The 72,089-nt window shown below is 36.5% G+C and overlaps 3 protein-coding genes across 6 annotated transcripts; 1 reads left to right on the forward strand and 2 right to left on the reverse strand.

Moving 5' to 3' along the window:
* Positions 1–10,673: 10,673 nt before the first annotated feature.
* Positions 10,674–21,847, forward strand: LOC110776654 (putative F-box/LRR-repeat protein At4g15060). Of its 4 annotated transcripts, XM_056833144.1 has the most exons (7): positions 10,674–10,735; positions 10,846–11,041; positions 12,489–12,569; positions 12,650–12,904; positions 13,624–13,773; positions 15,552–15,765; positions 21,511–21,847. In XM_056833144.1, the coding sequence occupies exons 3-7, from the start codon at positions 12,546–12,548 to the stop codon at positions 21,618–21,620; spliced, it is 753 nt and encodes a 250-aa protein (XP_056689122.1). In that variant the 5' UTR covers positions 10,674–10,735; positions 10,846–11,041; positions 12,489–12,545; the 3' UTR covers positions 21,621–21,847. The 4 variants fall into 4 exon arrangements, 3 of the variants coding, with proteins under 3 accessions (XP_056689122.1, XP_056689120.1, XP_056689121.1); XR_002530218.2 differs by lacking the exons at positions 15,552–15,765; positions 21,511–21,847 and having other exon boundaries at positions 12,650–13,544; positions 13,624–13,763; XM_056833142.1 differs by lacking the exons at positions 15,552–15,765; positions 21,511–21,847 and having other exon boundaries at positions 12,650–13,767.
* A 7,136-nt stretch (positions 21,848–28,983) lies between these two features.
* LOC130462511 (uncharacterized mitochondrial protein AtMg00310-like) lies at positions 28,984–29,325 on the reverse strand. The gene has a single exon (XM_056830901.1). The coding sequence runs from the start codon at positions 29,323–29,325 to the stop codon at positions 28,984–28,986; it is 342 nt and encodes a 113-aa protein (XP_056686879.1).
* A 3,048-nt stretch (positions 29,326–32,373) lies between these two features.
* On the reverse strand, positions 32,374–32,976 carry LOC130462512 (uncharacterized). Its single transcript, XM_056830902.1, has one exon. The coding sequence runs from the start codon at positions 32,974–32,976 to the stop codon at positions 32,374–32,376; it is 603 nt and encodes a 200-aa protein (XP_056686880.1).
* Between the last annotated feature and the right edge of the window lie 39,113 nt (positions 32,977–72,089).

A 72,089-nucleotide genomic window follows, 5' to 3' on the forward strand; every position in this document is an offset into this window, starting at 1 on the left:
TGGACCAAGGGCACTATTTCCTTCAGTCTCCCACTTGTCCTTAGGGACAAGTGTGCATTTACCTAATTCCTTTGTCGCTCGATGCTTGCTCTTGAACATAAGGTAAGAGTTGTCATCCTTATTATGTCCAGAGGTGTTTCTCGGTTTCAGAGTTAAACTGATCAAATAAACAGATAATCATAGCCTATGATTCATCCGAGCACGGCCATGCATTTCACAGTTTCTAGCTCTCCGAGTGGCCTTGTACAACTTTTAAGCATCTCATCCCGATTTATGGGAGGACAATCCCAATCTTGCGATCTTGAGATTAGACTTCGTTTGATAGGTGATTACCTGAGCGTTGCCTTTATAGCCTCCTTTTACGGTGCGACGGTTGGTCAATGTCAAAGTAACCAGTTCTTAAACAAGTAATCTCAAATCACTCAGGTATTGAGGATTTAGTGTCTAATAATTTTAATGAAATTTACTTATGACAGATTTTCATCTCTTACAGTAAAGTTTCATAGGTCTGTCCGATACTAGTCTTCCCAAAGTAAGTATCTATGCAAATGATTATGACATTGCCATGTCCACACAGTTCAAGAAACAGAACTACTAGTCATCTTGCATTCTAGTCGTCTAATGTTTTCTATGCGTCCAATTTTATAGAAAACTCCGACCAGGGACCATTTTCAACCTTTGACTTTCAAGTTCACTTGATAGACATTTCTTAGTCACAGGACTGGTCCTGACAGTCTATCTTGAATATATCGTCAAATTAAAGGGACTCATCATTTAATAAACCACAAATTAAATGGAAAAATAAGTTATATTCATTTATTGTGAATGATTAACCAATAATGTTTTACAAAGAATTAAACTTTGAAACTTTAAAACATTAAATAAGGACATCAAAGTCATTCTCCAACATGCTTGATTCCCATAGCGGCAGTGTGCGAGTTGTGCTTCACCTGCGGCAGAGGTTTAGTCAATGGATCTGATATGTTGTCATCAGTTCCAATCTTGCTTATCTCGACTTCTTTTCTTTCAACGAACTCTCGTAGAAGGTGAAATCTACGAAGTACATGCTTGACTCTTTGGTGGTGTCTAGGCTCCTTTGCCTGTGCAATAGCTCCGTTATTATCACAATACAGGGCTATTTGTCCTTTAATGGAGGGGACTACACCAAGTTCACCTATGAACTTCCTTAGCCAAATAGCTTCCTTTGCTGCTTTATGTGCAGCAATGTACTCCGCTGCAGTTGTAGAATCCGCAATGGTGCTTTGCTTAGCACTTTTCCAGCTTACTGCACCTCCGTTGAGGCAGAAGACAAACCCAGACTGTGATCTGAAATCATCTTTGTCGGTTTGGAAACTTGCGTCCGTATAGCCTTTAACAATTAATTCATCATCTCCACCATAGACCAGGAAGTCATCTTTGTGCCTTTTCAGGTACTTCAGAATATTCTTGGCAGCAGTCCAATGTGCCTCTCCTGGGTCTGACTGGTATCTGCTTGTAGCACTGAGTGCGTACGCAACATCCGGGCGTGTACATATCATAGCATACATAATTGAACCAATCAATGATGCATACGGAATCCCATTCATTCGTCTACGCTCATCAAGTGTTTTTGGGCACTGAGTCTTGCTAAGAGTTATTCCATGAGACATGGGTAGGTAGCCTCGCTTGGAGTTTGCCATCTTGAACCTATCAAGCACCTTATTGATATAAGTGCTTTGACTAAGTCCAGTCATCTTTTTAGATCTATCTCTGTAAATCTTGATGCCCAATATGTACTGTGCTTCTCCTAGATCTTTCATCGAAAAACATTTCCCAAGCCAAATCTTGACAGAGTTCAACATAGGAATGTCATTTCCGATAAGTAATATGTCATCGACATATAATACTAGGAAAGCAATTTTGCTCCCACTGACCTTCTTGTATACACAAGATTCGTCTGCGTTCTTGATGAAACCAAAGTCACTGACTGCTTCATCAAAACGTATATTCCAGCTCCTGGATGCCTGCTTCAATCCGTAGATTGATTTCTTTAGCTTGCATACCTTTTTAGCATTCTTTGGATCCTCAAAACCTTCAGGCTGTGTCATAAACACAGTTTCTGTTAAAACACCGTTTAAGAAAGCGGTTTTGACATCCATCTGCCATATTTTGTAATCGTAATATGCAGCGATTGCTAACATTATCTGAATAGACTTGCATTGCAACTGGTGAGAAGGTTTCATCGTAATCCACACCGTGGACTTGCCTGTAACCATTTGCAACCAATCTAGCTTTGAAAACTTCAAGTTTCCCATCCTTGTCCTTTTTCAGTTTGAAAACCCATTTGCTTCCAATGGCTTGGTAGCCATCTGGCAAATCGACCAAATCCCATACTTGGTTTTCAGACATGGAGTCTAATTCAGATTGCATGGCTTCTTGCCATTGCTTGGAGCTAGGGCTCGTCATAGCTTGTTTGTAAGTCGCAGGTTCATCACTTTCAAGTAATAGAACTTCATAGCTCTCGTTCGTCAAAATACCTAAGTACCTTTCCGGTTGAGATCTATATCTTTGCGATCTACGCGGGGTTATATCTCTAGGTTGACCATGATTCTCACCAGATTCTTCTAAAGATCTATGAGTTTCATCCTGAATGTCATCTTGAGCATTCTCTAGAGTTTATTGTTCGACTCGAATTTCTTCGAGGTCTACTTTTCTCCCACTTGTCATTTTGGAAATGTGATCTTTCTCCAAAAAGACACCATCTCGAGAAACAAACACCTTGTTCTCAGATGTATTGTAGAAGTAATACCCTTTGTTTCCTTTGGATAGCCCACAAGAATACATTTGTCAGATTTTGGATGAAGTTTGTCTGAAATTAATCGTTTTACGTATACTTCACATCCCCAAATCTTAAGAAAAGACACTTTTGGAGGCTTTCCAAACCATAACTCATATGGAGTCTTTTCGACAGCTTTAGACGGAGCTCTTTTTATAGTGAGTGCAGCTGTATTTAGTGCATTTCCCCAAAATTCTATTGGAAGTTCGGCCTGACCCATCATTGACCTAACCATGTCTAGCAAGGTTCTGTTCCTCCGTTCCGACACACCGTTCCATTGTGGTGTTCCAGGAGGAGTCAATTCTGATAGAATTCCACATTCTTTCAGATGGTCATCAAATTCATAGCTCAGATATTCACCGCCTCTATCAGACCGCAGTGCCTTAATATTTTTGCCTAATTGATTCTCTACTTCACTCTGAAATTCCTTGAATTTATCAAAGGATTCAGACTTATGCTTCATTAGGTAGACATAACCATATCTACTGAAGTTATCAGTGAAAGTGATAAAGTAGCTGAAACCACCTCTAGCATTTGTACTCATTGGTCCACATACATCTGTATGGATTAAACCCAATAGTTCAATTGCTCTTTCTCCAACTTTAGAGAAAGGTTGCTTTGTCATTTTGCCAAGTAAACATGATTCGCACTTACCATAATCCTCTAAGTCAAATGGTTCTAGAATTCCTTCCTTTTGAAGTCTTTCCATGCGTTTCAAGTTAATATGGCCTAATCGACAATGCCACAGATAGGTGACATCTGAATCATCCTTTTTGGCCTTTTTGGTATTTATGTTATAAACTTGTTTGTCGTGATCTAATAAATAAAGTCCATTGACTAATCTAGCAGATCCATAAAACATCTCTTTAAAATAAAACGAACAACTATTGTCTTTTATTAAAAAGGAAAATCCCTTAGCATCTAAGCAAGAAACTGAAATGATGTTTTAGTAAGGCTTGGAACATGGAAACACTCTTCCAGTTCCAAAACTAGCCCAGAGGGCAACGACAAATAATAAGTTCCTACAGCTAATGCAGCAATCCGTGCTCCATTTCCCACTCGTAGGTCGACTTCACCCTTGCTTAACTTTCTACTTCTTCTTAGTCCCTGAGAATTGGAACATAAGTGTGAGCCACAACCTGTATCTAATACCCAAGAAGTTGAATTAACAAGTGTATAGTCTATAACGAAAATACCTGAAGATGGAACGACTGTTCCGTTCTTCTGATCTTCCTTTAGCTTCAAGCAATCTCTCTTCCAATGCCCCTTCTTCTTGCAGTAGAAGCATTCGGATTCAGAAGTGGGTTGACTGACCTTCCTCTTTTCAGACTTGGCGCCAGTTTGCTTAGTTGGGCTGGCCTTGTTGCCACCTTTCTTAGCATTCCTCTTCTTTCCAGATTTCTTGAACTTTCCCCCCACGCACCATAAGCACATCTTGTTTATCACTTTTGAGCGTCTTTCAGCGGTCTTCAGCATACCGTGAAGCTTAGTGAGCGTTTTGTCCAGACTATTCATACTGTAGTTCAGTTTGAACTGATCATACCCGTTATGAAGAGAATGGAGGATGGTGTCTACAACCATTTCCTGAGAGAATTGCTGATCCAGCCGACTCATATTCTCAATGAGTCCAATCATTTTGAGAACATGTGGACTTACGGGCTCGCCTTTCTTAAGCTTGGTGTCAAGAATTTGCCTATGAGTCTCGAATCTTTCGACTCGAGCCAGATCTTGGAACATGTTCTTCAACTCACTGATGATTGTGAAAGCATCTGAGTTGATGAACTTTTCTGCAGATCTGCACTCATGGTGGCGAGCATTAGACATTTCACATCCTTGTTGGCATCAATCCAACGATTGAGGGCTGCCTGAGTGACCCCTTCGCCTGCGGCTTCGGGCATCGCCTCTTCCAGGACATACTCCTTTTCTTCCTGCATAAGAACTATTTGCAAGTTCCTTTGCCAGTCAAGGAAGTTTTTCCCGCTCAACTTCTCCTTTTCGAGAATTGATCGAATGTTGAATGAATTGTTGTTTGCCATAATTAAAACTACAATTGAAAAGAATAAACAAATAAATAACCATTCACAGTTTCTCTTATTAAACTTAAATTCTAGCATACATGCATAATTCAATGTTCATTAAGCATTTTATTCAAGTTATGTGTTCCGGCAGGTGTGAATAAAATGATTCCAAGATCCTAAAATCCTTTGAAGAATTAAGCACATTATGTGTTTAGACTTAATTCTAAAATCTTTTAGGTAAGAAAAAACCTTTTGCTAATAGTCTAGAAACTATTCTTGGTTGATAGGCACGTCTAAGAACTTATTAGGTAAACCTATCGATTTTGCCACGACATAAAAGGACTCCTTACTTATATCGTTGAGTTTCACCAAAACTAACATGTACTCACAATTATTTGTGTACCTTACCCCTTTAGTATCGATAAGTAACACCTCGCTATGGCGGAAAACTATTACTAAGATCGATGAAGAAAGGATATCCAAGTAAGTGTTATTTTGGCATGGCACCTTTTAACTCAATTTTTAAGCTTGGAACTTAAGGCTCTTACTATGTTGGTTAGATTTTAAGTGAACTAAAATCCTTAATCATGCAACATAATCAAGCTTTGATCTCATGCATATTTAAGACATATTTAAAAGCAATAAATAACTTAAAACATGCATAAGATAAATGTGATCTAGTATGGCCCGACTTCATCTTGAAGCTTCAACTTCAAAGTCCGTCTTGAAAATCTCCGTGGGAGGCGCCATTTTCTTCAAATAGGATAAGCTATAATTAAACTAATTACAACTATTTGATGGTACGCAGACCATATTTGAATTGAAAAACAATTTTGGTACTTTAGACCAATTACATTCAAATTAATGGTACGCAGACCATATTTTCTATCCTATTTGGGCCATACTAGTCACTTCATAACCTGCAAAACAGTACATATACAATATATACCATTCACCCATTCATTATCATGAATGGCCCACATAGCTGGTTAGTAAAACACGTTATGCATCACATAAATATTTGCAGCAATTAATCAAGGGCACCAATAATCTACCAATTATTCAGTCCTTATTAATTCTAATCAAGTTGTTTAACCTTAAGGGATTTGTAGACCTAATCAAGAGTTTATGACTAAAAATGCTCCCACTGAAACCAATAAATTCATATGCTTTACTAATTTTAAACATAAAAATGTATTTCTAGTCTAACCGGAAACATACAAATTTAATTAAAATTTAAAGCTCATATAAATTTATAATTGAATCCATTTATTTAATTTATTTTCAGTCGAATTTAAATTAATTCAAGATTTTAATTTTAGTAAAATAATTAGAATAAATAAAATTTATCATAATTATAATATTCAAAATTAAAATCCAAGAAAACAATTTAAATTATTAATTTTAAAATTAATTAAAATTACATGAACTGAAAATTTCAAATTAAAATTTTAAAACGATTTAATCGTAACATAAGGTACGCACATCACCACGCAACGCACAGCCATAGGCCACACGCACGCAGCCATCGCTGGCCACGTGCGCGCAGCCTCTGTGCTGCGTCGCATCTGCTGCTGCACACCATCGCAAGGCATCAATCGAAGCACGCTAGCCACTGCTCGCTGCGCGCGCCAGCGCTCGATGCACGCGAGCTAGCGCTCGCTGCACGAGGCAGCGCTTGCTGCAGGCGAGCCAGCACTCGCTGCGCGCGAGCGTTCGATGCAGGCGCAGCGCTCGTCGCACGCGAGCCTCGCTCGCTGCCTTGCTTCTCGCCCTCGCCCATTCGCCCATTGCACATAGCACACGACACAAGGCAGGGCTACTGCCTTGTGCTCATGCACCATTGCCTTGCTCGCTGCATTCGTACCGCATGGGCGACGAGCTCCCTTGCTCGTCGTCGCATGCCCGCACTATACAACACCCCTTAAGGGTAACACGTAGCGTCCATTGCTTTGTGCGTGCAAGTTTTATGAGCGAATTGCATAAAAATTAAAACTTTTATTTCCAAAATTAATGACAAATTAATAAATCATATTAATTTCATAATTTTAGGGCGAAAAATCGAAAATTTATTAATTAATTAATTTCCGATTAACATGGATTCAAATCTAGGTCATAAAAATTTAAAATTTAACACAAATTAACAATTTTTATGGTGGTTTTTAATCATAGATATCTAAGTAAATTATTAATTAATTATGAAAATCAAATCAATTCTAAATTATTCGAATTTTCAACAAATTAATTATAATTACAAATTAGATTGCATAATTAACAAGGCTAGGCATTCAAACTTGTTAAACATATACAGTAGGTCAATCAAAAATTCAAGATTTATCAACAAGAATCGCAAATATTTAATTTAACATCTTAAATTTACAAACTTTTGCGTTCGAAAAACTAAAACCTCCGAAAAGTCATAGTTAGGCTTCGAATTTGAGAATTCTGTGTTCGGCAGAATTGACACAAAAATCACTCGATTTGGATGAGTAACGAAGAAACTGCCGAAAAACTGCGTACATATAATTAAATAAACGCAATTTGCAATTAATTAACAATTACGAAAATTAATCACCCCTTTTAATTCTTGCAAATTTTTAATATTTAACCATGTTTATGCAATTTAGATTATGAAAATAATAAGAGGCTCGTGATACCACTGTTAGGTTATGATACATATGACAAAACATAAATCATGCGGAAAAATCTTAATGCCAGGAAACATATTATTTACACATAATCATTTAGCATAATTTAGGAGCATACACTTTGTAGCGTGCCCTCCCTAGCTGCGCCCGAACCGAACAAGAACAAGTCTTTCGGACTCCAAATGTCGTCCCTCCGTAGATAGTCCACAGTACGTCCGGATCCGCTTCAAGTTAGAACAACTAGAATCGCCCTTAAGGTTACTAGGAATTTCGGCTATTGTGTTTGCAAGTTTATGGCTGATTTTTCTTTCAAAAACTTACCCTTTGAATACTTCAATTGTGTCTATAAATTATGACCCTAGGCTCTTATTTATAGAGGTATGGAAAGAGAATTGGAATCCTAGTAGGATATGAATTAATTAAACATAGAATTCTATAAGAACTCTAATTAATTAATTTATCCTTTTAGAAATAGGAATTTAATCATATACCAAATCCTAATAACTTTAGGAATCGTGCATGAACACAAACACACACGCACGGCAGCCACGAGGGCCGCCCATGCGCGTGCGTGCGAGCAGCAGCCCACGCCACGAGGCCCACACAGCCGTGGCCTTGGCGCGCGCTGGGCCTGCCTTGCGGTGGGCCTGGGCGCTGCCGTGGATGGGCGTGTGGCGCGCGTTTGGCTTGCTGGGCGATGGCCCAGATTTGTGCTGGGCCTTCGTTCGGCAGGCCTCGTCCGATGCTAATTCGTACGATACGCTTCCGATTAAATTCCCGGTTCCGGAATTCATTTCCGATACGAACAATATTTAATATTTCCGATTTCGGAATTAATTTCCGTTTGGAACAAATTTTTAATATTTCCGTTTCCGGAATTATTTTCCGATTCCGATAATATTTCCGATTCTGACAATATTTCCGTTTCCGGCAATATTTCCGATTCCGGCAATATTTCCATTTCCGATAATATTTTCCGGTACATACCATGTTTCCGTTTCCGGCAACATCTACGACTTGGATAATATTTATATTCCCGATACGATCCATATTTCCGTTTCCGGCAATATCATCGTTTCCGGAGTATTCACTTGCTTGTGACGATCTCAGCTCCCACTGAAACCAAGATCCGTTGATTCTGAATATCCATAGATGGAGTATTTAATGTCATTAAATACTTGATCCGTTTACGTACTATTTGTGTGACCCTACGGGTTCAGTCAAGAGTAAGCTGTGGATTAATATCATTAATTTTCACTTGAATTGAAGCGGCCTCTAGCTAGGCATTCAGCTCACTTGATCTCACTGAATTATTAACTTGTTAATTAATACTGAACCGCATTTATTAGACTTAACATTGAAATCATACTTGGACCAAGGGCACTATTTCCTACAGTCAACGAGCCGAGCCGAGTCGAGTATTTACCTGTTCGAGTTAGGCTTGATAAGAAATTTTCGAGCTCGAGCTCGAGCCAGGTTTAACCGAGCTTTCATTTTTCATGTTCGAGCTTGGCTCATTTAAGTTTTTCGTTGTTCGAGCTTAGCTCACGAGTAGCTTGTTTAAGTTCAAGCTCGAGTCGAGTCGAGCTATTAGCAGACGAGCCTTAATAAACGAGCTTTTAACAAACGAGCCTTAATAAACAAACAAGATTGAATTTAAACGATCATATTAATAATCTAGAGAAATATTATTTTCAAAAATTATAAAACATAAACTTAAGGGTTTTGACCTTTAAGAATATTAATATATCCTTGATTGAAGAAATAAGAACAGTAAACATATACGATTTTGGTAGTTTGGGTAGTATACTAGTATTTAGTTAATTTCTTACCCTTAATTTTGGAAAATTTGTCAAATACAACCTAATAAAGTTCTATTTTTGCCAATTACAACCTCAAATTTTTAATTTTGCCAATTACAACCTTAAACTTATACATCCATTTTAAATTACAACCCGAAGTTGTTTTCCGGTAAAAATCACCGGAAGATGATGTCATAATATATATTATTAAAAAAAAATTACATATTTCTATAAAAAAAAATCGATAAATAAGAAATAAAACAAAAATAATCGAGAAAATAATTTTTTTTTATAGATATTATGTACTTCGTAATTTTTTTTATTAACGTTATGACATCATCTTTGGGCTGATTTTTGCCGAAAAATGGTTTTGGGTTGTAATTTAAAATAGATGTATAAATTTAAGGTTGTAATTGACAAAATTAGAAATTTGAGGTCGTAATTGGCAAATAGAGAACTTTATTAGGTTGTATTTGACAAATTTGCCCTTAATTTTAGCATAATTATATGAATAATATCATAATATATTATTTGTTAATATTTTATTATATTTACTATAGAAATATTTTTGTAGAAATTTAATATACATGAGCTTTTAAATGAACACGAACGAGCTTGAAAACGAATATGAACGAGTTGTTCGCGAGCCTAAACGAGCCGAACAATAGGTTGTTCGAGATAGTATCATTTATTAAACATTAGCTTAGCTCTAAAATTGTCGCCTTTCCTCTCCATCTATACTAATATATTAAAAGGCGTTGAGAAAAATGGCTACGTGGCACGTAGTACTCTTCCTTTTGCGCCACATCATCCACTTACCAAATGATATGTCATATCATGGACAACCAAAAATCAATACGTACAATGAGGTTCGAACTCTAGACCTCACGTGTGGAGGATAACTCTCATTACCATCTTAACCAACAATCATTTGTGGTTTATCTCTTCACATTAATTTATAAATGAATGTTAACATGAAGTTTACAACAACTAAACTTTTATGTGACTTTTTATTTTCTATTGACTATTTTGGAAAAAAATAATAATTAAAGAATTAGGACAACCATGAATAAACATGATGTCATAAGTCTCATAAGCATCAACTACAAAAATGTCTTTCATGACTGCATATATCTAATTTGGTGTTTGTTAATTTTGAATTACTTATTTCCACTAGAAAACAAATTATACAAATTGTAAGATGATGCGATTGAAAAATTATTTCTCATGATAAATGACTTAGTGCATGTGTTTGTGTAGTTGACGAACTTGATGAATGCTTTCACCTAATGATATACATGTATCTTATCAAATATTTTGCAATTGCTCAAGAAAAATCTAAAATTTTAACTATTCAATGTAGCAATCGGGGCATCGCCCGAGCCACACACTAGTTCTCCTCTTAAACTGCGCAGGGCAAAGTTCATTCTCCTATCAATTTCAGACTTTCAGGTTTGCTATCTATCTCTTTCCGTAAGATTAGGGTTTTTAGTTTCAATTTCGATCGAGTTTGTTTTCCTGGTATATTTGTTGAATTGCCATTGACTTTTTTTCATTTTAAGGAAATTGCCGCACAACGACTTTCACCACAAACCTTACCACTTCAATAAATCTCGGTTTCGAAATTTGCAACAATGGCGGTTTCTCATGTATGTTTAATCACTGCCATTTTGGGGTGTAAAATGGTTAAATAACACCGAAATTTTCAGACGATATGCTTATGGTGGCCGAATTCGTCGAATGTTGTAATCTGATTAGGTATATTTTGGTAATTTTTGCTTCTTTAATTCCAATTAATGTTTTTGGAGAGTAGATCGTGTATTTCCCAAATTGAGAAATTCAAGCTCCATTTTTCTTTTTAAATCCAAATATACGTTTTAATTTATTGTTGTTCCTGCTGATAACTGTTACTGTAACTTTTATGGGTATATGTGATTATGCATATTAGTAGTAACCCTCCAATTAGTAGAAGGTACACCCGGTTGCGTGTAGCTCTACACGCAACCGGGTCAAAACTACGTCGTTTTGATAGTTACAAAAAAAAAAAAATTAATAACACAAAAATACTTTCCAGGTATTTTGGTATCTTTTGGCAGTTATATTAGGATAGAATTTTTAAATTTAAAAAACTGCCAAATAAAAAGTCAATGGAAAAGGAAAAAGATTTAGAGAATCAATTAGAATCCTCGTTGATGTCGTCAAAAGGGGAAAACCAAAATAAAGAACATCTTCATCTCCAAAAATCGCAAATTAGGCGACACAATTGCTCAAATTCGTAAATTACGTATGTGTTAATCTTCATTTATTCAAGTAAGTGTGTATTGGTGTTCTTTTCATGTGTAATTTAATTGTTAATTTCATTTATTTTGACAGTTTTTGATAATTTTATCTATTATTAATTGGAATTTCATGGGTTTTCTTTACACCCAAGAACAGACGTGCATCTTAATCAATGGCAGACGTAGTGTTTATCAACCAGTAATTAGAATTTGTCCTATTTTGCGTTGATTTCCTTTTCCAATTGAACATGTGCTTTTCTTCCTAGTTATGTGCTTGTAGTTGTAAATATGTACTTTTATGTGAAATAATGTTTTTTTGGTCATAGTTATGTGCTTGTAGTTGTAAATATGTACTTATATGTGAAGTAAGATGTACTTTTATACTTCGTATATAGTAATGTGTTTTTGGTCTTAGTTATGTGCTTTTGGTTAAATGTATTTTTTTTTGTCCTATCATGTACTTTTACACCTTCAATGTATTTTTGTTTTACGATTTGTTTTTTATATGCCTTTACACATGTATTGTATTTCTACTCCATATTAATTTAATACATGATACGAGAAATATGGAGTATGAAAAAACCGCAAATAAAACAATATAAATTGTTAAAGATTTAAATGCAAATAAAAGTAACTGATTGTTTTTTTAAAGATTTGTTAAAATATTAATAGAATCTTTGACTTTTTAATCAATAAAAATAATTGATTGTTTTTGTAAAGTAACCATGATATGCGTGGTTTTGGGGGGAAGTTAGTTATGTGATTTTACATTTTTTTTTTTTTTGGCAAAAAATATCAAAACGACGTAGTTTTAACCCGATTGCGTGTTGCGTGTAGAGCTACACGCAACCGGGTGCACCTAATAATTTGCGGTAACCCTCTGCTCAAATATACATGCTCTTATTTCTCATGCCAAAACTGCTCAGGAAATGTGGATTATGCTCGAAAATTAGTATTCAAAAAGCAAACAACCTAACTGCAAGATGAAGAGAAAAATGAAGAGAAAAGTAAGTTTCTTTATTTATTCCTATCAGTTTTTTGCTATTAATTAATTAATATTTATAAGGTAATCCCACTTCATTGGCAGAGGATCACCACTAGTGCTGATGTTAATGAAGGTGACAATGTGGATTTAATCAGTGGATTACCTGATGATATACTGGTCTACTTGTTATCTTTTTTGGAAATGAAAACAGCAGCAAGAACTAGTCTTCTTTCCAAAAGGTGGAGCTATATTTGGACTTACCTAGTTCATTTGGATTTTGATGACCCTGGTTTTCACTTAATCGAGGGCAACCCGACTTGTGATCAAATAGATAAATATCATCAATGGGTTCACAAGGTAATAACCACCAATCGTGCCTCATGGCTAAGTACTTTCAGAATACATTTCCCTCTCAATAGCTTAAATGTTGCTGATATTAATAAATGGGTTAGATTTGCCTTAAGCAAAGATGTTCGTAACCTGGAGTTGAACTTGTCACCTTGGGGGTTGACCACTGAGGTTGATGGTTACATACTCAGGTGGAGGTTCCTCTTCTATCAGCCTGTTTATACTTATAAACATCTTACTTACTTGAAATCTCTACATTTGGAAGCATTATCTGTGGTGGGAAATGTGATTGAACATGTTTTGTTTAATTGTCTCAATCTTGACCGCCTGATGTTGAGGGATTGCCGATTTTACTCCATTGGTGTTTTCCTCGAAACTAAACTTGTTGTTTCCTCCCTTAGTCTGAAACACTTTGAGTTATCTCACTTCTTCGGAGTTCTTGAATCACTCCAGATTTCTGCTCCAAAACTTTCTTCATTTATATTTATGGGTTGGGGGAAAGCAGTAGTAGAATATATTCATGTTCCAGCACTTGTGAATGTGACCTTTGGATATGCCTATAGGCTATAGCCGTCACCTTTTCCAAAATTTTCACGTCTTTTCAGTTTTCTCTTCTCAACTTCAGCAACTCTCTTTTAAGAGGTCTCAGGTTAGTTCCTTAACTTCAGTAGTATGTTCTACCTAACTAGGTTTGGGTTTTTCTAATTTTCTCTCTTATTTTTTTGTAGGCACGTCCTATTCCAAGTCGATTTCCGCCTTTTCCTAATGTTAAGCAATTGGACATTGAAGTTGCTGATCCAGCAGACGGTGGTGACAGCCTTCTTGATTTTATCTCTTTCATTCAGGCGTGCCCTATGCTGCATACCTTCAAGTTGAAGGTACTGTATAATCAATGTTCTCGTTTCAAATTTGACCTTCATGAGCACCTAATGAGTAACTTCTATTTCGTAGTGTAGGGTTTGGCTGGCTATACATAACTTAATTGGCAATTGTTCAGGGCTATTTTGGTAGAAAGCTTTGAACTTGCACTCCATACACATCTAATAAAATGCGCAGTTTGTAAAGAAGCAAATTGGACAAATATGTACTTTAAGAGTAAATTAAAAATTGTACAAGCTAAGGTTCCATCTAGCATAGTGTAGAATCTACTAGATTATTATCTACGGTTACAGGTTTAAAAAGTGAAGTCTCTCTATTGCATTAACAAAAATATAAAGAATAATGCACACTCAAATACTGTTATTTTCCTTGAAAAAGGACTAACACTCAAATATTGTTATTTTCCTCGTGCATAAGATACCTTACTGAGAATTTCATATAATAGACTCCAAGTGCCTAAGTTTCAGAACAATATATAAAGAACAAGTTAGGTTAAAGTTTTTCGCAAACAATATAATGTATAAGTTAGAATAACAATCACAAAGAAAATACAGAGTATTAAAATAAAGTAAATACTATTGCATTGATATGCCAGCGTGAAAGGGGCCAAAATCTCAATTACACGGGGACTTTAGAGAGATGGAAATTCAAAAACCATTGTCACTATAATACAAAAGATGCTCAAGATATTCCACAAATACAAATATTAGTAACCTAGAATGCAAATTTCTTCTTTTCTTTTAGTGTGTTGAGAGTGAATCAAAATCAATCCTAAAACGGTTACCTTCTCACGTTGTTAAAACCCTACCAGACTTGATAAGAAGTTTCATGTGATTGCCACTGTGCCAATTGAGAAAAATAGATATTCCATAAGTGACTACTGGTTTTTGGTGTCAATACCAGAACTTCAAAAAGCTACAAAGTTGTTTTAGTTTATGGAGTAATAAATGCAACAATTGAGATACAATGCATAGATATTGAAAGGTTTTTATCTTAAGATATGAACTATATCGCTTTTCTTTCATTGCTGGATAAAGATACTTATTAGAAGAGTAATATATACAAATAATGTGAACATCTAACAAAATTTCTGCTTAATGTCGACTATTCATTTTAGCTATCAACTATCGTTGTCAATTGATTCTATTCTTTATTTTTGTGTTAATTACTTACTATTAGAGAAACATTTACATAGAAAATGGTAATTTGAACTCTGTCAATCTATGCTAGTATCATACTCCCTCCATATTTATTTAAGAGATACACTTGCCTTTTCCGGCCGTATTTATTTAAGAGATACACTTGCCATACATATTTAGTAACTTATCAACCCCACCATATAATTAAATAATATTTCTAATTTAGCTTATGACCCACCATTCTATTAAACAAATAATTTTTAAAACTCACCCTCACCTCTCAGGCTCTCACCCCAAAATGACATGGTCCCCACTTATTTACTTATTAAAATATCTACCCAACCCCAATTGCTTTATTATTTTATTTCATTCAATTTTTCTTCTTAATGCCCGTGCCCGACCAAGTGTATCTCTTAAATAAATACTGAGGAGTAATGTGTACAAATATTTTCATAAATTATGAGTAGTCTGTTACAGTCTCAAATCATAAATAAAAGGTATGTATATATGTTGAGTGGATTATTCATTATGGTTATCAGGTGAGGCGAAAGAATGGTGTAGGTGATAAGAAAGCTCGGAAACTTTATTCGACATCATTCCTCTGAAGTCTAACATTGACAAATTAATTTTGTTTGCAGTTGAATCCTTGTACACAACGAGTAGTGTCAATGTCATCACTAAAGGATGCTCAAATAAATGTAATGCGTGGTCATAAGCACTTTAAGGTAATGGAGTTTGTTGGATATAAAGGATCTGCATCTGTTGCGGTGCTTGTACTTTTTCTAACTGAGCATGCTTCCATGCTCGAGAAGATTATTTTTGATCCTCATCGTCCCAAGTTACAGTTACTGGGTGTTGTAATAATTGGGTTTTCAAGGCAAATACTAGAATAAGAATATGAATAGGTTTAGGAAATCGTTGCGCCGTGGTAACCAAACCACTGCCTTGAAAACGAGATTCGGTGCAACCGGGGTGCACAATTGTATTCACCGATTCGTTCCCTAAGGTTTACACAACTCTCAACACACAAAGGCACTTTTGGGTGATGAGATGGAGCCACATGAACTTATGCCGAATAGAATAAGAAGGAAAAGGTTTGAAGAGATACGAATAATCATGACTTAATCATGAACCAAAATTCTTCCACCCAAATCAAAGAGAAAAGGAGGAGGAGAGGAAGAGGTCAATATCTGTGTGTCCCAACAACTCAGAAAATGAAGAGTACTAATAGGATTTTTAGTGGAGACAAAACAACCCAAAGAAATCAAAGGTTTCAAAGGAATTCAATGATATTAATCAACCATAAACCCATGATAATGAAGGGTTGATAACCCCCATAATCAAGAGAAATAATGGACCAACTTAATCACCATAATCAGAATGATAATTGTCCATAAATCATACTTAAAAGGTTATCATAAAGGAGGAATCCAAAGAGAAGAACAAAAACGGACAACACAAAGAACCGATCTCGAAACCTGCCGGTTTCCCAAAAACGGCAGGTTTTCGGTGCACTTCAAGAAATGCCTTTAAAGTCCATTTTTCAACTTACGCTCGAAACCTGCCGGTTTCGGAAAACCTGGCTGGCAGGTTTTGAGAAACCTGCCGGTTTTCCAAAACCTGGCAGGCAGGTTTTGAGCGCTTTTCCATCTTTATATTCCAACAATCCCCCACTAAAGATGAGAAAAGATACCAAATGAAAGAGGAAGATATTGGGCATAAGAGGAGCTTAATACATAACACTTGGTGTTACATAAAGTAAATTGAAACCAAATGCTTAGTGAAGTGAATTATGACTTACAAACCCAAGGGTGGACGAACCTTGAATCCCTCAAGTTCTTGATCAAAGAGTGGACTAACCTTCAAACTCTAAGATTTAAGTCACGCCCTCACAACACATACCTTACTCCAAAAATCATGTGGACTCCGCAAAGTGTACGCATTTCAAGCCATGCGTTTACCTTACTTCTCATGGAAGCTCTAAGAAACCGCCCAAGTTTCCATAGAAGATGGCGAGTCTTCACAACCACGTAGGTGAATCCTCAAGTGCTTCTCAAAATAGCACTTAGTCAATAGGGTTAAAATATGTTAACCTATAGTGAACCATAATATAGCTACCTCGTAGCTATATTAACCCCCCACAAGACCATAGATTCATTAAGAACATAATATAATGTTCAACCTATCAAATAATTTTAGTTGGTGAATCCACAAGTTGAATGCGTCCATTTCAATATGTTAGATTCATTAAGAGTTTATACAACTCAACCCTCATACAAGCGGTGGTTCTCTTTAAAGTGCATCTCAACTAGCACTCTACCATTAAGAGTTCAAAGACTCAACCTCATTCAAGCATTACAACACATGCCATAGGGATAAGCAAGTAATGCTTATTACTTTACTCAAATGGACATGAAGCCTATCCCCCTCGACATTTCAATCATCAAGGATCATTACATGTCCCAATTCAATCTTCTTACCATAGTGCATAATGTACCTTGCATTAAAGTTTTCCGTTAGAAAGTATAACCACAAGCAAGGACATTTAAATAGTCTATGTTCACTCAAAAGCACACATGGTTAAGAAATCATAATATGCTTTGTTCTTGGTTCAACCAAAATATATTAACTTAGATGGGATAATTTTGTAAAAATCAATTTTACAAAAGATTGTTCATAAAGTATGATCCTCAAATCAACGTAGCCACTTTAGTGAAAAATATTTCTTCAATATCAAACTTTTATAATTTGCATCGAAAACTTCAAAGTAATATACTTTGAAAACATTGCAAATAAATATCATTTGACCTTATCCATGGTACCTTGAAAATGAAGTAAACACAAGTTCACTATAAAATTTGTGAAAATAAAGCAACCCAATTGTTTCACATAAAATTCACAAATAATTGCTATGTCAAAATACCAACAATACATATCATTATCATAGTGGAAAACATATTAGCGTACACAACCTAAATCACGTTTTAGGTCCTTTTAAAGGTTGATGCTAAATATTACATTCCACACATACCCACAAGTGATATGATTTTATATTTTCACAAATCTTCTCAAAAATTAAGAAAATGACTTAGTATGAAAACCAAACATTTGTTTCATATATTATGCAAAACCATTTACTTAAATAACACTTTCAACTTTCAAGGGAGAATACATGGAATTCAATGAAGGTTTGAAACTCAATATTCAACATGTGATGTAAAAATAACTTGAGCACATCACCCACATATCGAGTAAAAATACCCAACATAATTATCACCTTGGAAAACTAAGAATTGAAATTCTCTACCCAAGTCATTAATTTAAACAACTACGAGAATTCAAATTCTACACACTCAATATGCATCAAGATATTGATAAGGTACATGTACCAATACAAAGGTGATAACCTCAACACACATAATGAATTCCATAAACACATGATTCTTATCCTCAAGCATGGGAACTCATCACTCATGGTTTTACCACTTAGAACAATCACTTTACATACCTATGATAAAAGAGCATGCAATATAGGAATGAAAGTCAAACTGCTCAAAAATCTAAGTGATATAAAACTTGTTCCCAAAATAATAAGAATAAGAAAACCTCAATCCCTTACTTTGATAAGGTTCTCCCAAAAATCAAGTATAGCCTTGAAATTCCTAATAACCATGTCGTCAAACCCTTTCAAGAAAACATCTAGATATTCACATTCCTTAGGTAGGTTGTGAAACTCACAAGTAAGCTTAACTTACTCCCAAAAGCTTCCCCTCAAAGGTCAACGACAAAAAGTCTCCGTTGACAAATCACGGAATTAAGGTCTTACTCGTAGGAATTGAAAACACAACACAAATTCAAGGCATACATAAAAACGTCTTTTAGCATAACGGGCAATTCTCATGCCTTGAAAACTCTAACTTCAAGTCTCTTCTAAATTCAACTTTTTCACTAGTAACAAAAGAGTTAGAAGAAAATAGAACAATCAAGCAAGAGACACTTTAAACCCAACGTGCATAGCCAAACAATTAATTGCATCATGCACAAACATGCTAAAAGAAGAATTACCGTTAAGATGAGAATACTCAAATAAAATACATACCAAGACTCATCAATAAGATGAACATCCCAAGAAGTCATGGAATTACATGCATAATAAAAAGAGTACACTCAAATAATACATGAACCAAGAAAACAAGTCCAACATATTAGGCACTTCCCACATAGTGGACTTAAAAGTCTCTTTTACATGACACCTAAACATTCAAATCTCGAATTTTTGGACTTACAATCACTTTCCAACTAATGAATGAAACATTCAAAAAACATGAGCATAAAATACAACCCCAACATGGAAATAATAAGCCTAAAAATTAAGATAATAAAATGATCACTCAACAAGGTTAAACTATGAGAAATACCATAATAAGATTATGTACTCAACAATTCTCATAAAACCGTTTAAAGATCAATTAACCCTTAAAACTCAAGTCTCAAAAATTTTGGCCAACTTTAATGAAATTCCAACACCAACACAATGTGGGAGTAAAAAGTCTATTTAGTCCCAACCATATAAAATTCATTAAACAACGCCATACTAATCATGACAAGATTAATGGTCCAATTTTCAAAAGTTTAGTGACTCGAATAATTAGGTATACATCCAAGGAAAATATTACATGTAACTATTCACTCATCATATTCCAAGGAAAAGGGTTCAACGTAGTTTGCTTCCACAAACTCAAACACTTATGTTCTATGGGGTCATCATAAGCTTATGAAAACTTGCTCCATTGGGTACACGAAAAACTCCAAGAAATTAATTATGCATATTTCCAATAATGCATAAGAAATCATTAACGATTATTTTACATACCCAATATTCTTGGTAATAAACAAGAACTTGGAATCATACATATACACCAATATTACCATGACAAGTTAGCGCTTGAAATGACAACGTAAAAAATCTAACTACTTACTAAATTCCTTTAAAGCAAGTACACAAAGTCACAAGTCCAAAAAATTCTCCACCAAGGAAAATATGACAATGCCAAAATAATTCACATTAGTCTTTAAAAGACTAAAAACATAACTCTAATAAAACTAAGGTCTCTTCATGAAATTAAACATGCATGAAACCAAAGTAAACTATAGAATGCAATAACATGTTCATACATCATAAATAATTCAAGTCCTCTACTTTCTAGTAATCATTCCAACAAACATCATTTGACAATATAAAAATCAATTTTAAAATTGTCATCTTCACAAGATATAATTTGTTGAAATGGCTATTAGAAATGAACATGTTAGAATAATATCTTATTAAAAGAAGTAGTTTGGAATGAACCTCCCTTGATATTAAATCAAGTATGTGATTGTAAGACATTCCAAAATCTTCAATCAATCCTCCATCACGATATCATGACCACCATTCATCAATCATCTTCTCCAAGACATTACTTTTGACTTTTCTTATCCAGAAAAATCAGGTTCGTTGTGGTTGTTGTTACTGAAGATCAAGATCATAAATTGACAATCCGACCTTTGAAAATCAATCCCAAGATGTCTCGGATATTGTGTCAAAATTTCAGGACAATCGAACCACGGGTGACCCTCGATCGGGGTCAATCTTTGAGAATGCTCCCAGAAAAACGTGAATGAAAAACATCTTTGGAAACCCTCTAAATTCCCTTTATCTTTCACTCAAACTCACTAATATAAATTTCCTCACAAATCATAAGAAGTATTTAGCCATTGAAATATATCTCGTTTTCAAATTGTTGTAATAATTGGGTTTTCAAGGCAAATACTAGAATAAGAATATGAATAGGTTTAGGAAATCGTTGCGCCGTGGTAACCAAACCACTGCCTTGAAAACGAGATTCGGTGCAACCGGGGTGCACAATTGTATTCACCGATTCATTCCCTAAGGTTTACACAACTCTCAACACACAAAGGCACTTTTGGGTGATGAGATGGAGCCACATGAACTTATGCCGAATAGAATAAGAAGGAAAAGGTTTGAAGAGATACGAATAATCATGACTTAATCATGAACCAAAATTCTTCCACCCAAATCAAAGAGAAAAGGAGGAGGAGAGGAAGAGGTCAATATCTGTGTGTCCCAACAACTCAGAAAATGAAGAGTACTAATAGGATTTTTAGTGGAGACAAAACAACCCAAAGAAATCAAAGGTTTCAAAGGAATTCAATGATATTAATCAACCATAAACCCATGATAATGAAGGGTTGATAACCCCCATAATCAAGAGAAATAATGGACCAACTTAATCACCATAATCAGAATGATAATTGTCCATAAATCATACTTAAAAGGTTATCATAAAGGAGGAATCCAAAGAGAAGAACAAAAACGGACAACACAAAGAACCGATCTCGAAACCTGCCGGTTTCCCAAAAACGGCAGGTTTTCGGTGCACTTCAAGAAATGCCTTTAAAGTCCATTTTTCAACTTACGCTCGAAACCTGCCGGTTTCGGAAAACCTGGCTGGCAGGTTTTGAGAAACCTGCCGGTTTTCCAAAACCTGGCAGGCAGGTTTTGAGCGCTTTTCCATCTTTATATTCCAACACTAGGAAGTGGACACAAATTGCCGGAAAATATTGATGAAATAACTCTTTGGAGAAGAAAGGCAGAATTGCTTGCGGAGCGAATTCAAGGAGGTATTGATGTGGTGATTCGATGATCTACATAGAAAATCGATTTCATTACCAATTCTTGCTGATTGTATAAGTTCAATTTATTTGTCAATGTATAAGTTCAGATTTCGTATCAATTCGATTTCAGGGCCGTTTTAAACTTCTGAAGGGTCCTTTGCTGATTATAAAGCATGAACCCTAATGATGTAGTCAATTAACCCCTTGTCTCACGTTTATACAAAATGTCAATACCTGCCATAGACCTTGATCAAGACGAGCCTGGCCCGGCCTGCCTGAATTTTTTGCGGATTTGGGCAGAATTTTCCGGCCCAGTAACCCGGAAATTAAATTTTTTTGGGCGGGTTTGGGAAACACAAAAATACACTTTTTAATTATAAACTAGTGTGTGGCCCTGGCGATGCCCCAATCGCTACATTGAATAGTTAAAATTTTAGATTTTTCTTGAGCTCAATATTTGACGAAATGCATGTATACCTTAAAGTGAAAAACATCAATTAAGTTTGTCAACTACACAGACACACTACGTCATTTATCATGTCAAGTAATTTTTCAATTAAATCATCTTACAATTGTATAATTTATTTTCTAGTGCAACTAAGTGCTTCAAATTAATAACACCAAATTAGATATAAGCAACCATGCAAGGTATTTTAATAGTTGATGCTTATGAGTTTTATGACATCATGTTTCTTCATAGTTGTCCTAATTATTTATTTTTATTTGTTTTCAAAATATTCCATAGAAAATAAAAACTCAAATAAAAATTTAGTTGGTTTAAACTTCATGTTAACATTTATTTATAAATTAATGTGAAGAAATAAACCACAATTGGTGGTTGGTTAAGATGGTAATGAGAATTATCATTCAGACATGAGGTCTAGAGTTCAAACCTCGTTGTATTGATTTATGGTTATCCATGACATGACATACCACTTGGTGAGTGAATGATGTGGTGCAAAGGGAAGAATACTACGTGACACATAGACGTTTTTCAAAACGCCTTTTAATATATTAGTATAGATTTGGGCCTGCCCAAAATGACCCAAAAACCCGATATTCAAGGCTCGTAAATAGCGGGTTCAAGCACAAAATTTTGGCTCGGATCTTAGCCTGGACCGACCCGATATACTGGGTTGATTTTTTATGCCCAGGCCCAGTTTGACCCGCCATTTGATCAGGTCTAACCTGCCAGAAATATAACATACGGAGTAATCTACTTAACTATGCTAGGACTTTGTCTTTGGGGCCTAAAACTTAAATAGCCTAAAAAGTAAGAATCACCAAACGGGTCAAAAATATTCCAAGCATGCCCGATATAAAATGGGGTCGGGTTCAAGTTTTGTCAGCTCTAGGCCTTGGTAATTTTTATAGGGCCTGCAAATCTGCAATGTATGTCCGTATGAATCTAATATATATATATATATAAAGGAGGCATATTTGCTGAATTATTAGAGCGCCACATAGGATTACTAATGGTTTCGGCCAATTAAAAATAAGATTTCTAATTTATTTTTGAATTAAAAAAATCGATTGCCACGTAGATAATTAATTAGGTGCCACGTAGATATTTTAAATAATTAATTAATTACTAATATATACAACTCCATCTAAAATCAAACACTATAATAATTTAAAAATAAATCTAAAATAAAATTAATCCAAAATCAAACACTATAATAATTTAAAAATAAATCTAAAATAAAATTAATCCAAAATCAAACACTAATATAAAATAAAATAAATAAAATTCAATTTAAAATCAAACATTAATCCAATAGGCATATTTGTTGAATTATTAGAGCGCCACGTAGGATTACTAATGGTTTCGGCCAATGAAAAATAAGATTTCTACTTTATTTTTGAATTAAAAAAAATCAATTGCCACGTAGATAATTAATTAGGTGTCACGTAGATGTTTTAATTAATTAAATACTAATATATACAACTCCATCTAAACTCAAACACTCTAATAATTAAAAAATAAATCTAAAATAAAATTCATCCAAAATAAAAAACACTAATCTTAAATAAAATAAATAAAATTCAATTTAAAATAAAACATTAATCAAATATTAGAGCGCCACGTAGGAAATCTAATGGTTTCGGCCAGTGAAAAATAAGATTTTAAAATTAATTTTGAATTTAAAAAGTTGAGTGTCACGTAGGTAAATAATTAAGCTCCACGTAGATATTTTAATTAATTAATTATTATTATTACGCATATACAATTTCATTAAAAAACAAACACTCTCATAATTAAAAAAATAAATCTAAAATGAAATTCAATGCAAAATAAAAAACTTTCTAATCTAATACGAAGTATACAAAATTGGTACATACATAGGAGTTTTATTTAAATATAACGATTTAATAGAATCCGTGCATCGCACGGGCTAAAATCTAGTTAATTCTATATGGGACTTCATAAGTCATATTACTGCTTATCAGCGTATGAACTAGTTCTATATTTGGGCTCGTAGACTTCAAAATTATTCGAACAAGTTTAATACTACTACCTCTGTTCTTTAATGTTCTTTACGCTTACTCTTTACATGGACTGCAATACAATATTTAACTACTTATATATCCAACTCTGTATGTGAAAAAATTATAAAAAATTGATATTCTGAAAATACATAACGAGACCAATTTAACAAGATCTTACATGGTAACATTTTGATGTATGTAACAACGGGAATTTACGGTCAAAACTTTCATACTTTGGACACATATTCCAAGGCATAAAGAACTTTCAGAAACGTATGTAGTACGCAATAAGCCAATAAGTCAGGAAGTCAATAATTAGAGAAACAGGCACCCCGTACTAACTTATGTCGTTATCAAACCAACATAAGTTGGTGGAGCTGGTGGAAAATTCACGTGTGACTTGGAGGTCATAGTGTAGAGCTCCATCATTTGCGAAATGCTTTGGAGTTGCTCAAGCATAGACTTACATAGCTCGACTGGTTAACCTATGATAGATATTGGTTCAATTAAATTTTGTATTAAAAAATAATGTTGTTTATATTAATATGACATTTTGATTATCATCTGTTTACAATTTTTTGAAGGAAATAATGCCCTTGTTCCAAGTATGCATTTAATGTTAAGTCTAATAAATGCGGTTCAGTATTAATTAACAAGTTAATAAATTCAGTGAGATCAAGTGAGCTGAATGCCTAGCTAGAGGCCGCTTCAGTTCAAGTGGAATTAATGATATTAATCCACAACTTACTCTTGAATGAACCCGTAGGGTCACACAAATAGTACATAAACGGATCAAGTATTTAAAGGCATTAAATACTCCATCTATGGATATTCGGAATCGACGGATCTTGGTTTCAGTGGGAGCTAAGATCGTCAAAGGCAAACAATGAATATTCCGGAAACGATGATATTGCCGGAAACGGAAATATGGATCGTATCGGAAATATAAATATTATCCAAGTCGTAGATGTTGCCGGAAACAGAAACATGGTACGTTCGGAAAATATTATTGGAAATGGAAATATTGCCGAAATCTGAAATATTGCCGGAAACGGAAATATTGTCGGAATCGGAAATATTATTGGAATCGGAAAATAATTCCGGAAACGGAAATATTAAATATTTGTTCGAAACCGAAATTAATTCCGGAATCGGAAATATTAAATATTGTTCGTATCGGAAATAAATTTCGGAATCGGGAAATTAATCGGAAACGCGTCGTACGAATTAGCATCGGACGAGACTTGCTAGACGAAGGCCCAACACGAAGCCAGGCCCGCGTCCAGCAAGCCAAGCGCGCCAACACAAGGCAGCCAAGGCCACGCCAGGCCCAGCGCAAGGCCAGGCCCAGCAGGCTAAGGCGCGCGCACGGGTGGGCTGCGAGCTGCGCTGCTCGCGTGGGCTGCGAGGCTCGCGTGGGCCGCAAGGCTTGCGCGGGCTGAGCACCCGCAAGGGCGTGGCTCGTGTGCGTTTGTGTTCGATACAAATCCTAAATCTAATGGGATTCACTCAATGATTAATTCCTAATCCTAATGGATAGAATTAGTTAAAAAGAGTTTTAATAAAATTCTAATTAAGCTAATTAGTATCCTAATAAGATTCCAATTCCCTTTCCATACCCCTATAAATATGTGGCCTAGGTTCACAATTTTGGGACGAGTTTTTCAAGTATTCAGAGTGACATTTTGAGAGCAAAATTCAGTCATATCGTTGCCCATATTAGCCGAAAATTCCTAGTACCTTAAGGGCGATTGTAATACCTCGTATTTTTCTGTATTTTATAAATATATATTCTATTATATTTATAAAGTATTTTTATGATTTTTAGAATTTAAAACGCATTTAAATGTCATTTAAATGTATTTTATTTAATTAGAATATTTATTAGTTTAATTATTACCAAACGAATTTATTATTTAATGTTGGGAATTTAATTGGGTTTTAAAAGTAAAACGATTTTCAATGAATCTAGCCCAATTCAATTCCGAGTTCAAGTCCAAACAAATTAAACAAGCCCATCATATGTTTAATGAAGCCCGAAAGGGAATCCTAAAGCCTAGCCCATATTTGAGTTCCTAAGCCTATAAATATAGGTGCTCACCCTCAAACTCGCTCCCTATTATTCATTAAATCTAAAAATAAAACCCTAACCCTAAATTCTTCTTTTTTCGTCGAACTTATGTTTGGCCGTTTTTATCCTACTTCCGTTCGTTTTCAGAAAACGTTTTCTTCTTCAAAGTTGTAGATCTCGAAAAGTTCTTGAACTTTGCCTCAATAATCGATCAATTCCGAGTTGTAGATTAAAAGTTATGAGCGTTCTAAAATCCTGCTGCAGTATTTCTTCTTTTCCTCTCTCTCTTTCTTTCGGCTCTCTTGTGCCCGTCTCCCTTGCCCCGCACTCAACCGAGCACCACTGCTCGTTGGTGCCTTGTGCCTCTCGCACAGCCCTTGTCCCTCGCCCCTCTCTTCGTGCTCGCTTCCTTGTGCCCTCGTGCACGCAACACCACCCACACCCCTTGCCTCTCGCTCTCCCTCGCGTCTCTCTCTCACAGCAACGCGTGCTGCGTGCTGTTGCGTGATGTTGTTGCTTGTCGCTGCGTGGCCTCGTGCCCAGCCACACTCACCCTCACTCGCACTCTCTCTCTTTTCTCTCGCTCGTGGCCACACGAGCCTCGCCCCTACTGCCTTGCTGATGTTCGTGCCGCACCGCATGCACACACACGCACAACCGTGTGTGTTATGTGTGTGTGTTCTTGTTCGTTCATTCAATTCTTTCGCCCAATCACAATTAATTCGTGGTTGTTCCGTGCTATAGGCCGGATTGGTATAATTCTCTTCTTTCTTGCCTATTCTATTTCAATTCCGTATTTAAATTATATTATTATTATTATTGGTTTTGATTAATTAAAATGCTGGGATCGGTTATGAACACCGAATTTTGAGGATTTGTATGTTTGAATTATTGAAGAATGTTTTGAATTGAAATATTATAATTTTCAGATTTGAAGTATATATAGCTTCAATTTTTATTAGTTTTAATTACAAACTATGATTGGAGTTTTAATCTAAGCCTTATGGGCGATTGATTAGCATAATTAGATGATGAATTTAATTATGATAATCAATTATATTTTTCAGAATATTGTAAAGACTTAAAACGTCGACTTTTAATGGTTTTATACATGAAAATAAATTAATTTCATGCTATGGTTTTAAACGATTGATTGAGACTATTATTTTATTAATGAACGATTAAGTTCTAATTAATTCAAGTGTTTTAAAACTAAACAAAGTTGCTGGAAATTTAGTAAACATGGATAATAATTAAGTTTCTCCATTGTGTTTATAGGAGTTGATTTCTAGTAAGTTGTTGTAATAGCCTGGTTTTTAAACCGCTCTTAAATAAAAATTAATTATATTTTATCAGCTTAATTGGATTTTAAATCTTCTTTATATATCAATAATGTGTTGTTTTTTTTTTTTTTTTTTGAGGGAACCCTTAGGGGGATTTAAATTAAAAGATCAGACAAGCCAATGTTTAGTACATCTTCCGGCACATCGTCAACCCATACACGTCGCCCAAATTCCCATGGTTGGAAGTGAGCTAGGTAGTGAGCTACACGATTACCGCTACGTTTAACAAAAGACCACTTAACACTATCAAAACAAGAACTTAAATCAATAATATCATCAATTACTAAGGCAAAGGTGCTGCATCCTCTCGCCTCTCCGCGCAAAGCTTCGATCACCATCAAGCAATCAGACTCGACCACTACATTCTTCACCTCCATTTCTTGCGCCATCTTCAAGCCATAGAACATAGCCTTTGCTTCAGCCACCTTTGTTTCCCATCTCTCTCTCCCTTGCCACGTACCACTAGCAACAATAGCTCCATCGGTATCCCTCATAACCAGCCCAATACCTGTACCAATCTCCCCAAACACCCCGGCGTCTACATTCATCTTCATCCACCCCGTATCCGGCTTCGACCATACAGTAGGCAGCACCGCACCCACCACCATGTGTCTCGCCGCAGCTTTCTCCAACTCCTCCCTAACCTCCGAACTCACCTTCATCGCATAGCTAACTTGGTTGACCGGTTCGACCACCTTATTTTCCATGACTAGCTGATTGTGGGCACTCCATACAGCCCAACACAAAGTTAAAAATTCCTCCATATCCCCCGAATCTAACTCGGCAAAACACCTATCCCACCAATCCAACAAAGACCGACAACGCCACAACAAGGTAAAAACAAACCTGGATTCACCCCATATGGCTCGAGCCAGGGAGCAGTCATGAATAGCATGGAAGTTTGTCTCCTCTACTGCATGGCATACACCGCATCGCGCATCATAGTTAGGGAGACGTCTGCTGAGCCCCTTTTTCGTGGGCAGCCCCTCATGGCAAGCTCTCCAGGCAAACACTTTCACCCTTGGAAGCACCCTCAATTGCCAAATCTTCTTCCATAGGGTTGTAGTGTTGGTTGAAGCCACCTCGGTACTTGTCCACGAATCTTCTGCTATCGCCTTATATGCGGACTTAACAGAGTAGTTTCCGTCTGGTGTCAAGTCCCAACAGAGACGATCTCCCGGGAGCCGCGAACTCAATGGAATGGACATTATCCTCTCGTGGTCGATCGGGTTGAGCACTTGTGAGAGGAGTTGTGTGTTCCAACACTTGTTAACAGGATCAATAAGCGACGACACCACCATAGTCGCCGGTGAGTTACCCATAGGGGATACAACCTTCCGTGTCTGCGTTCCAGGAATCCACGGATCAAACCACACCGAATATTCTCTCCATCTCCCACCCTCCATCTCATCCCCCTCCGAACTACCCATCGAGCCTCCCAAATGCCCCGCCAAGAGTAACTAGGTAGTTTACCCAACTTCGCATCCATTAACGACAAATTGGGGTAGTACCTGCTTTGAGAATCTGCTCCAAGAGGCTGCCCGGTTGCGTCAACAGCCGCCACGCCTGTTTACCAAGCAACGCCCAATTGAACAACTTGAAATCCCGGAACCCCAACCCTCCTTCCTCTTTGGGTCGACATAACTTTTTCCATGCTATCCAATGGATTTTCCTTTCCCCTTGTTTTTGCCCCCACCAAAACTGAGACACCAAAGAGCGCATTTCGTCACAAAAAGAAGATGGGAACTTAAACACACTCATCGCGTAGGTAGGGAGAGATTGGGCCACTGCCTTTATCATAATCTCCCTACCCGCCTTAGATAGCACCATCCCTTTCCATCCTTGTAACTTTTTCCACTAACGCTCTTTTACACCCTTAGTGATGACTTTCTTTGATCTCCCCACCGTAGTAGGTAGGCCTAGATAACGATCATGAACGTCCACTAGACGCACCCCCAGCGTAGCAGCCATCTCCTCCCTCCTCACCAAAGAGACACCTTTGCTATATGATACCGTCGTTTTGTTGAAGTTAACCTTCTGGCCCGACGACAACTCATACAAACTCGGCCTCTTGGATCGCCCCTACATCCTGCAAGGTAGCTTTTGAGAAGATAATGCAGTCATCTGCAAATAAAAGGTGGGTGATAGAAGGGGCGGTTGCCGCAATACGAATGCCGCGCAAAGCCCCTCGCTCTTCAGCCTTCCGTAGCAAATGAGAGAAAACTTCCGCACATAAAATGAATAAATATGGGGAGATCGGATCCCCTTGTCGGAGGCCGCGATTCGGAGTAAACTCTTCTGACGGTCTACCATTGATAAGCACCGAAAAAGTCACCGTAGTCACACATTCCATAATCCTCCGGCTCCACCCTGTGTCAAACCAAAATTTCCCAAGAACAGCTTCCAAAAAACCCCATTCAATCCTATCATAAGCCTTCGACATATCCAACTTCATAGCCATACACCCTTCCACTTGTTGCAAATTCTTCATATAGTGGAAAACTTCGAACGCGACTAGAATATTATCTGTAATTAAGCGCCCCGGAGTGAAAGCGCTTTGATTTACAGAAATAATTCTATCAAGAAAAACCTTCAGCCGGTTAGCCAACACCTTCGACACTAATTTGTAGACCACGTTGCAAAGGGAAATGGGCCGAAAGTCACTCATGCGATCCGCATTCTTCTTTTTAGGGATGAGGGCAATATAGGTTTTATTAACAAACCTTGGCATTGGGTTACCTCGCAAGACTCCTAGCACCATATTGGACACCGAAGCGCCCACAATGTGCCAATACGATTGAAAGAAGAGCGGACACATACCATCCGGACCGGGAGCCTTTATGGGGTGCATTTGGCTCAATGCTATCTTCACTTCATCTTCGGTGTACTCGGCCCTCAACACTGCATTCATATCATCCGTCACGCGAACCTGAAAGTCTTCAAGAGCACAGTCCACCAATGGGGGGTTCGGCGAAGAGAAAAGCCCTCTAAAATAATCCACTGCCACCTTACCCACCTTCTCATCTCCCACATGAACCTCATCTGCATCATCCTTCAATCTGCAAATTTGGTTGCGGCGCTTCCGACCCGACGCCCTTTGGTGGAAGAACTTGGTGTTTCTATCCCCTTCGGCCAGCCATAGTACTCGAGAACGCTGTCTCCAATAAGCCTCTTCGTGTTGGACGAGCCCTGCAATATCACGAAGCAAAAGTCGACGCTGCTCAATTTGGGTCGAGGATAACCCTCCTCTATTCAGCTTCTTGAGCTTCCTGCGTTTTCTTCGCAGCTCTCGAAATGTAGCACCAAAGATGTCCTCACTCCACTCCTTGAGCCCCGCCGCACACGAGGACAACTTTGTCTCCAAGTTTCGACCCCCAAGCCATGCATTACCCACAACTCCCTCACATGACTCGTCAGCCATCCAGAACTGTTCGAACCTGAACGGCTTCTCTCCTAACTCCCCCCTACCGCTATTATTACAAAGAATCAGCTTAATAGGGGCGTGGTCAGACCACTCCCTATCTAGGTGGACCAAGAGGGAGTCCGGGAAGCAAGTGCACCACTCTGTCGTCGCCAAAGCTCTATCCAACCTACACTGGACATTATCATTCGCCTCCCGTCCATTATCATAAGTAAACTCATACCCTGAGAACGGGACATCACGAAAACCACATCTATCAACCGCTCCCCGGAAGTTGCTCATTTGCCAATCCGCCCTGTCTCCACCCCCATTCTTCTCCGATGCTAACAGGATCTCGTTGAAGTCACCCAAGCACACCCAAGGTAGGTGAGATTGAGTCGCCAACTCCGTAAGTAATTGCCAAGACAGATGCCGATTATGGACCTCCGGCCAACCATAGAAACCCGTTAACCTCCCCTCCTCCTCTCCTAGCCCTCCTCTTACTGTCACATCAATATGATGAACCGACATTGTGCTCAGAACAATATCAATGCCTTTCCTCCATAGCAATTCAAGACCACCCGATCTCCCCATCGAATCGACTACTAATCCTTCGAACTCTCCTAATCGACGCTGGACTCGCCTAAAGTCATAACTACTCAATTTCGTCTCCGACAAAAATATCACAGACGGGGCTTCTCTCCGGACTAAATCCCGGAGTCCATCAACTGTAGAGGGGTTGCCCAGACCTCTACAGTTGATACTTAATACACTCATTGAGCTAGGCGGGGCTGCACATCCGCAGCCTCCGCCAACCGCAAACCAGTAAGATCCGTATTCACCACTACCTTTTTACTCGCACCCTCCACCTCAGTCATCTCGCAGTCATTGTTCCTCCCCCTCTTTCCTAGTTCCACGTCCATTGTAGCCCCATGCAGCTCCGACAGGGCACCACTTCTAGCCTCTCTACTCCTCCTCTTCCACCCCTTTGCACTCGAGAATCTCCTCCCTTCATCAGTACCCACCGCGAAGGTGACGCTCTCACTCCTCACTAACTCCGCAGTTAAGGAAGACCCCAAAGTCTTGCCCTCTCTCATGCCCCCACCAGCATCCACCTTAGAGTTTAAACTATCATTCCCCCCACCTCCCTCCTCCTCCACCTCCACCACCGTCTCATTAACCCCCATGATATCCTGTCTCAAAGCACCCTGCCTGGCACCTTCTACAACCAGCACCGGGGTCATCACCACACTGCTTCGAGGACACTCCTTCGGTGCTTCCTCCTTTATTACAAACAGTGCTTTTCTACCATCTACCACAGCCTCCATCTCCTCTATCTCCTTCCCACGTCCCTTGCGAGGAGAAGCTCGCAAGTAAATTCCCCAACCAAGCCCCTTCTTCTTATCATCTTCCGTTACCACCGCACAATCTCTTTCCGAATGTCCCATGACTCCGCAAGCAAAGCAAAAGAACGGGAGTCATTCATACGAGAATTCCACAACTACCTCCCTCCCCCTACGGTCCTTTGATAATTTGATTCGTCGCAAAGGTCTAGACACATCTAACATTATCTTCGCTCGCCTAAACCTATCCAAGCCCAGGGCATCCTTTTCAATCTCGATCACATCCCCCATACCCGCAATTAGGGCTTTTACATGAGCGTCCGTTCGACAATTAAACGGGAGGTTCTTGATCCTCACCCAGAAAGGGGAGTGAGACAGGGCCACCTCTTCCGGCTGTTCATCACCCTCAATGTTTTTGAGGACAATAAGATTATTCTCAAAGCACCATGGTAGACCGTTCATAATTTTCTCCATGTCCCTCCAATGAAACAGCTGGAAGGCAAATAAATTAGGGCCGAGAACCCTAATTACCATCCCTTGAGATGGCGCCCAGACCTTCGTCATGGTACGTTTAAAGGCATCCACGTTGAAAGGTCTCTCCGTCAGCAATTTTCCGATCAATAGCAGTTCCAGGTTATCGCTTTGGTCCTCCACAACCACGTCTCCTAGGTCAACAACGTCCCCCTCTCCTTCCTCTAAGGATAACTTAGAGCACCGTGAGATTAGTTCATCCGCCATTAGGTCCTAACAATCCTGAGTTCAGGTAGAAAGATCCGGTGAAAATCCGGTACGGCAGTCTACTAGGGTAGAGAGCGGCAGCCTTTCTTTCAAGGGAGAATTAATGACACAATTACAATTACTGAAACTAACGAGTTTGCCAATAATGTGTTGTTAATCATAAGATATTATTTATGGGTTTTAAATGTTTTAAAGAAAATCAAAAAAATTTAAGCTAAATCCTAGATTACTATTTTGCCCTTATATATGCATGGTCCTCCAAGGACCAAACTCATCATCTTATGCTCTCTTCGTGTCAATTAAGGAGGTCCCCAAACCATGTATTTTTGTTTGTTGTCATCTCCTCATGATACCTTCAGTCCAACATCATGATATTAATAAAAATCATGAAATTAACCACACCAAAAATTCGTAAGCCAAGAATTAAAAAAAAAACCCAAAATCCCAATCTTATTCACAAATTCGCTTTGCTCCCAACTACAGCTTCTGTTCATTGAATATATTTAGTATACAGTTATATTTTGCCTATGGTTCCTTCATAAGAGTTGTAGACCTTGAAAGTTAATCAATTTAGGCTAAAGAATCACTAAATTCGGAGTCGAATTCTAGGAGATAATTGCTTCCGAAACTAAGTGTTGCTGCTGTTGTTGTGATGTCAACACCAGATTTTGTTTCTCTTATTTCAACAATCTTCTGATCATTTTTAGATTCTATGCTCTAAAGAAGAATTGTTTATCTCTTCGACCTGATGAACTTAGTCTCAAGAATTACTAAAATCGGAACACTAAACTAGGAGATACGGTCTTCCGAAGCTGACAGTTGGATCCTGCCAACGTGTTGTTGTTGTTGTTGCCCCTCTTCCTTGTTACTTCTCACTTCCCCAACTTCTTAGTTGTGTTGTTGGCTTCTAAAGGTCAAGGTAAATCGTTGGTGATTAATTTATGAAGTTCAAGATAAAATTGGTGGTCAAGATTATGAGTTATTATTGGAGATAAATTCTTATGTGTTTTTTGGATATAAGAATTGTTTGATTTACATTTAAGAATAAAATTTTGATTTAAGCTCAAGTAGTATGTTGCTGTGATTTGGAATTTGAGATTTCGAAAATAGAGTATGGAAATCACATTTATTTTAGCATTCAAATGCACTTCCTATTTTGTTTTTGAATCTGAAATACTAAGATGGATTTGAATACGTGACTTGTGAAAGCTTGACTGTGAGATTTGTGAAAAGTGATTGCGTGTCTTGGTATATGATCAGTGCAAGATTTTTTTTAAAATAGTTATGCCTATATAAGAATAATATGGGTTGTACAGATATTAGCCTCTTAGATTGTGGCAAGCTATGGGCAAGCCTATGCTAGTGTAATTACATTGTTTGTATGTTTGATAAATGGTGTTGGGCAATCTTCTTAAGTATTCAAGCTAGGGTGTGATAAATTTTGAAATAACCTACGGAGTACATGATTAGAAAATTACGAGTGACTCATATATATTGAACTGTGTTTGGGATTAATAAAGTTTAGCAACAACTATCAATTGGACCATACATGAGAGATATATTTCTTTTGTACTCTTTGTTTTCTTGAACTATTATTTGAGCCATATAATTTTATAACAAGATTTATAAATTATTTTTATGAGATAATTATTTTCTTCTTTATAGTATGATTAAAGTTATCTCTAAACGATAGTTTCGCCACCAATCTAGTTATTGTATTATTTTAATTCGAATATGATGATACAAATTGGTTAAAACGTAAAAGGCTTTTTGAAATAAGTTTTATGATTTGGGTAACCATAAAAAAGTAAACTAATTGATCTTCTAAAATCCAGTTTTACAACTAATAAATATATCATGTATTTTAATTAATTACTTGATTTCCCGAATTAAGAATCATGGCATATATTTACCAAGTTATCCTATATCGAGTTGGGAAGCTCAATATTTTATTAAATTATTTCGTTTGAGATCTTTATATTATTTTGTGTAAAGAGTATGTTTGAATTTGAAAGACCAAGATTATTCTTTGACTAGTGAAATAATATAATTAATTTATGTTACAATACGATTGTGGATTTATATATAAGTTTTATACTTTATCCCTAATGAGAATTATTTATAAGATTTATGTGATAGAGGTTTGTACGTAACCATGTGTGATTGGGCAGGAAGTTAAGTTCGACCAGTACGGATTGAGCTATTAAACTTGTTTGGGTATAGTATTTTATTGAGAAGTTAGATTTATTTAGGATTACTTATAAGTGATCAGACCTTATGAAGGTTACTCATTATAAGGATATGAGCTTATTATGCTATTGTGATTATAAGCTAATGGTTAAGGAGGTGTGATCCTTGTGTTACAGACCAAATTGAATGTGCAATTGTGTAATTCAGATTAAGGATTTCGATGGATTAATAGTGAGTTGAAAATTTGAGCTGGAGAGTATGCTTTTTGATAAGCTTAAGAAATACGATTTGCCTTGAAGTATAATTTGTATTCGAGTGTCGTTTAGAATATTGGACTTTATATATATACTATGTTAAAATTATTTTTCAAGAATCACGTATACGAAATTTGTGAAAAGCTCTGAGTAATTCATTATGATCTTTAAGCGAATATTTTGGACAAATTTATCACTTTGTATAAGTATGGTTTGTGCCAAGATTTTCAATTGTGTTTAAGATTTCATATGAGGTTTTGTTGCGATACACGACTTTGAGTAAGTGTGATTACATATATTTCCTAAATTTATTGGATAATTTTTCAAATGTGTTTTAGTGGGGAAGAAGCCGTTAACAACGGCCATGAACAACATTTGTGTATTTGTGTGTGATATGTGTAAATGCACATATGTGCATCTGTGTAAATGTACATTTGCACATCTGTGTGAGGACATGTCCTAAAGTCTTGCAAGCATGTGTGAAAAGGTGGGTGACGACCCCTAAAAGTTTGGAGACAATGGTTATTCAACTCGTCTCTATTCGTGTTCTCTTCCCCTAGTTAGGTTATAAGTTTTAAAGACAAACTGTGTTCGAATTTGCTAGAATAAGCAAATATTGTGAAAGAATCAGTGTGTTTATGTGTTTTGAAATATCAAACCTATACTGTTTGCAAAATTTGAAGTGTGATTTTAATATGTTATTTATCATTTATAAGAAGTATTTTTGGAAAAATTATAGTTTTGGAGTATCAATAACTTATAGTTACTCTTTTGATAAAGTTATACTAGTCTTATGATACTATGTGAAAACAAATTATCCAGATCGATACAAATTGGAGTTTAAATGTTTTCGAAGGTATATATATGTGTATTGGTATGAGAGATTTAGTATGAAGAATCATTAGTGGCTATTATGGTTCGAGATGTGTTTGTACTTAACTTAGGTTCATAATTACAATCATGAGAGACGAATTGTGAATCAATGATGGATACGTTTCAAAGTATATGTTAAAGTTTGATTATGTTGAATAGTGGATTTGAAGACTTCTTATGATATGAACATTGATCTATGCACACCCAGTGAACGAGTCTGAAGCCTTTGCTTAATTTATTTAATCAATTATGAATATTACAGTTATGATTGAAAGAATTTATGTGAAATGATTTAAGCTCTTGCAATTTGTTTGCTGAGCTTGATTTGAAATATGATTTTTGATCGTTTTAAATCAGTTTTACCTTACAAATAAATAAATCGCGATATCATGTTTTAAGCCACCAAAATGAGTTTCAGGTTGGACAGTGTGTACTCAGTTTCCCTGACTTTGTTCTTTGAACCTGTCCTGGTGGGGGCAGATTCATTTTCAGTGATTTTGCAGGTATTGGGAAGGATCAGATATAAATCAAGGATGTGAATGTGGAAGAAAACTTTTTGGCTTGAATGTTATGAGAAAGCTAGGGATTGTCATTGGTCAAGTTATCTTTGTTTTGTGAGTTATTTTAAAGTTAATTGTGGGAATTAATTCAGGTTTAGTCTAGTAATTTGCATCCTAAGTTTGATCAGTCAGTGATAAGTATGTCTAATTAGCAGCTCAAAAGAGCGGGCTGTTACATTATGTGTAAGTTTGATCAGTCAGTGATCAGTCAGTGTTTGATCAGTCAGTGATAAGACTTCTTATGATAAGTTCAGTCCAACATCAGTCAGTGTTTTATCAGTCAGTGATAAGTATGTCTAAGTTTGATCAGTCAGTGATCAGTCAGTGTTTGATCAGTCAGTGATAAGACTTCTTATGATACCTTCAGTCCAACATAAGTGATCAGTCAGTTATCAGTCAGTGTTTTCCGGAAATCTCGTACTCCTACTAATGATACAAGACGTTGTTTCATTTATATTATGCGCAGGAATTCCGTCGGTATGGCCCGACACTCGGTATGGCCCGAATTTATTATTTATTATTTAGTGTATGGTTGGCTCCCATCACTTTTTCCTTTATTGAACTTTCTTTGGCCCGTTGAAGCTTATTCTAATTAAATTGTGAGTCAAGAGTCGAGTCAAGAGTCGAGTCTTGTATTCATGATTTGCTTGTTATTTATTTAATGGCTTTTGCATGTTGATTAGTACTTAGTGAGTGCTGCATGTTTATAGTTTTAGCTCACTCTAGCCTTGTAAGTACTCAGCTTTTTGCTGACTACGTGCTTTGTGTCTTTTGGTCATGGCCTTTGCCTTAATGACCCTATGATGATCCATCATTTGCACTTGCATTGTTGGGGAGTAGAATAATATAGCAGGTTGGTAGATCAAAGTACGATCGAAATCATGTGGCTTGGGATGATTGAGAGAGTGGCATGCTTTCGTACTTTAAAACTATTTTATTTATACTTTAATTATGTTTAAAATTTTCAAACTTTTGCGTTCGAAAAACTAAAACCTCCTAAAAGTCATAGTACCGCATGGGCGACGAGCTCCCTTGCTCGTCATCGCATGCCCGCACTATACAACACCCCTTAAGGGTAACACGTAGCGTCCATTGCTTTGTGCGTGCAAGTTATATGAGCGAATCGCATAAAAATTAAAAAATTTATTTTAAAAGTTAATGACAAATTAATAAATCATATTAATTTCATAATTTTAGGGCGAAAAATCAAAAATTTATTAATTAATTGATTTCCGATTAACATGGATTCAAATCTAGGTCATAAAAATTTAAAATTTAACACAAATTTACAATTTTTATGGTGGTTTTTAATCATAGGTATCTAATTAAATTATAAATTAATTATGAAAATCAAATTAATTCTAAATTACGCCAATTTTCAAAAAAGTAATCATAATTACAAATTAGATTGCATAATTAACAACGCTAGGCATTCAAACTTGTTAAACATATACAGTAGGTCAATAAAAAATTCAAGATTTATCAACAAGAATCGCAAATATTTAATTTAACATCTTAAATTTACAAACTTTTGCGTTCGAAAAACTAAAACCTCCTAAAAGTCATAGTTAGGCTTCGAATTTGGGAATTCTGGGTTTCGGCGGAAAAAAAATTTGTCAAAATTTTAGAATGCCTTTTACATGCGGAATTGACACAAAAATCACTCGATTTGGTTGAGTAACGAACATTCTGTCGAAAAACTGCGTACATATAATTAAATAAACGCAATTTGCAATTAATTAACAATTACGAAAATTAATCACCCCTTTTAATTCCTTGCAAATTTGTATAATTTAACCATGTTCATGCAATTTAGATTATGAAAATAATAAGAGGCTCGTGATACCACTGTTAGGTTATGATACATATGACAAAACATAAATCATGCGGAAAAACCTTAATGCCAGGAAACATATTATTTACACATAATCATTTAGCATAATTTAGGAGCATACACTTTGTAGCGTGCCCTCCCTAGCTGCGCCCGAACCGAACAAGAACAAGCCTTTAGGACTCCAAATGTCGTCCCTCCGTAGATAGTCCACAGTACGTCCGGATCCGCCTCAAGTTAGACCAACTAGAATCGCCCTTAAGGTTACTAGGAAATTCGGTTGAGTGTTTGCAAGTGTTTGGCTTATTTTTCTTTCAAAACTTACCCTTAGAATACTTCAATCCCATGTATATAAATTATGACCCTAGGCCTTTATTTATAGAGGTTTGGAAAGGGAATTGGAATCCTAGTAGGATACGATTTAATTAAACTTAGAATCCTACAAGGACTGTAATTAATTAAATAATCCTTTTAGTAATAGGAATTTAATCATACACCAAATCCTAATAGATTCAGGAATTGTGCATGGACACAAACACACACACGCACGGAGCCACGAGGGCGCCCACGCGTGCGTGCGCTTGGCCCACGCTACGCAGCCCACGCTACGTAGCCACGCCTTGGCGCGCTGGGCCTGCCTTGCGGTGGGCCTGGCGCTGCCATGGGCTGTGCGTGTTGGCGTGCGTCTTGCTTGCTGGGCGATGGCCCGGCTTCGTGCTGGGCCTTCGTCCGGCAGGCCTCGTCTGATGCTAATTCGTACGATACGCTTCCGATTAAATTCCCGGTTCCGGAATTCATTTCCGATACGAATAATATTTAATATTTTCGATTCCGGAATTAATTTCCGTTTCGAACAAATATTTAATATTTTCGTTTCCGGAATTATTTTCCGATTCCGATAATATTTCCGATTCTGGCAATATTTCTGTTTCCGGCAATATTTCCATTTCCGATAATATTTTTCGATACGTACCATGTTTTCGTTTCCGGCAACATCTACGAGTTGGATAATATTTATATTTCCGATGCGATCCATATTTCCGTTTCCGGCAATATCATCATTTCCGGAGTATTCACTTGCTTGTGACGATCTCAGCTCCCACTGAAACCAAGATCCGTCGATTCCGAATATGCATAAATAGAGTATTTAATTCCATTAAATACTTGATCCGTTTACGTACTATTTGTGTGACCCTACGGGTTCAGTCAAGAGTAAGCTGTGGATTAATATCATTAATTCCACTTGAACTGAAGCGGCCTCTAGCTAGGCATTCAGCTCACTTGATCTCACTGAATTATTAACTTGTTAATTAATATTGAACCGCATTTATTAGACTTAACATTGAATGCGTACTTGGACCAAGGGCATTATTTCCTTCAGTCTCCCACTTGTCCTTAGGGACAAGTGTGCATTTCCTAATTCCTTTGTCGCTCGATGCTTGCTCTTGAACATAATGTAAGAGTTGTCATCCTTATTATGTCCAGAGGTGTTTCTCGGTTTCAGAGTTCAACTGATCAAATAAACAGATAATCATAGCCTATGATTCATCCGAGCACGGCCATGCATTTCACAGTTTCTAGCTCTCCGAGTGGCCGTGTACAACTTTTAAGCATCTCATCCCGATTTATGGGAGGACAATCCCAATCTTGCGATCTTGAGATTAGACTTCGTTTGATAGGTGATTACCTGAGCGTTGCCTTTATAGCCTCCTTTTACGGTGCGACGGTTGGTCAACGTCAAAGTAACCAGTTCTCAAACAAGTAATCTCAAATCACTCAGGTATTGAGGATTTAGTGTCTAATAATTTTAATGAAATTTACTTATGACAGATTTTCATCTCTTACAGTAAAGTTTAATAGGTCTGTCCGATACTAGTCTTCTCAAAGTAAGTATCTATGCAAATGATTATGATATTGCCATGTCCACATAGTTCAAGAAACAGAACTACTAGTCATCTTGCATTCTAGTCGTCTAACGTTTTCTATGCGTCCAATTTTATAGAAAACTCCGACCAGGGACCATTTTCAACTTTTGACATTCAAGTTCACTTGATAGACATTTCTTAGTCACAGAATTGGTCCTGACAGTCTATCTTGAATATATCGTCAAATTGAAGGGACTCATCATTTAATACTAAACTAAGATTAAATGGAATATGAAAAATACATTTCATATATGATAAATGTTCAACCCCAACGTTTTACAACCATGGGCCTCTAACCCATCTTTAAAACATTTCATGGAATTCAAAGCTATGCTTGATTTCCAGTGCTACAATGTGAGTGTTGCTTCTCACTTGTTGCATAGGTTTAGTTATCATGCTTTGCTAATCTTAATATCCCTTTCATCGAATGTTTTTCGAGATAGGATGATAAGATATTTTGAGTTTGTTTATTATGTGATCTAGTCTTTCTTACTTAAATAGTGGTTCTACGCATTTTGCAATGAAGAACCATCAAGTCAGCAGACATGTGATCCAGCCAAGTTCAGTGAAGAACTTTTTAATGTAAACAACTCAGTTTTATTGCTTCTTAGGCAATAAGTACTTCTACTTCAACTGTATAGGTTGCTAGTGATGCTCTGGTTTGGATTTACTTATCCAAGCAGTTCACGGATATGTGGAAGACTTTCCAGCTGTATCTTAGAACATAGAAATTATTATTTTAATTTCCCACGCAACAACTCATGGTCTTCAATCCATGTTTCCATTTCAAAACACGATGCTCTATAGCTCGTTCTTGCCAATGGTTAACTCCAAAGGGTCTTGCTTGATCCTTTACCAGTGTTTATGCGTGTAGCATCAATATTTAGCATATCTTTATTTCCTTGAATCAAGAACTAATCTTATGTACCTTTTCAAGTACTATAAGTTTTCTTGATTTCAATCTAGTTGATCTTCACTTAGATCAATAGAGATTGGTATATGTTCGTCATGCCTAAAGTCATACGATACGTTTTTGGCGATCCTCATATTATATCATACATGATAAATTCCTTTACAGAATAATTCCCAATTGAATTCTATTCATGTAACTTTAGCTCATTCAATTTCAGTAGATACTGAATCCAGCTAAATTCTTTGATATATAATATAGGTTAAGAATCTCACTTAGATCCTTTGATGTTTAACTTAGTAATTGCTTATACATAGTTCAAACATTCATTACTTAGATTTATTCATATGGATCGAATATCTCCAATGGAGTCTTTCGTGTTTGATTTAGTAAATGCCATTACTTAATCCAAAACAATATCATAAGATCTTTGTAAATAGATCTTAATACCCAGTATGTACTAAGTTTCGCCTTGGTCCATCATTGATGAATAATTTCAAACCTAAGTTATTAGCATTTGAATGTTATTTCACAATAGAGAGATATGTGTGTGATACACATAGGACCAATTAAGTTTTACGTACTCCCACTAAACTTCTTATATATCTATAAGAATCATGTACATTTTATGAAACTAAAATACTTTTTAGCTTCACTAAAATACAATTCCAATTTCCAATTGCTTGCTTAAATCTGTACTTAGATTTCATAAGCTAGCATTCATTTCAAGCATTATTTGGATCCACAAATCCTATGACATGCTATGTACATAGTTTTCTTCCAATATTTTATTGAGGAATACGTTTTGTCAACCAATTGCCATATGTACCAATATACAATCATTACTTGAATTATAGACTTAAGCATTACGATTATGCATGAGGTTTCAACACAATCCACACCGTGAATTTGCTTGTAACCTTTAGCAACTAATCTAGCTTTGTGTGTGAACACAATTTCATGTTTGATGGTTTTTAACCTTAAAACAGACTTGCAACCAATAGGTGTGAAACTATTCTTGCAAATCAACAAAATTTCAATTTTGTCATCAAAACATTGAGTATGTTTTATGGCTTCTAACCATTTTAGGGAATCTGGATTTCGTCATAGCTTTCTTACAGGTCACAAACTCATTAATCTACATGATAATAGTTTGACTGCAAGTTGTAGGTTTCTTCACTATCTAATAGAAGAATCTCATAGTTTCAATGACTTGAACTCTATTCCTACTTGGGTATAGAACATCAAACAAATAGAATATTAATAGCCACTTGAAAGTCCTTTGAATATTCTGTTCTCCTTGAAGCACTTGTGAAGTCTTCTAAGAGATGTCTATTCTTTAAAGCCACTTCTAAAGTCCTTAAAGAATAAACTCGGATTTTCTGAAGCACTTCGAAAAGCCTCCGGAATGTCCGTTTATGTTTGTTGTTCGCCTCGAAGACTTTCGAGGTCTATTTTCTCCCACTTGTCATTTTGGAAACGAATCTCCAAAAGGACATTATTTCGAGCAAACAAACATTATGTTCTCAAAAATTCGTGGTAGAAACAATACCCTTGTGTCTCATTTGAATAAATCACAATGAAACATATATCTATACTTGGGCCTTAGTTTGTTGAACAACAAACACTGAGCTCCCACTGAGTTTAACAACTCTCTAGATATATATTATGAAAAGATATTATGAAATTACTTTTCAATAGCTTTGACGAATTTGGTTTAGTTTGGTGGTAGTTGAGCATTTTGTTTTCGAAATTATAGGAAAAGTCTTTATGATTCATCATTGATCGAATCAAGTACTAATTGACTTCGATCATTCCACTTAGATATGCCATATCTCATGGAGTTAGATCGTGAAATTACAACATACAATTATTGATGATCATTCTTGGTATAAGTAATCAACAACATGATCTAACCTAGATCTTTATGATTTCTTGCCAAGTGGATTTTATACTTCTGAATCTTTGAACTAGCCAAACAGATTCAAATTTATATCACTTTGAGTAAATAAACCTATATTCACTCAAATCCATGTGAAATAATAAAGTCATAAAATCTTTCTTTAGCTTTGAACTCTATTGTCTAGGCGTTCTAACAATAGTTCATATCTTTTGTTACTTTCAACAAGTAAGACTAGCTTGTCTTAAATTGATCTAGAAATCAATCAACTTTCAAAAGTCCATCGAAATAGAGCTTATGAAAGTTAACTTGTTGATATGGTCTAAGCAACAATGCTAAAGATTAGTGGAACTCAAATCAAGGGGTTGATTTGAACCTAGTAAAGTTTTTATTTAAAGAGTTGTTTGTTTTAATCAAGCATATTGACTCAACCCGTAAATGACCATTTCATTCAAATAAACAAACAAGCAAGCATTGTTTTCGTTCTTCTGAATGTGAGTCTTTCTGTGTTTGAAGCAGAAATTTAGGTTTGCTGATTATGGAACAAAATAGCCATTAAGTTCCAGCCTTTGAAAGGACTTAAAACAAACTTAGATGACCCTACAACTAATGTAGCAATTCCATGCTTCATTTCCCACTTGTAGGTCATTAGTGTATCCTAGCTTCCATTGTTTGAGTTATTACCGAAATAAGAACCTCAAGCGGTATATGATACCAAGGAAGTTTGATTGCTAGGTCACTCTCTTTAAACATAAACTTATAGGTAGAAACGGAATCGTAAATTCCTTTCATTTGTTCCTTGTTTTCCTATTTCTTGTACCCTTTCTTATAGTCTTAAGAATTGAATTCTTTAGTGTTGACTTTTATACTTTGTTGGACATGTCCAATGTCACCAACAAGGTTCTTTACCATTTTAATTTATGTTGAATATTTTGTTTCAACTAGATGATCTTACCAGAAGCTTCTAAAGTTCTCTAAGCATCGATCTATTCGAATGTCTAGGGTCTAGACTCATTCGAGAATTAAATGGAAAAAGATTTTAGGTTGTTAACCATTGGTAAAGCTGAGCGTTTAAACTCAATGCTTTATGATCTCAAAACTACATTGTATTTTGAATTCACAAGCACCAATTGGTTTGCCATTCGATTGATATTCGAAAACAACCATAAAAGTCGCTAAAAGAAACGTACATCTTAAATTGCTCATTCTCTCTCATTTTCGTGAATCGTTCTTGGATTCACTACCAATCCAGGAAATTTACTGTTACCTTTTTAAAAGGAATTACTGCAGTGCAAGATATTTAATTATAAACAATAATTAAAACATACATTGAAGCATGCAAAGTCTAAACATTTATCATGAATAATAACTTGAAAATTAAAGCAATCATGCAATTCGAACAAGTTATTAGCATTTTATTCGAATTTATTGTTCCGGCAGGTGTGAATAAAATGATTCCAAGACCCTAAAATCATTGAAGAATTAAGCACATTATGTTTGACTCAATTCTAAAATATTTTAGGTAAGCAAAAGCCTTTTGCTAATAGTCTAGAAACTACTCTTGGTTGATAGGTACGTCTAAGAACTTATTAGGTAAACCTATCGATTTTGCCACGACATAAAAGGACTCCTTACTTATATCGTTGAGTTTCACCAAAACTAACATGTACTCACAATTATTTGTGTACCTTACCCCTTTAGTATCGATAAGTAACACCTCGCTATGGCGGAAAACTATTACTAAGATCGATGTAAAGGATATCCAAGTAAGTGTTATTTTGGCATGGCACCTTTTAACTCAACTTTTACGTTTGGAACTTAAGGCTCTTACTATGTTGGTTAGATTTTAAGTGAACTAAAATCCTTAATCATGCAACATAATCAAGCTTTGATCTCATGCATATTTAAGACATATTTAAAGCAATAAATCACTTAAAGCATGCATAAGATAAATGTGATCTAGTATGGCCCGACTTCATCTTGAAGCTTCAACTTCAAAGTCCGTCTCGAAAATGGAAACTCTGTCTTGAATTTCACCGTGGGAGGCGCCATTTTCTCCAAATAGGATAAGCTATAATTAAAACTAATTACAACTATTTGATGGTACGCAGACCATATTTGAATTGAAAAACAAATTTGGTACTTTAGACCAATTACATTCAAATTAATGGTACGCATACCATATTTTCTATCCTATTTGGGGCATACTAGTCATTTCATAACCTGCAAAACAGTACATATACAATATATACCATTCATCCATTCATTATCATGAATGGCCCACATAATTGGTTAGTTAAAACATATTGTATGCATCATATAAACATTTGCAGCAATTAATCAAGGGCACCAATAATCTACCAATTATTCAGTCCTTATTAATTCTAATCAAGTTGTTTAACCTTAAGGGATTTGTAGACCTAATCAAGAGTTTATGACTAAAAAATTCTCCCACTAAAACCAATAAATTCATATGCTTTACTAATTTTAAACATAAAAATGTATTTCTAGTCTAACCGGAAACATACAAATTTAATTAAAATTTAAAGCTCATATAAATTTATAATTGAATCCACACATTTAATTTATTTTCAGTCGTATTTAAATTAATTCATGATTTTAATTTTAGTAAAATAATTAGAATAAATGAAATTTATTATAATTATAATATTCAAAATTAAAATCCAAGAAAACAATTTAAATTATTAATTTTAAAATTAATTAAAATTACATAAACTGAAAATTTCAAATTAAAATTTTAAAACGATCTAATCGTAACACAAGTAACGCAACATCACCACGCAAAGCACAGCCATAGGCCACACGCACGCAGCCATCGCTGGCCATGTGCGCGCAGCCTGTGTGCTGCGTCGCATCCATCGCTGCACACCATCGCAAGGCGCCTCGAGGCTTGTTAGCCTCTGGCTCGCTAGGCGCGCCTACCCTCGACGCATGCGAGCTTGCGCTCGCTGCTCGAGGCAGTGCTCGTAGCTTGCGAGCATGCGCTTGCTGCGCGCGAGCGTTCGTCGCTGGGCGTAGCGCTCGTCGCACGCGAGCTTGCGCTCGCTGCGCGCGAGGCTTCGCACGTTGCGCGAGGCAGTTGCGTCGTGGCGCAGCTCGCCTGCTGCCCACACGTGACTGTCGCTGCCTTGCTCTCGCCCTTGCCCACTCGCCCATCGCACATAGCACACGACACAAGGCAGGGATGCTGCCTTGTGCTCGTGCACCATAGCCTTGCTTGCTGCATTCGTACCGCATGGGCGACGAGCTCCCTTGCTCGTCATCGCATGCCCGCACTATACAACACCCCTTAAGGGTAACACGTAGCGTCCATTGCTTTGTGCGTGCAAGTTATATGAGCGAATCGCATAAAAATTAAAAAATTTATTTTCAAAATTAATGACAAATTAATAAATCATATTAATTTCATAATTTTAGGGCGAAAAATCAAAAATTTATTAATTAATTGATTTCCGATTAACATGGATTCAAGTCTAGGTCATAAAAATTTAAAATTTAACACAAATTTACAATTTTTATGGTGGTTTTTAATCATAGGTATCTAATTAAATTATAAATTAATTATGAAAATCAAATTAATTCTAAATTACTCCAATTTTCAACAAATTAATCATAATTATAAATTAGATTGCATAATTAACAACGCTAGGCATTCAAACTTGTTAAACATATACAGTAGGTCAATCAAAAATTCAAGATTTATCAACAAGAATCGCAAATATTTAATTTAACATCTTAAATTTACAAACTTTTGCGTTCGAAAAACTAAAACCTCCTAAAAGTCATAGTTAGGCTTCGAATTTGGGAATTCTGTGTTTCGACGGAAAAAAAATAAATATTCAAAATTTTAGAATGCCTTTTACATGCGGAATTGACGCAAAAATCACTCGATTTGGTTGAGTAACGAACATTCTGTCGAAAAACTGCGTACATATAATTAAATAAACGCAATTTGCAATTAATTAACAATTACGAAAATTAATCACCCCTTTTAATTCCTTGCAAATTTGTATAATTTAACCATGTTCATGCAATTTAGATTATGAAAATAATAAGAGGCTCGTGATACCACTGTTAGGTTATGACACATATGACAAAACATAAATCATGCGGAAAAACCTTAATGCCAGGAAACATATTATTTACACATAATCATTTAGCATAATTTAGGAGCATACACTTTGTAGCGTGCCCTCCCTAGCTGCGCCCGAACTGAACAAGAACAAGCCTTTAGGACTCCAAATGTCGTCCCTCCGTAGATAGTCCACAGTACGTCCGGATCCGCCTCAAGTTAGACCAACTAGAATCGCCCTTAAGGTTACTAGGAAATTCGGTTGAGTGTTTGTAAGTGTTTGGCTTATTTTTCTTTCAAAACTTACCCTTAGAATACTTCAATCCCATGTATATAAATTATGACCCTAGGCCTTTATTTATAGAGGTTTGGAAAGGGAATTGGAATCCTAGTAGGATACGATTTAATTAAACTTAGAATCCTACAAGGACTGTAATTAATTAAATAATCCTTTTAGTAATGGGAATTTAATCATACACCAAATCCTAATAGATTCAGGAATTGTGCATGGACACAAACACACACACGCACGGAGCCACGAGGGCGCCCACGCGTGCGTGCGCTTGGCCCACGCTACGCAGCCCACGCTACGTAGCCACGCCTTGGCGCGCTGGGCCTGCCTTGCGGTGGGCCTGGCGCTGTCATGGGCTGTGCGTGTTAGCGTGCGTCTTGCTTGCTGGGCGATGGCCCGGCTTCGTGCTGGGCCTTCGTCCGGCAGGCCTCGTCCGATGCTAATTCGTACGATACGCTTCCGATTAAATTCCCGGTTCCGGAATTCATTTCCGATACGAACAATATTTAATATTTCCGATTCCGGAATTAATTTCCGTTTCGAACAAATATTTAATATTTCCGTTTCCGGAATTATTTTCCGATTCTGATAATATTTCCGATTCTGACAATATTTCCGTTTCCGGCAATATTTCCATTTCCGATAATATTTTCCGATACGTACCATGTTTCCATTTCCGGCAACATCTACGACTTGGATAATATTTATATTTCCGATGCGATCCATATTTCCGTTTCCGGCAATATCATCGTTTCCGGAGTATTCACTTGCTTGTGACGATCTCAGCTCCCACTGAAACCAAGATCCGTCGATTCCGAATATCCATATATGGAGTATTTAATGCCATTAAATACTTGATCCGTTTACGTACTATTTGTGTGACCCTACGGGTTCAGTCAAGAGTAAGCTGTGGATTAATATCATTAATTCCACTTGAACTGAAGCGGCCTCTAGCTAGGCATTCAGCTCACTTGATCTCACTGAATTATTAACTTGTTAATTAATATTGAACCGCATTTATTAGACTTAACATTGAATGCATACTTGGACCAAGGGCATTATTTCCTTCAAAAAGGTGGGTGACGACCCCTAAAAGTTTGGAGACAATGGTTATTCAACTCGTCTCTATTCGTGTTCTCTTCTCCTAGTTAGGTTATAAGTTTTAAAGACAAACTGTGTTCGAATTTGCTAGAATAAGCCAATATTGTGAAAGAATCAGTGTGTTTATGTGTTTTGAAATATCAAACCTATACTGTTTGCAAAATTTGAAGTGTGATTTTAATATGTTATTTATCATTTATAAGAAGTATTTTTGGAAAAATTATAGTTTTGGAGTATCAATGACTTATAGTTACTCTTTTGATAAAGTTATACTAGTCTTATGATACTATGTGAAAACAAATTATCCAGATCGATACAAATTGGAGTTTAAATGTTTTCGAAGGTATATATATGTGTATTGGTATGAGAGATTTAATATGAAGAATCATTAGTGGCTATTATGGTTCGAGATGTGTTTGTACTTAACTTAGGTTCATAATTACAATCATGAGAGACGAATTGTGAATCCATGATGGATACGTTTCAAAGTATATGTTAAAGTTTGATTATGTTGAATAGTGGATTTGAAGACTTCTTATGATATGAACATCGATCTTTGCACACCCGGTGAACGAGTCTGAAGCCTTTGCTTAATTTATTTAATCAATTATGAATATTACAGTTATGATTGAAAGAATTTATGTGAAATGATTTAAGCTCTTGCAATTTGTTTGCTGAGCTTGATTTGAAATATGATTTTTGATCGTTTTAAATCAGTTTTACCTTACAAATAAATAAATCGCGATATCATGTTTTAAGCCACCAAAATGAGTTTCAGGTTGGACAGTGTGTACTCAGTTTCCCTGACTTTGTTCTTTGAACCTGTCCTGGTGGGGGCAGATTCATTTTCAGTGATTTTGCAGGTATTGGGAAGGATCAGATATAAATCAAGGATGTGAATGTGGAAGAAAACTTTTTGGCTTGAATGTTATGAGAAAGCTAGGGATTGTCATTGGTCAAGTTATCTTTGTTTTGTGAGTTATTTTAAAGTTAATTGTAGGAATTAATTCAGGTTTAGTCTAGTAATTTGCATCCTAAGTTTGATCAGTCAGTGATAAGTATGTCTAATTAGCAGCTCAAAAGAGCGGGCTGTTACATTATGTGTAAGTTTGATCAGTCAGTGTTTGATCATTCAGTGATAAGACTTCTTATGATACCTTCAGTCCAACATCAGTCAGTGTTTTATCAGTCAGTGATAAGTATCTCTAAGTTTGATCAGTCAGTGATCAGTCAGTGTTTATCAGTCAGTGATAAGACTTCTTATGATACCTTCAGTCCAACATCAGTGATCAGTCAGTGATCAGTCAGTGTTTGCCGGAAAGCTCGTACTGTTAGGTTATGATACATATGATATTACATAAATCATGCGGAAACAACCATTAACCCAGGATTACATATTATTTACACATAATCATATAGCATAATTTAGATGCATACTCTTTGTTGCGTGCCCTCCCTAGCTGCGCCCGAACCGAGCAAGAACAAGTCTTTAGGACTCCAAGTGTCGTCCCTCCGTAGATAGTCCACAGCACGTCCGGATCCGCCTTAAGATTGACCAACTAGAATCTCCCTTAAGGTACTAGAATTTTCGGCACTTTTGAGCAAGATGTGTGGCTGAATTTTTCTCTCAAAAACTCACTTTTGAATACTTGAAAACTCGTTATAAATTGTGAACCCAGGCCACATATTTATAGGGTTATGGAAAGGGAATTGGAATCCTATTCAGATACAAATTAATTAAACCTAGAATCCTACAAGAACTCTAATTTAATTAATTTATCAAATAGAATTAGGAATTTAATCATTAGCCGAACTCTGCACGTTTTAGGAAACGTGCACGAACACAAACACTTACACACGCACACACGGCAGCCACGATGGGCCGCCCATGCGTGCGCACGAGCAGCAGCCCACGCAGCGAGGCCTGCGCGAGCTGCAAGCCCACGCAGCTCCCGCGCGCGCTGCGCGCGCGCTGCGCGCGCTGTGCGCGCTGCCACGGCCTGCTGGGCCTGGCCTTGCGCTGGGCCTGGCGTGGCTGTTTGTGCGGCGCGCTTGGCTTGCTGGGCGATGGCCTGGCTTCGTGCTGGGCCCTCGTCCGGCAGGCCTCGTCCGATGCTTATTCGTACGATACGCTTCCGATTAAATTTCCGATTCCGGAATTCATTTCCGATACGAACAATATTTAACATTTCCGATTCCGGAATTAATTTCCGTTTCGAACAAATATTTAATATTTCCGTTTCCGGAATTATTTTCCGATTCCGGTAATATTTCCGATTCTGACAATATTTCCGTTTCCGGCAATATTTCCGATTCTGGTAATATTTCCATTTCCGATAATATTTCCCGATACGTACCATGTTTCCGTTTCCGGCAACATCTACGACTTGGATAATATTTATATTTCCGATACGATCCATATTTCCGTTTCCGGTAATATCATCGTTTCCGGAGTATTCATTTCTTGCCTGTGACGATCTCAGCTCCCACTGAAACCAAGATCCGTCGATTCCGAATATCCATAGATAGAGTATTTAATGCCATTAAATACTTGATCCGTTTACGTACTATTTGTGTGACCCTACGGGTTCAGTCAAGAGTAAGCTGTGGATTAATATCATTAATTCCACTTGAACTGAAGCGGCCTCTAGCTAGGCATTCAGCTCACTTGATCTCACTGAATTATTAACTTGTTAATTAATACTGAACCGCATTTATTAGACTTAACATAGAATGCATACTTGGACCAAGGGCATTATTTCCTTCAGTCTCCCACTTGTCCTTAGGGACAAGTGTGCATTTCCTAATTCCTTTGTCGCTCGATGCTTGCTCTTGAACATAAGGTAAGAGTTGTCATCCTTATTATGTCCAGAGGTGTTTCTCGGTTTCAGAGTTCAACTGATCAAATAAACAGATAATCATAGCCTATGATTCATCCGAGCACGGCCATGCATTTCACAGTTTCTAGCTCTCCGAGTGGCCTTGTACAACTTTTAAGCATCTCATCCCGATTTATGGGAGGACAATCCCAATCTTGCGATCTTGAGATTAGACTTCGTTTGATAGGTGATTACCTGAGCGTTGCCTTTATAGCCTCCTTTTACGGTGCGACGGTTGGTCAACGTCAAAGCAACCAGTTCTCAAACAAGTAATCTCAAATCACTCAGGTATTGAGGATTTAGTGTCTAATAATTTAATGAAATTTACTTATGACAGATTTTCATCTCTTACAGTAAAGTTTCATAGGTCTTGTCCGATACTAGTCTTCCCAAAGTAAGTATCTATGCAAATGATTATAACATTGCCATGTCCACATAGTTCAAGAAACAGAACTACTAGTCATCTTGCATTCTAATCGTCTAACGTTTTCTATGCGTCCAATTTTATAGAAAACTCCGACCAGGGACCATTTTCAACCTTTGACATTCAAGTTCACTTGATAGACATTTCTTAGTCACAGGACTGGTCCTGACAGTCTATCTTGAATATATCGTCAAATTTGAAGGGACTCATCATTTAATACTAAACCAAGATTAAATGGAATATGAAAATACATTTCATATATGATAAATGTTCAACCCCAATGTTTTACAAGCATGGGCCTCAAACCCATCTTCTAAAACAGTTCATGGAATTCAAAGCTATGCTTGATTTCCAGTGCTACAATGTGAGTGTTGCTTCTCACTTGTTGCATAGGTTTAGTTATCATGCTTTGCCAATCTTAATATCCTTTTCATCGAATGTTCTTCGAGATATGATGATAAGATCTTTTCGAGTTTGTTTATTATGTGATCTAGTCTTTCTTACTTCGATGGTGGTTTTACTCATTTTGCAATGAAGAACCATCAAGTTAGCAGACGTTTTTCTTGCTTCAAGAGTGGTTCTACGCATTTTTCAATGAAGAATCATCAAGCCAGCAGATAGGTGATCTACCCAAGTTCAGTGAAGAACTTTAAACAACCCTGTTTTATTGCTTCTTAGGCAATAATTACTTTTACTTCAACTTTATAGGTTGCTAGTGATGCTTTGTTTGGAATTACTTATCCAAGCAGTTCACAGATATGTGGAATACTCTCAACTATATCTTAGAACATAGAAATCATTATTTTAATTTCCCACGCAACAACTCATGGTCTCCAACCCATGTTGCCATTTCAAAACACGATGCTCTATAGCTCGTCCTTGCCAATGGTTAACTCCAAAGGGGTCTTGCTTGATCCTTTGCCAGTGTTTCTGCGTGTAGCATCAATATTTAGCATATCTTTATTTCCTTGAATCAAGAACTATTCCTATGTACCTTTTCAAGTACCATAAGTATTCTTGATCTCAATCTAGTTGATCTTCACTTAGATCAATAGAGATTGGTATATGTTCGTCATGGCTAAAGTCATACGATACGTTTTTGGCGATCCTCATATTATATCATACATGATAAATTCTTTTGCAGAATAATTCCCAATTGAATTCTATTCATGTAACTTTAGCTTATTCAATTTCAGTAGATACTGAATCCAGCTAAATTCTTTGACATATAATATAGGTTAAGAATCTCATTTAGACTCTTTGATGTTTAACTTAGTAAATGCTTATACATAGTTCAAACATCCTTTACTTAGATTTATTCACATGGGTCGAATATCTCCAATGGAGACTTTCGTGTTTGATTTAGTAAATGCCATTACTTAATCCAAAACAATATCATAAGATTTTTGTAAATAGATCTTAATACCCAGTATGTACTAAGTTTCGCCATGGTCCATCATTGATGAATTATTTCAAATCTAAGTCATTAGCATTTGAATGTTATTTCACAATAGAGAGATATGTGTGTAATACACATAGGACCAATTAAGTTTTAAGTACTCCCACTAAACTTCTTATATATCTATAAGAATCATGTACATTTTATGAAACTAAAATACGTATTAGCTTCACTAAAATACATTTCTAATTCCCAATTGCTTGCTTAAATCTGTACTTAGATTTCATAAGCTAGCTTTCTTTTTCAAGCATTTATTTGGATCCACAAATCCTATGACATACCATGTACATAGTTTATTCCAACATTTTATTGAGGAATTGTTTTGTCATCCAATTGCTATATGTACCGATATGCAATCATTGCTTGAATTATAGACTTGAGCATTACGATTATGCATGAGGTTTCAACACAATCCATGCCATGAATTTTCTTGTAACATTTTAGCAACTAATCTAGCTTTGTGCGTGAACACAATTCCATGTTTGATGGTTTTTATCCTTAAAACAAACTTGCAATCAATAGGTGTGAAACTATTCTTGCAAATCAAGAAAATTTCAATTTTTGTCATCAAAACATTGAGTATGTTTTATGGCCTTTAACCAATTAAACATATAGTCTATATATGGCCTCTAACCATTTTAGGGAATCTGGGTTTCGTCATAGCTTTCTTACAAGTCACAAACTCATTAATCTACATGATAATAGTTTGACTGTAAGTTGTAGGTTTCTTCACTATCTAATAGAAGAATTGCATAGTTTCAGTGAGTTGAACTCTATGCCTACTTGGGTATAGAACATCAAACAATAGAATATCAATATCCACTTGAAAGTCCTTTGAATATTCTGTTCTCCTTGAAGCACTTGTAAAGTCTTCTAAGAGATGTTTATTCTTTAAAGCCACTTGTAAAGTCCTTACAGAATAAGTTCGGATTTTCTGAAGCACTTCGAAAAGCCTCCGGAATGTCCGTTTATGTTTGTTGTTCGCCTCGAAGATTTTCGAGGTCTTTTTTCTCCCACTTGTCATTTTGGAAACGAATCTCCAAAAGGACATTATTTCGAGAAAACAAACATTATGTTCTCAAAAATTCGTGGTAGAAACAATACCCTTGTGTCTCATTTGAATAAATCACAATGAAACATATATCTAGACTTGGGCCTTAGTTTGTTGAATAACAAACACTAAGCTCCCACTGAGTTTAGCAACTCTTTAGATATATATAATTGAAAAGATATCCTGAAATTACTTTTCAATAGCTTTGACGAATTTGGTTTGGTTTGGTGGTAGTTGAGCATTTTGTTTTAGAAATTATAGGAAAAGTCTTTATGATTCATCATTGATCGAATCAAGTACTAATTGACTTCGATCATTCCAACGTAGATATGCCATATCTTATGGAGCTAGATTGTGAAATTACAACACACAATCATTGATGATCATATTTGATCTCAAGTAATCATCAACATGATCTAACCTAGATCTTTATGATTTCTTGCCGAGTGGATTTTATACTTCTGAATCTTTGAACTAGCCAAACAGATTCAACTTATATCACATTTGAGTAAATAAACCTATATTCACTCAAATCCATGTGAAATAATAAAGTCATAAAACCTTTCTTTAGCTTTGAACTCTATCGTCTAGGCGTTCTAACAATAGTTCATATTCTTTGTTACTTTCAACAAGTAAGACTAGCTTGTCTTAAGTTGATCTAGAAATCAACCAACTTTCAAAAGTCCATCAAAATAGAGCTTATGAATGTTAACTTGTTGATATGGTCTAAGCAACAATGCCAAAGATTTAATGGAACTCAAATCAAGGGTTTGATTTGAACCTAGTAAAGTTCTTTAAAGAGTTGTTTGTTTTAATCAAGCATATTGACTCAACCAGTAATTGACCATTTCATTCAAATAAACAAACAAACAAGCATTGTTTTTGTTCTTCTGAATGTGAGTCTTTCTGTGTTTGAAGCAGAAATTTAGGTATGCTGATTATGGAACAAAATAGCCATTAAGTTCCAGCCTTTGAAAGGACTTAAAACAAACTAGATGACCCTACAACTAATGTAGCATTGCCATGCTTCATTTCCCACTTGTAGGTCATTAGTGTATCCTAGCTTCCATTATTTGAGTTATTACCGAAGTAAGAACCTCAAGCGGTATATGATACCAAGGAAGTTTGATTGCTAGGTCACTTCTCTTTAAACATAAATTTATAGGTAGAAACGGAATCGTAAATTCCTTTCATTTGTTCCTCGTTTTCCTATTTCTTGTACCCTTTCTTATAGTCTTAAGAATTGAATTCTTTAGTGTTGACTTTTATACTTTGTTAGACATGTCCAATGTCACCAACAAGGTTCTTTACCATTTTAATTTATGTTGAATATTCTGTTTCAACTAGATGATCTTACCAGAAGCTTCTAAAGTTCTCTAAGCATCGATCTATTCGAATGTCTAGGAACTAGACTCATTCGAGAATTAAATGGAAAAAGGATTTTAGGTTGTTAACCATTGGTAAAGCTGAGCGTTTAAACTCAATGCTTTATGATCTCAAAACCACATTGTATTTTGAATTCACAAGCACCAATCGGTTTGCCATTCGACTTTGATACTCGAAAACAACCATAAAAGTCGATATAAGAAACGTACATTTTAAATTGCTCACTTTCTCTCATTTCCGTGAATCGTTCTTGGATTCACTACCAATCGAGGAAATTTACTGTTACCTTTCTAAAAGGATTTATTGCAGTGCAAGATATTTAATTATAAACAATAATTAAAACATACATTGAAGCATGCAAAGTCTAAACATTTATCATGAATAATAACTTGAAATTAAAGCAACCATGCAATTCAAACAAGTTATTAGCATTTTATTCGATTTTATTGTTCCGGCAGGTGTGAATAAAATGATTCCAAGATCCTAAAATCATTGAAGAATTAAGCACAGTTTGTCGACTTAATCCTAGAACATCTTAGGTAAGCAAAAGCCTTTTGCTAATAGTCTAGAAACTATTCTTGGTTGATAGGTACGTCTAAGAACTTATTAGGTAAACCTATCGATTTTGCCACGACATAAAAGGACTCCTTACTTATATCGTTGAGTTTCACCAAAACTAACATGTACTCACAATTATTTGTGTACCTTGCCCCTTTAGGACCAATAAGTAACACCTCGCTGAGCGAAAACTATTACTAGATTGATGTAAAGGATATCCAAGCAAGTGTATATTTTGGCATGGCACCTTTTAACTCAATTTTTAAGTTTGGAACTTAAGGCTCTTACTATGTTGGTTAGATTTTAAGTGAACTAAAATCCTTAATCATGCAACATAATCAAGCTTTTGATCTCATGCATTTTAAGACATATTTAAAAGCAATAAAATAACTTAAAACATGCATAAGATAAATGTGATCTAGTATGGCCCGACTTCATCTTGAAGCTTTGACTTCAAAGTCCGTCTTGAAAATCTCCGTGGGAGGCACCATTTTCTTCAAATAGGATAAGCTATAACTAATTACAACTATTTGATGGTACACAGACCATATTTGAATTGAAAAATAACTTTGGTACTTTAGACCAATTACATTCAAATTAATGGTACGCAGACCATATTTTCTATCCTATTTGGGCCATACTAGTCACTTCATAACCTGCAAAACAGTACATATACAATATATACCATTCACCCATTCATTATCATGAATGGCCCACATAGCTGGTTAGTAAAACACATTATGCATCACGTAAATATTTGCAGCAATTAATCAAGGGCACCAATAATCTACCAATTATTCAGTCCTTATTAATTCTAATCAAGTTGTTTTAACCTTAAGGATTTGTAGACCTAATCAAGAGTTTATGACTAAAAAACGCTCCCACTTAAACCAATAAATTCATATGCTTTACTAATTTTAAACATAAAAATGTATTTCTAGTCTAACCGGAAACATACAAATTTAATTAAAATTTAAAGCTCATATAAATTTATAATTGAATCCAAAAAGTTTAATTTAATTTCAGTCGTTTATTTAAATTAATTCATGATTTTAATTTTAGTAAAATAATTAGAATAAATAACATTTATTATAATTACAATATTCAAAATTAAAATCCAAGAAAATAATTTAAATTATTAATTTTAAAATTAATTAAAATTACGTGAACTGAAATTTTCAAATTAAACATTCAAAACGATCTAATCGTAACGCAAACACCCTACGCATTGCACGCCCATGGGCCGCACGCACACAGCCATCGCTGGCCATGTGCGCGCAGCCCATGCGCTCGTCGCATAGCTGCTGCATCTCCATCGCAAGCCATCGCACGCTGTGGTGCTTGCTGCGCGCGCGCCAGCGCTCGTCGCACGCGAGCCATCGCTCGCTGTGCGCGCTCGCCAGCGCTCGCTGCGCGCGAGTCATCGCTCGCTGGGCGCGCGACATCGCTCGCTGGGCGCGCGACATCGCTCGCTGTGCGCGCGAGCCATCGCTCGCTGGGCGCGCGACATCGCTCGCTGGGCGTGCGAGCCATCGCTCGTTGGGCGCGCGACATCGCTCGCTGGGCGCGCGACATCGCTCGCTGTGCGCGCGAGCAACGCTGGGCGCAGCGCTCGTGGCACGCGAGCTTGCGCTCGCTGCGCGCGAGGCTGCGCGCTCTTGCGCGAGGCAGTGCGCGTTGTGGCGCAGCTCGCTTGCTGCCCACACGCGACTGCCTTGGCTCGCCCTTCGCCCATGCCCATTCATCCATTGCTCGTGGCCCACGACACAAGGCAGGGCTGCTGCCTTGTGCTCGTGCACTACGCCCTTGCTCATTGCATTCGTGCCGCACGGGCGACGAGCTCCCTTGCTCGTCGTCGCATGCCCGCACTATACAACACCCCTTAAGGGTAACACGAAGCGTCCATTGCTTTGTGCGTGCAAGTTATATGAACGAATCGCATAAAAATTTAAAATTTATAAAATTAATGACAAATTAATAAATATTATTAATTTCATAATTTTAGGGCGAAAAATCGAAAATTTATTATCCAATTGATTTCCGATTGTTATGGATTCAAGTCTAGGTCATAAAAATTTAAAATTTATCATAAATTTACAATTTTTATGGTGGTTTTTAATCATAGGTTTCTAATTAAATTACAATTAATTATGAAAATTAAATTAATTCTAAATTATTCTAATTTTCAACAAATTAATCATAATTACAAATTAGATTGCATAATTAACAAGACTAGGCATTCAAACTTGTTAAAAATATGCAGTAGGTCAATCAAAAATTCAAGATTTATCAACAAGAATCGCAAATATTTAATTTAACATCTTAAATTTACGAAATTTTGCATTCGAAAAACTAAAACCTTCGAAAAGTCATAGTTAGGCTTCGAATTTGAGAATTCTGGGTTCGGCAGAAAAATACTCTTTTTGTCAAAATTTTAGAATGCCTTTTACATGCGAAATTGACACAAAAATCACTCAATTCGGATGAGTAACGAAGAAACTGCCGAAAAACTGCGTACGTATAATTAAATAAACGCAATTTGCAATTAATTAACAATTACGAAAATTAATCACCCCTTTTAATTCTTGCAAATTTGTAATATTTAACCATGTTTATGCAATTTAGATTATGAAAATAATAAGGGGCTCGTGATACCACTGTTAGGTTATGATACATATGATATTACATAAATCATGCGGAAACAACCATTAACCCAGGATTACATATTATTTACACATAATCATATAGCATAATTTAGATGCATACTCTTTGTTGCGTGCCCTCCCTAGCTGCGCCCGAACCGAGCAAGAACAAGTCTTTAGGACTCCAAGTGTCGTCCCTCCGTAGATAGTCCACAGCACGTCCGGATCCGCCTTAAGATTGACCAACTAGAATCGCCCTTAAGGTACTAGAATTTTCGGCACTTTTGAGCAAGATGTGTGGCTGAATTTTTCTCTCAAAAACTCACTTTTGAATACTTGAAAACTCGTTATAAATTGTGAACCCAGGCCACATATTTATAGGGTTATGGAAAGGGAATTGGAATCCTATTCAGATACAAATTAATTAAACCTAGAATCCTACAAGAACTCTAATTTAATTAATTTATCAAATAGAATTAGGAATTTAATCATTAACCGAACTCTGCACGTTTTAGGAAACGTGCACGAACACAAACACTTACACACGCACACACGGCAGCCACGATGGGCCGCCCATGCGTGCGCACGAGCAGCAGCCCACGCAGCGAGGCCTGGCGCGAGCTGCAAGCCCACGCAGCTCCCGCGCGCGCTGCGCGCGCTGTGCGCGCTGCCACGGCCTGCTGGGCCTGGCCTTGCGCTGGGCCTGGCGTGGCTGTTTGTGCGGCGCGCTTGGCTTGCTGGGCGATGGCCTGGCTTCGTGCTGGGCCCTCGTCCGGCAGGCCTCGTCCGATGCTTATTCGTACGATACGCTTCCGATTAAATTTCCGATTCCGGAATTCATTTCCGATACGAACAATATTTAACATTTCCGATTCCGGAATTAATTTCCGTTTCGAACAAATATTTAATATTTCCGTTTCCGGAATTATTTTCCGATTCCGGTAATATTTCCGATTCTGACAATATTTCCGTTTCCGGCAATATTTCCGATTCTGGTAATATTTCCATTTCCGATAATATTTCCCGATACGTACCATGTTTCCGTTTCCGGCAACATCTACGACTTGGATAATATTTATATTTCCGATACGATCCATATTTCCGTTTCCGGTAATATCATCGTTTCCGGAGTATTCATTTCTTGCCTGTGACGATCTCAGCTCCCACTGAAACCAAGATCCGTCGATTCCGAATATCCATAGATAGAGTATTTAATGCCATTAAATACTTGATCCGTTTACGTACTATTTGTGTGACCCTACGGGTTCAGTCAAGAGTAAGCTGTGGATTAATATCATTAATTCCACTTGAACTGAAGCGGCCTCTAGCTAGGCATTCAGCTCACTTGATCTCACTGAATTATTAACTTGTTAATTAATACTGAACCGCATTTATTAGACTTAACATAGAATGCATACTTGGACCAAGGGCATTATTTCCTTCACGTACTCCTACTAATGATACAAGACATTGTTTCATTTATATTATGCGCAGGAATTCCGTCGGTATGGCCCGACACTCGGTATGGCCCGAATTTTTTATTTATTATTTGGTGTATGGTTGGCTCCCATCACTTTTTCCTTTATGGAACTTTCTTTGGCCCGTTCGAAGCTTATTCTAATTAAATTGTGAGTCAAGAGTCGAGTCAAGAGTCGAGTCTTGTATTCATGATTTGCTTGTTATTTATTTAATGGCTTTTGCATGTTGATTAGTACTTAGTGAGTGATGCATGTTTATAGTTTTATCTCACTCTAGCCTTGTAAGTACTCAGCTTTTTACTGACTACGTGCTTTGTGTCTTTTGGTCATGGCCTTTGCCTTAATGACCCTATGATGATCCATCATTTGCACTTGCATTGTTGGGGAGTAGAATAATATAGCAGGTTGGTAGATCAAAGTACGATCGAAATCATGTGGCTTGGGATGATTGAGAGAGTGGCATGCTTTCGTACTTTAAAACTATTTTATTTATACTTTATTTATGTTTGAAATTGTTGAACTTTTTATACTTTCGCTTTTGGGCCGTCATGGTTCCAAATTGTAGGAGGCCTCGATATTTCATTAATTATGTTTTTAAAAGTTAGTTGACATTAATTTCCGCTGCGTAATTCTGGTACTTGCCTTAACCGTTATCACGGTGGCGGTAATACTTTAGTAATTCCTTTATTTTAAGTTGGAAAATGGTTTTATAAAAGCAAGGAATTATTAGGGTGTTACAAAGTGGTATTCAGGAGCTTAAGGCTACTTTGTAGTAAGTAATACTACAAAGTGGTATACTAGAGCTTAGTTTCATTCCTTCTTTGTAGTAAGCAATACTACAAAGTGGTAATCGGAGACTAATGCTTCTTTGTAGTAATTCATACGACAAAGTGGTATTTGCGGAACTTTAGGATTTTGAAATATTATTTTTCTAAAGTCAAAACGTATTATTTTGAGTACTCAATATTTTAAAGGTCAAATACCAATTATTTTGTGTCGTTGAAATGTGTTGAAAAGTTTGGATTATTATTTAATTTAATTAATTTTTCCGAATTCTATTTTTTATTCGAAATTTTCGAATGAAATTCGAATTATTTTTATTATCTTCGGATTTTCTCTTATTTAAATATCCGAATTTGTTTTATTTATTTATTAATTTATTTATTTGAATCTTTATCGAATTTATATTTTTTTATTTTATTTAATTTTCGGATTCTTTTTTTAAAATTTTCCGAAATTAGTTTATTTAATTAATTAATAATTCTTATTAATTTTCGATTTTAATTTTAATAATTTCAACTAAGTTATGAGTTATTTCTTAATTAATTTCGAAAATTAATATTACTTCCAAGTGAGGAATGGGTAGATTAAGAAGGGCATATTAGTTTAAGTATGCATTTTATATGATAATGTGATTTATTAATTGCCATGTATATGTTTTGACCATGTTTTATCTTGCTTTATGATTATTTGCATTATATTTCATGTTGAGCATATACTTGTGCATTGAAATTGTCTGGCTCCACGAACTATTTATTGTATCCTTGGGGGTTGAATTTTGTTGGGAACACGATTAGTGAGACTCTTAAAGTGTGTGTTTTTAGGACTTAAGAATGTTGCCTTCAAAGTTTTCCAATCTAGGACAGTTAGAGAACCTTGATAGTGAGACTCCATATGTGTATGTGAAGAAGATTGAGCTTGCATACAACTATTTTGGGACGCTTAAGAATTGCCACATTTGAGGAAAATTGATGTTATGCCTGAGATGATTGTATATTATTTACCCCATAGTACACTTTATATAGAGCTTAAGCATAAGTTCAGTGATATGCATTTTGAGAATGATACACCTAGTTGGAGGAAGTATTGTATTGTAGATGGTAGATGAAGGTATGATACTAAGGTTATGACTACTATCATTGAATTAGCAGAAAGGTGCTATGAAGATGGTATGCTTGCTATTGGATTAGGTCTAGGTGACATAGATGATGATGAGTATGAGATAGTGATGACGATGATGATGAGTATGAAATGGAAGAAAATGAGAAATTGAATGATGATGGTGAAGTTGTTGAGGTTGAAAATCCGAATCAAGTGGTTCATGAAACTACTATTGAGTTGTCTAGTGGCTTTGAAATAGAACCGAAAGCTAATAATGAGGTTAATAGAGTGTCACAACAGGATGATGAGGTTATAGATAAATATTCTGATCGGGAAGACAACATGGATGATCCTAATGATCAAGAATTTACTCCAGAACAATACAAAGAAAGAGATGATCGTCGTGATGACATTAGTCTTTAAAGAACTGTAATCCTTAGTTATTTATTTTATTGATTAATAAAGTAGCAAAGCTACTATTTATGGTTATTATCTTAATTATGGTTTGGAGAAATAAAAGCAATGTTATTGATGGATGTAAGGCCTTTTCATTGAAGTATTAATAAAAGCATCGAATTCCTTTTGTTATCTCTTGAGTTCAAATCTCGATTAAAAGTTTTGTTGGTATCGCAAAGGGATTATGTGTTTTATTTCTCGAATTAATTATTAACTAAGTGCATCGTGGTTAGTTTCCACGTAGCTATGTGGTTCGAACAAGTCAAGGGGGTGGCTAGTAGGTGGCTCCACTTTCCCCATCATGTTCGAAATTTTATGCATTGTTGCAAAGTAATTTGATTGGTTTGTTGTTCTGTAACCTTAGTGTTGTCCATGTCAAACCCAGTCATTAAAGTGAGTCTTGGATAAGCAAGGAATAGCCAATGTTGTTAGGAAACTAGTCGCAGCACTTCATAACCTAGCAAGAGACTAGGAAAAATTCAATTAATGACCCTGCTAGGGGAATGTTCAAGATGGTAGTCCAGAATAATCTTCCACTGTACCAAGGGGAGTCTGACCCAAATGTACTGGAGAACTGGCTTAGAAAGTTTGATAAATTGATGGTTGTTGTAAACTGTCTAGGGAATCTTAGGGTTAATAATGTTGTGTATTATCTTATGGGAGAAACTGATTTGTGGTGGCAAAGGTGTGAGAACTCTTTGAGAGATACACCTAGATTTGGATGGGAATCATTCAAAGATGCCTTAAGAACTAAATGTTACTAACCGTACTTGAAAAAGCAGAAAGCCCAAGAATACATTGAGCTAAGGATGGATGGGATGGTTGTGATGGAATACTATTTTAAGTGATAGAATTGTCTAGATTTGCACCTGAAGTGGTGGCAACGGAGGAGCTTAGGGCTCAAAGGTTTGAAAATGGATTGTCAAATGGATTCATAGTTGTTACTATCTGGAGAGACCTCTAATTCTCTAGATACCCTACATATATGGAAATGCTGCTCATCTGTATGGACTACAAGTAAGGAGGAACAAGATTGAAAGTGAAACTGGCAAAAAGAGAAAGGATGTTAGGAACCAGAGTTATTGAGGTACCCATAATTATAACAACTGGTAGTATAGTAAGTACCAAGATTCATAATAATGTGCCTTGACCATAGCCAAAACCATTTTCCTGTCTAACCTGATTGAAATTAAATTAGGAGAATTGGAGGTGATTTTAGTGATGGATTGGTTAGCCATATTCAAAGACAGAAGTGACTGCGAAAAGAAGAAGGTTGATTTGAGATCTAGCTTAAGTACAGTAGTACCTATCATCGTTTTGGGTAAGCCTAGAAACATATGAATTATCACGGAAATTGAACTCGTGACGCTAGTCTGTAAAGGGAACCCACTATTCTTATGCAATGTGAGAGACCTTAATAATAAAGTTAAGAATATACCTGAGGACATTGAAGTTGTGAATGAGTTTCTGGATGTGTTTCCGGAAGAGACCCTGGAAATGCCTCCCAATTGACCTATATATTGACTTTACTATAAACTTAGAACCTGAAAATGCACCTATTTCGAAAGCTCCATATAGAATAACTCCAAAAGAAGTGAGTGAGTTGAAGGGTAAATTGAAAGATTTGTTGGAGAAAAGTTATATTAGACCAAGTGCATCACAACGGGGAGCACCAATTGTGTTTGTGAAAGAGAAGGATAAGAGTATGAGACATTGTATAAACTACAAGGAAACCAATGAGGTCATAATTAAGAGCAAAGTACCCTTTTGCCTAGGATAGACACCTATTTTGACCAATTTAAAGAAGAAGGAATTTTCTTGAAGATCGAATTGTGATCAGGTTATCATCAATTGAGAATTGCGGATAACGATATACCAAAGACTGCATTTAGGACGAGATATAGTCATTTCGAGTTCACTGCTATGCCATTTGGGTTGGCTAGTGCACCTACAATATTCATGGACTTGAAGAATCGTGTGTTCCATGCGTTTATGGATAATTTTTTAGTGTTTTATAGATGATATCTTGGTGTATTCGAAGAGCAATAAAGAGCATGTTGAACATTTTGGGTCTATGTTAAGTATACTTAGGGATAACCAATTCTATGTCAAATTATCAATATGTGAATTCTGGATGGAGAATGTCACATTTGGGGTATCTAGTGTCTAAAGAAGAAGTTGTAGTGAACCTTGCAAGATTAAGGCTGTTAGGGAATGACCTACATCAAAGAGTGTCACTGAAATTTGAAGTTTTCTTAGTTAGTTGGATATTATAGACTCTTTGTGCAAGACTTGCCTAGGATACCCAAACCAATGACTACCTTGATGAAGAAAGAAGCTAAGTTTGAGTGGAATGAGAATTGTGAGGAAGCATTCCAAGCTCTAAAGATATGTTTGACAACCGCGTCAGTGTTAACTCTACCAGATGAAAATGATACCTATAGTGATGCATCAAAGAATGGTTTAGGGTGTGTATTGATGCAGAACGGGAAGGTTATTGTGTGCATCAAGGAAATTAAAACCGTATAAACCTAAGTACCCTACCCATGACATAGAGCTAGCATCCATGTCATTTGCATGGATGAGATTAAGGAGAATCAAATTGGAGAGGTTAACTTGGAGCGAATCAAGGAAACGATTTCGCAAGGGAAGGAAATAGATTTTAAGATCCATGTTGATGTAAGTTTTAGGCACAAAGGAAGGTGGTGTGTGCCTCAAATGTGCGGAGAGTTAAAGAAAAGCTCATGAGAGAAGGTCATAATACACCATATTCTGTTCACCTAGGTGGTGACAAGTTGTATAAGGATCTGAAAAGTGTCTATTAATGGCCAAGAATTAAGAATGAAGTAGCTAAGTTGTAGCTAGATATTTGACTTATCAGAATATCAAAATAGAACATAGAGACCTCAAGGAAAGGTTCAACCATTATAATTTTCAAGTTGGAAATGAGACTGTATTTCAATGGACCTTGTCACTTGTTTGCCCAAGTCAAAGTTAGAACATGACACCAATTGTGTTGTGGTAGATAAACTGACCAAGCCATCAGTGTTGTACCAATGAAGGAGACCTAGAAAGATGGAGCAACTTGCTAAGGCTTGCATTAAGTATGTTGTGAGACTACATGGAGTTCCTAAGGATATCGTGCCAGATAGGGATTCAAGGGTTCTTTCAATCTACTGGGAAAGTGTACAGAAAAACTTTGGCACGACATTGAAAAAGAGTATAGTGTTCCATCCATCCACATATGGACAAACTGAGAAGACCATTTAGACAATTGAGGATATGCTTCGTGCATGTGAAATTGATTTCCAAGGAAGTTGGGAAGATAGTTTTGATTTGATTGATTTTCCTATAACAATAGCTATCATGCCAGTATAGGAATGACACCATTTGAGGCCTTGTATGGAAGGAAATGTAGAAGTCCACTATGTTGGAGCGACGTCAATAAAACAATTGTGTTAGGACCTCAAATGATAGAGGACACAATGAACCAAATGAGAACTATTCAATCAAAGATTCAAGCAGCGCAAGATCACCAAAAGAGCTATGCATAATTGACAAAAAAAAAAAAAAAATCTAGTGGGTGACAAATTGTTACTCAAAGTTTCACCAATGAAAGATGTGATAAGATTTGGCAAGAAAGAAAAGCATAGCCCAAGTATATAGGCCTATATGAAATCCTAGAACGGATAGGAAAGGTAGCTTATAGACTAGCCTTACCAATGAACCTGCATAGGGTGCATAATGTGTTTCATATATCTCAATTGAGAAAGTATGTTCCGGATAAGTTGCATGTGTTGCAACCGGAAACCATAGAATTAGACCAAATTTTATCTTTCAAGGAAAGACCAGTCAAAGTCCTGGATTGTCAAGTCGTAGTACACGAACTAAGGGTGTTAATATTGTGAAAGTTTTGTGGTCTAATGAAGTTTTGTGGTCCCGGGAAGCTTAGGACGATATGAGAAAGAATTATCCCTAGCTATTTCCCAAGGGTAGTTGAGTTACGGGGCCGTAACTCGTTTCTTTTAAGGGGGGTAGAGTGCGGTAGAATTTCGCGCTTTTACCTTATTTTCCCTCATTCTGTGCTTAATTTAGTGTCTTTTATGGATATTGCACTTCATATTGTCTGAATTACTTAAAGAGTACAGCAACTAAAACTTTTTGCAAAGAAAACGCAATAAAGTCTCATAAAGTCTCAAGTTTTTATTTCAAGTTTTAATTTCCGAGCCCAAGTTTCGGGACGAAACTTCTTTTAAGAAGGGTAGACTGTATTACCTCGTATTTTTCTGTATTTTATAAATATATTTTATTATATTTATAAAGTATTTTTATGATTTTTAGAATTTAAAACGCATTTAAATGTCATTTAAATGTATTTTATTTAATTAGAATATTTATTAGTTTAATTATTACCAAACGAATTTATTATTTAATGTTGGGAATTTAATTGGGTTTTAAAAGTAAAACGATTTTAAATGAATCTAGCCCAATTCAATTCCGAGTTCAAGTCCAAACAAATTAAACAAGCCCATCATATGTTTAATGAAGCCCGAAAGGGAATCCTAAAGCCTAGCCATATTTGAGTTCCTAAGCCTATAAATATAGGTGTTCACCCTCAAAATCGCTCCCTATTATTCATTAAATCTAAAAATAAAACCCTAACCCTAAATTCTTCTTTCTTTCGTCGAACTTATGTTTGGCCGTTTTTCTCCTACTTCCGTTCGTTTTCAGAAAAAGTTTTCTTCTTCAAAGTTGTAGATCTCGAAAAGTTCTTGAACTTTGCCTCAATAATTGATCAATTCCGAGTTGTAGATAAAACGTTATGAGCGTTCTAAAATCCTGCTGCAGTATTTCTTCTTTTCCTCTCTCTCTTTCTTTCGGCTCTCTTGTGCCCGTCTCCCTTGCCCCGCACTGAACCGAGCACCACTGCTCGTTGGTGCCTTGTGCCTCTCGCACAGCCCTTGTCCCTCTCCCCTCTCTTCGTGCTCGCTTCCTTGTGCCCTCGTGCACACAACACCACCCACACCCCTTGCCTCTCGCTCTCCCTCGCGTCTCTCTCTCACAGCAACGCGTGCTGCGTGCTGTTGCGTGATGTTGTTGCTTGTCGCTGCGTGGCCTCGTGCCCAGCCACACTCACCCTCACTCGCACTCTCTCTCTCTCTTTTCTCTCGCTCGTGGCCACACGAGCCTCGCCCCTACTGCCTTGTTGATGTTCGTGCCGCACCGCATGCACACACACGCACAACCGTGTGTGTTATGTGTGTGTCCTTGTTCGTTCATTCAATTCTTTCGCCCAATCACAATTAATTCGTGGTTGTTCCGTGCTATAGGCCGGATTGATATAATTCTCTTCTTCCTTGCCTATTCTATTTTAATTCCGTATTTAAATTATATTATTATTATTATTGGTTTTGATTAATTAAAATGCTGGATCGGTTATGAACACCGAATTTTGAGGATTTGTATGTTTGAATTATTGAAGAATGTTTTGAATTGAAATATTATAATTTTCAGATTTGAAGTATATATTAAAGCTTCAATTTTTATTAGTTTTAATTACAAACTATGATTGGAGTTTTAATCTAAGCCTTATGGGCGATTGATTAGCATAATTAGATGATGAATTTAATTATGATAATCAATTATATTTTTCAGAATATTGTAAAGACTCAAAACGTCGAATTTTAATGGTTTTATACATGACAATAAATTAATTTCATGCTATGGTTTTAAACGATTGATTGAGACTATTATTTTATTAATGAACGATTAAGTTCTAATTAATTCAAGTGTTTTAAAACTAAACAAAGTTGCTGGAAATTTAGTAAACATGGATAATAATTAAGTTTCTCCATTGTGTTTATAGGAGTTGATTTCTAGTAAGTTGTGATTCGCACAGTGGCCCCCGTACTTAGGTATTCCAGGTACGTACAAGTCTAGGGCGACCACATTATTTGTCAAGGGACATTACGTGATTATTTATTGATGTGAATCATATTACGTGAACTTGGTGAATTCATATTTGATTTGGTGGACAATCATGTGAATTATTATTATTGGAATTATTGAATTGTTGATTGAACAAGCATGTTGGGATTATTATGAGTATGGATTTCATTGTCAATCACCTTGTTCAATATTTATGCATGTATGGTTTGTTTCACATGCAAGGGATATATTATTTATTATTATGCTATTGTACGGGATGTCTAGCATACTTTGAGCCAATTATTCGTACCTCGTTGTACTATTTATTTACCACATGCGAAGGGTTAGCTCACGTAAGCCACCGCACATGCATGTAGGGTTCAGTTGGGAATATTTTATATGAAATGAATTAGGATTTGTCGTGCTAGGGCACAACCCTCATGTTAACAGGCATGATGTGGAATCTCACCTTTTGTGAGAAGGAACTTGGTGGTAAGTTCACTACGTCTTGATTTATTGATCACAAGTCCTAAAGGATTAAAATGAGATTGTTTTGGTTGTCGTTTATTAACTGTATGTATGTATGTATGTTTGTTGAGTCTCGAGTTCGCCTTTAATAAAATATTAATAAACGTAAAGTGCAACCTGAACAAGCTTCAAAACTCTTGGAACGTATATACCTTGAGTATGAACAATGGGGGGAGTCTTGCCGGAAAGCTCGTACTCCTACTAATGATACAAGACGTTGTTTCATTTATATTATGCGCAGGAATTCCGTCGGTATGGCCCGACACTCGGTATGGCCCGAATTTATTATTTATTATTTGGTGTATGGTTGGCTCCCATCACTTTTTCCTTTATGGAACTTTCTTTGGCCCGTTCGAAGCTTATTCTAATTAAATTGTGAGTCAAGAGTCGAGTCAAGAGTCGAGTCTTGTATTCATGATTTGCTTGTTATTTATTTAATGGCTTTTGCATGTTGATTAGTACTTAGTGAGTGATGCATGTTTATAGTTTTATCTCACTCTAGCCTTGTAAGTACTCAGCTTTTTGCTGACTACGTGCTTTGTGTCTTTTGGTCATGGCCTTTGCCTTAATGACCCTATGATGATCCATCATTTGCACTTGCATTGTTGGGGAGTAGAATAATATAGCAGGTTGGTAGATCAAAGTACGATCGAAATCATGTGGCTTGGGATGATTGAGAGAGTGGCATGCTTTCGTACTTTAAAACTATTTTATTTATACTTTAATTATGTTTGAAATTGTTGAACTTTTTATACTTTGGTTTTTGGGCCGTCATGGTTCCAAATTGTAGGAGGCCTCGATATTTCATTAATTATGTTTTTAAAAGTTAGTTGACATTAATTTCCGCTGTGTAATTCTGGTACTAGTCGTAACCGTTATCACGGTGGCAGTAATACTTTAGTAATTCCTTTATTTTAAGTTGGAAAATGGTTTTATAAAAGCAAGGAATTATTAGGGTGTTACAGCGATTCTAGTTGGTCAATCTTAAGGCGGATCCGGACGTACTGTGGAATTTCTACGGAGGGACGACACTTGGAGTCCTAAAGACTTGTTCTTGTTCGGTTCGGGCGGCAGCTAGAGAGGTCACGCTACAAAGTGTATGCATTCTAGACTAATTATTTGATTATGTGCAATTAATTTGAATCCTGGCATATAGCACTACAAGAATTTGTATCTTTAACGACAACCTAATTACGACGGGTCAAAAATCCCGTCGCAAAAGCCTTTTGCGACGGGGCTAACAACCAAACAATGACGGGAATAACCGTCGCAAATGTCTTTTACGACGGGTTTACGACGGATTTACGACGGGATTTCTATTAACGACGGCCCCCTTTTATGACGGGTTCGCGACAGGAAATCCCGTCGTTAATCAACGATTATTGGGCTTTCGCGACGGGATTTCCCGTCGTTAATAATACAATTTCTTGTAGTGTAGGTTTTTCCGCATGATTTATGTAACACCTCAACAATTCCCATTTTCTAAAATAACCCTTCTTAAATATAACTGTAGGGAATTATCAAAGTATTATCGCCCGTGTGAAAACGTAACGGCTTATTCAGAATTTTGCAGCGGAAAACATAAAACTAACTTTTAGGTTCATAAATAATCTATTACATATTAGGTCCAAAACCAATTAACTGAAATAAGGAAACACGAATAGTACGACAAATTTCAAATCCAAGTTAACAAATCAAATCACTTAATTAAACAAATATAACTACAAGCTCTCTAATCCCGATCCCAATGATGCATCATCTTCAAACCTGTAGATGGGCAACGCTTATTGATCCTTAGAGACTGCTCACCAAATATGGGTCATCACAGGATCAATAGGCATAGCCATGATCAACACACACAAACAAAGCACGTAATCAGCAAAGCTGAGTACTACATACTAAAGCAATAATAATCCTAACATGATACTATTAAACATAATTAAGGGCAGACAAAGCATGATAATCTGATGACCATACTTAACTAGACTAGGCTAGACTGGACTAGACTTTTATAACAATAATATTATTTTAATTGAAATAGGCAATGGACCGAGTTTTCTAGCTAGAAGTCTTCACTAAGGAAGACGAGGTACGGGCGCGACTCCGTAACCTCAGTGACCTGCGATATCGAGGAACGTTTGACTGAAAATAGGACGCGGTGATCAATCCGGTCCGAATGAAAGGCCATGGGCTACCACCATGAACCCCAACTCCTGTTTGTCCGTCACTTTAGACGTGCACAGTCTAAAGCTATTGCTACTCAGTTTCACTTTACATGATTTACAAATTGACACCCTGTTATGACTCAACAATCACATAAGGCATGCAACTCACATTTATTTACAGCTGTTTTTATCTTGGAATTGAGTAAGTGATCACAAAGGCATCAAACAAGACTCATTCCAATTAACTCCAATCTTTTCTTTAATACTGATCAACCCCTGTATATGGGTATAAGGTTTCAACTTACTAAATAAGGTCCTCCGCCCTCATAAAGTAATGAAAAGCTAAAAG

The sequence above is a fragment of the Spinacia oleracea genome, chromosome 6 (assembly GCF_020520425.1).
Source record: "Spinacia oleracea cultivar Varoflay chromosome 6, BTI_SOV_V1, whole genome shotgun sequence".
Classification (NCBI taxonomy): Eukaryota; Viridiplantae; Streptophyta; class Magnoliopsida; order Caryophyllales; family Amaranthaceae; genus Spinacia; species Spinacia oleracea.

Excerpts from the sequence above, each read along its gene's own strand:
- LOC110776654 (XM_056833142.1), top strand. The coding sequence starts at position 12,546 with ATGAAGAGAAAAATGAAGAGAAAA. Across the intron at positions 12,570-12,649 it reads AGAGAAAAATGAAGAGAAAA|AGGATCACCACTAGTGCTGA; the intron begins GTAAGTTTCTTT and ends CTTCATTGGCAG.
- LOC130462511 (XM_056830901.1), bottom strand. The coding sequence starts at position 29,325 with ATGGTGCTATCTAAGGCGGGTAGGGAGATTATGATAAAGGCAGTGGCC.
- LOC130462512 (XM_056830902.1), bottom strand. The coding sequence starts at position 32,976 with ATGGCGGATGAACTAATCTCACGGTGCTCTAAGTTATCCTTAGAGGAA.